The sequence below is a fragment of the Carassius gibelio genome, chromosome A3, assembly GCF_023724105.1.
Source record: "Carassius gibelio isolate Cgi1373 ecotype wild population from Czech Republic chromosome A3, carGib1.2-hapl.c, whole genome shotgun sequence".
Lineage (NCBI taxonomy): Eukaryota > Metazoa > Chordata > Actinopteri > Cypriniformes > Cyprinidae > Carassius > Carassius gibelio.
The window spans coordinates 23,138,128-23,210,216 of NC_068373.1; the positions used below are offsets into that span (position 1 = coordinate 23,138,128).

General features: G+C 36.1%; 1 protein-coding gene and 1 long non-coding RNA gene across 3 annotated transcripts in view; one reads left to right on the forward strand and one right to left on the reverse strand.

Moving 5' to 3' along the window:
* The first annotated feature begins 30,648 nt into the window (after window positions 1–30,648).
* Window positions 30,649–35,557, forward strand: LOC127952358 (uncharacterized). The gene is made up of 4 exons (XR_008152927.1): window positions 30,649–31,129; window positions 31,245–31,321; window positions 31,429–31,523; window positions 33,139–35,557. It is a non-coding gene; the product is annotated as an uncharacterized LOC127952358 (long non-coding RNA).
* A 26,544-nt stretch (window positions 35,558–62,101) lies between these two features.
* LOC127952363 (ubiquitin carboxyl-terminal hydrolase 31) overlaps window positions 62,102–72,089 on the reverse strand; it is a 19,704-nt gene continuing 9,716 nt past the window's right edge. The window contains exons 7-17 of one of the 2 annotated variants that reach the window (XM_052550749.1): window positions 71,734–71,908; window positions 71,469–71,580; window positions 71,260–71,354; window positions 70,822–70,899; window positions 69,371–69,500; window positions 68,528–68,647; window positions 67,717–67,942; window positions 67,446–67,604; window positions 66,660–66,812; window positions 66,443–66,481; window positions 62,102–66,356 (exon numbers count right to left, since the gene is read on the reverse strand). In XM_052550749.1, the coding sequence (XP_052406709.1) occupies window positions 64,867–66,356; window positions 66,443–66,481; window positions 66,660–66,812; window positions 67,446–67,604; window positions 67,717–67,942; window positions 68,528–68,647; window positions 69,371–69,500; window positions 70,822–70,899; window positions 71,260–71,354; window positions 71,469–71,580; window positions 71,734–71,908 (2,777 nt within the window). In that variant the 3' untranslated portion in view covers window positions 62,102–64,866. The remainder of the gene's footprint in view (window positions 66,357–66,442; window positions 66,482–66,659; window positions 66,813–67,445; window positions 67,605–67,716; window positions 67,943–68,527; window positions 68,648–69,370; window positions 69,501–70,821; window positions 70,900–71,259; window positions 71,355–71,468; window positions 71,581–71,733; window positions 71,909–72,089) is intronic. The other variant, XM_052550760.1, reaches the window with a different exon arrangement.

A 72,089-nucleotide genomic window follows, 5' to 3' on the forward strand; every position in this document is an offset into this window, starting at 1 on the left:
CCATTGCAAAAAAAAGGTTATATTGGGAAAAAAAAAGATTATCCAGCGTATTAAAATGTTCCTCAAACCATTAAAAAGTGGTAGTTTTAAGAACTATTCACTAAAAGGCTCTTTGGAGAACCACAAAAATAAAAAGTTCTATCCACTAAAAAACTTTGGTGGGGAATTAATTTCCACTCAGAAATTGCTAGATATTACAATTAATTATAAAGAAATAGCAATTATTTATTATGTATATTTTTTTCAAAGACATTTATCATTAATATACTTCCATAAACTTAAAAACATAATAATTATTACTTAAACTAGAGGCAACTCAAATTACAGTGTTATTTTGGTTCAAGACATAAGTGGACAAAGAGGACAGAAAATAGACAGAAAATAATGTCTTCATATCTGTCTCCTCCTTTCAAAAACTGGTTTTAGCTATATAGTCCTTTGGTTAAAATCTATAAATGAGAAAATGTAGTGGGCTTACTCATCTAATGGTCATTTATCTTTCATCTTTTATGTGCGGTGAAGTCCTTTCTTATGAATGCAGTATTTGCAGTCTTTTGAGCTTCAGTCCATCTGTCAGAGCGATGAATCAAGCATTAGTCCTTTAAAACACATCAGCGTGTTCTGAAAAGGTCTACATTTGATTTGCTATGATCATGAGGGAGAAAACAGCGCAATTATTGGTAGAGGCCAGTTTAACCTTCAAAGTAAATATCGAGAAATAAACAGACAGTGCTGAAAATGTCATGAACTTTGAGCTTTTCCGAAGCATCTTGTACCTCAGCTTTAATAAGTAATGTCAACAAAGTCAGGTATGCCTTGTCTGCCTGTCAGAGATGGTTGGAGAGTATGACCGTGCATTAGGATGTTATTCTTGAGCTTGTAAATGCCCTATGACAGCATTCCGCTGAATGGTCAACCAATATGAAGTTTTCAATGGCTTATGCAGAAATTAATATCTGGAGATGCTTTTCTTTTTTCTTTTTTTTACACTACTGAAGAATCCACATTTTGCCAATTACAAGGACAGTTGAGAATAATTTTAATTAGATTTTCCCTGCCTTTTCTGAGCATTTCTGTTAGTTTTCTAACAGCTAAAAAGCGGTTTAACAAGGAGACCTATGGGGACACGGTGTTCTAAAGTAGATAAATAAATAAAATCACATTTTTAAACAACCTGTCAATGTAATAAGCATTACTAATCTCAGATTTGTATGCAAAACTGGGCAAAGATGTCAAGGTGTTGGAAAATGTGTGGAGAGAGAAAAAAAAAACAGCTAATGCAGCTTTTATAGTCCTCATTTTCACACCTGCAACACAATGTACAATTCTGTGCTTTACTGCAAACCAGTTTATTTAAAGCTTCTAACCAGATTGTAAACATCGAATAGTTGTAAATGATCTATTTAACCTCTAAAGAACTTGGATAACACAGCAGATGTTAAAGATCTTTTGCCGATATGGACTAGAACACTCATTAAAGGTATTAAGGTGGAATGCAACAATGTTGCACCCTTAAAAACATCAAAAATAGAAGTGCTAATGAGCAGAAAAAAAAACATATTGCTCCACACTTGAGACATCATTTGAGGTGCTGAAGAGTCATCATCCATCTGCTGAAATTAATTCCATTTCAGCAAAACAGAAAAGAACTACAACAAAGCTGCCCTTCATGTGCTCACACAACGAACATGCATCCATATTACAATGGAATTAAAGAATTTGCCAGTATTGGCCATACAGAGTATATTAGAAAAAGCATTTTGTCTTGCTATGAGGAGAAAAAATGTCATAAGTATACCCAAAATCCAACAGATGTCAATGGACAGAAACACCTGCTGAGAACGGTTCAAAAGTAACAGTATCGAGGGCAAACAAGGTATTCTGTAGCTGATTTTCTGCATGACACATAAAAGATGTGATCTCCAGTAAAGCAAAGTAGTTTGTTACAAATGTCTGCACAAAAGCACCACAGGTTTTCTGCAAAAAGCCTCTCAATTAGCATCCCATCTTTATTTGATAAGGCCAACCCCTTGTCACAGCTGTCAAGTCAGAGACGGTTTTGTGTCCTGCAGCAATTTCAGCATTTAGAGCTCAGACTGGTACAGTATGTAGAACGAATGAGATCATCAGAGGGCTACGAGTGTCACAACACTGTCTCACCTAATGAACAACATGCCAGAAACATCTGCCTTCATGCAGTATTAGTGCATCCTTGTGTGTGTGTGTGTGTGTGTGTGTGTGTGTGTGTGTGTGTGTGTGTGTGTGTGTGTGTGTGTGTGGTGTGAATGTGGTCACATTAAATCAGGCCACAAGACTGTGGATTTCAGCCACCTGATTCAAATCAAGCACTTTATCTATGTCCGTTAATAAGCCATGTAAATGGCACTTTCCAGGAATAAAATATGTGAAATCAGTGAAAACAGGTACATAACAACCTCATTTTAAAGACATTAATACTTCTATTCAGCAAGTGCAGATCTTTGGATTTTTCTTTTCATCAAAGAATCCTGAAAAAAAAAAAAAATGACACAATCGTGGTTTCAACACGGATAAAAGGAAATATTTCTTGAGCAGCAAATCAGAATACTTGAATGATTTCTGCAGGAGAGTTTGACACTGAAGACTGGAGTTGTGATGCTGAAAATTCAGCATCGCATCACAGGAATAAATTATATTTAAATAAATATTTCAATAGAAAATAATTATTTTAGATTATAATGATATTTATAAATACCAAAGTTTTGATCAAGGTGCAGCACTGGAGAGCAAGAGAGACACCTCTTGGGTTTGGCAGTCAGCATTGTATGGAAATTATACACCACTTTTTACTAGCCATTATTGAAAAATAAAAAAAAAACTCTCTTTTTATTCATTCATATGTTACTCATGGAAAAGTGCCATTCAGACTCCTTAAGGACCAAAACAAAGTGATTCATTTCACCTTGTACACTTCATATTTGTAATACTTTGATATGTGTGTGTTTTGTTTATATGATGTATGTCTCTTTTCTCCACTGTACATACATACAAAACAACACTATTTGTAAAAACCTGAGAAAATACAATTATTTACTTGCACTGTTATTGGTTGGTTATAGGGGTTTCCAAATATGTTTTTTTCAGGTGACTTGTTTGCAAGAAGACTATTAGTGCATATAAATTAATAAGAAACTTTTTCCTCTATTTTCTTGGAAAAAAAGCTTTATATATATATATGCTTTATATATAAATAATACAAATATTTAATACTGCTTTTCTAATATTTAGTTGGATTCGAAAAAAGGTCTTGCATAACATTAAAACTGGTTAAATAAAATCCAATGGGGAACAAACAAACCATATTTACGAGCAGTATTATGGCCCAAGAATGGTTCCCTCAGCATTTTAAGTGATTAAATCTAATTCTCTAAAGTAATCACCTCTGCTCTGCTGCGTGCACTGCTAAACTGATGAGCAAAGCACAGAGTTGGAAAATGGCTCCCTCTCCGTAAAAGTACATGACACTTGTAAAAAGCTTGTCATGTTTTGATATGGCTTTAAATCAGTTTTATCGGTGCTAAAATTCACAGTGTGTTTTTCTCATCCCTCTCCTCATCACATTTACATGAGAGCAAGAGTTTGTTAATGGTGACGGCGACTTTGTGAAGTATTTTTATCAAAGCACCTCACCTCGCCACTCATCACCGAGAGGCAAGTCCACACCGGATAATGAGAACAGTGTCTGGCTGCACTGCCAGAGAGGAATACATGACTGTGGATGATTTATATATGACAGGCATGTCCCACCTTCAAAGGATTTCTTATTATGTACAGAACGATCACATGAGCAAACCTCTTCCAGCTCCAGGATACAGCGGCTTTCAATTCACAACAGTCATCAGCAATGCTGCACCTTTTTCCTAAAATAGAGGGGGGGAGGGGTTGTTTTGTTTTTTTGGCATAGAAAAACATAAAAAGGAGTGGCTTGCTTTAAAAAGCAGTGGTAATGGTGGCTGATGTAGGTGTGGAACAGAGAGAGCTGGAAGCAGCTTGTCTGATTCTTTATGCTGGACATATTCACCCTGACAGCTCCTGTGTCACACTAATGAAGAGCAAGCTATTAGAGCTGAAGCACACAGTTAGCAAATTTGATGAAGTCAAGGTCTTGACATATCCATGCAGGGGAAAGACAATGAAACCCATGTACTACACACAATTTATCTACACAAATACAACATGGTTCTGTTGATGAAACATGAGTTGAACAAATTCCAATAGATAATGCATTTAAAGGCATAAACCCCCATCTTCTTTCAGACAAATCCAGTCTGAGTTAAATAAAACAATATACTGGCTATTCCAAGCTCTAACATTTTAACCTTTAACTAACCTTTTAAATCCTTTTTTTTTTTTTTTATAGGCTGTTAATTTGCTTATGAATGAAGCCCATAGAGATGAAGCCCTATTTATATGGAAATAAATATTTATACGAGACAATTCACTTTTGATCAACAAAACTAAAGTATTATTTATTAATTTTGGGGGGTCAATTGCTATTTTAATAAGGTACAGTATGCACTGAAAAATTCAACAGTGAAAGCAATTGTAATCAAATCATAACTTGATATTTTTCTTCCATTTCATTGATTGTTTAAATATATAGTTATAGTAAAATTATATTTCACCCAAAAATGAAAAATATGTAATTTTTCCATTCTATGGAAGTCAATGCCTACCAGCTACTGTTTGGTAGTTACCCACACTCTTCCAAAAATAAAAGACATGAGGGTGGGTAAATGATGAAAGATGACTGACTTTTCATTTTTAGTGAACTATGACACTAGGATTTGCATCACCTGTTTCAATCATATTGAAATCCCACTTAGATCAAGCAATTTTTTCCCCGATTGAGTTACTTACACAAAGGTTTTTCATTCAGTCATATTAAAAACGTAGTATCATTTAAACATAGCTATCTTCTACTATCTGCTAATATTTCAGTATCTTCATTTTGCTTGTTTTTAAACCCACTTCTGATGAATGCAAAGCCTGCTGATCATTAGACTTTCTCTTTAATGATCAGCAGCAGGAATACTGATAAATTTCCCTTTGGCAACACCATGTTTCTTAAGGTATCTTTAGATAAGACAAAGACACTGTCTAGGGCCCAGCTCAAATGCCTTCACCATCTCAACCTCTTCTTCAAGTTGGGCTTGTCAGAAACCTCCTTGGTGCTGCTCATTTTCCTGTGGCCTGTTGAACATGCACCGGTCGCTTACCTTTAGGAAAGGTCAAGCACTGAACACTTCTCCAGGCAGCAGAGTTGGGCTAATTAAGCTTCAGCAGTGAAGAATTCTGAATCCCCAGACACCCGGCTCAGAGAGGAGACCTCTGCAGGTCATGGCCATCTTGTCCCAGATTCATGCCTGTGTATGCCATTTACATTCTCTTGTAGTCAATGCATGATAAAATCCCTCAGGAACATCTGTGATAAGTTAGAAAATTTCTATGACAGGAAAGGAGAGAGGAATTTGAGATGCTCTGAGCAAAAAAACTGCTTGATGAATGAGGTTGGGAATGTTTTCTGTCACTGGCTTTGCCTGGGCGACACTCACTAAACTAGACACTCAAGTGAAGGTCGGCCATATTCATCTCAAAGAGCAGAGTTGGGGGTGAAATGCTACATGTAAGAAGTGTTTTAAATGTGTTACTCATATCTATAATGTCCATATTACTTTCTCATATGTGCAACATGGACTACTTTTCTGTTATTTAACATATTTACTGAGAAATACAACTGAAAAACTGTCCTTTCTTAGAAATAGGCCACATATTTGGTTCATATACAGAGCGTGACAAATTTGAATGAAAAATAACAGAGAAAATTCCAAGGCACTCACTTGAAATGTAAAAAGAAAGGGATAACTCACCTGGAAATGTAAATGTACTCATCCTCATGTAGAGGAATTTGTTTCTTCATCTAAACAGATTTGGAAAAATCTAGTGTTACATCGCTTCCTCACCAGTCGATCCTCTGCAGTGAATGGGTGCCGTCAGAATGAAAGTCCAAAAAGCTGATAAAAACATCACAATAATCCACAAGTAATCCACATGACTCCAGTCCATCAGTTAACTTCTTGTGAAGAGAAAAGCTGCATGTTTGTGCATGCAACTTTCTCAGTGAAACAGTCATCTCATCTGAATCAGGAGAGAAATATGCAAAGATCAAGCACCCTTTTACGTTGACAATAAAATAAAAAATAAAAAAATAAAAAACAGGCCAAAACAGTTCTAAACAAATATATCGGTGTATTTTGATGTGAGAGGACAACAGGGGATGGACTTTTCCACTGGAGGAATGGTTATTATGGATTTTGGACAGATAAATCGAACTTCACACTAAACAATCTGAAGTGTGACCCCAAAAGCCAAGCATTTCCACTTTGGAGAAATCTAGTTAGCTAGTGAAAGAAAGCAAAAGTAAAAATGTGCTTCCTTAACTTCCCATAATAATTAGCAATCCAACATAATTAGTTGTTATGATTTTATTATTAAAAAGTTGCATCACCCGCACTGTCAAAGATTGCTCAACACTGCCTGATTTGATTTTTTCTTGTATTTACTTCACTTAGGTACTTGACAAGGATGCACATCCTTTGATTGTGTCACTTTCATAAGCCATTGCGCTTTAAAGAATATGAGCCATTCGATACCATTTACTGGTGCACATGGTTCAACGTTAAATAAATTCTCACAGAGCTATTAAGACGGGTGAAATCACAGTCAGCTCTGCATGGAATGATGCATCAACCTATTACACAACAATGGTCATAATGCCAGTGCATTAGCTAGATCCTGCGTCCACTATTCTGGCGAGAGGCCGTGCAGATGATATTCTCAAATGTAAATGAGCACCAGTGACTGGGCCTGCATTATAATCATTCCTGCAGTGATAGAGATTAATTTTCTCACATTCACACCCCCAAAACGCCTTGTACACTTTCTGTCCACCTCCACACTCCCAATGAGCGAAATGCTTAAGACGCAGTAAATGAGCTAACTACTGAAATTGCCAAACCCTAATACATCTTTGTGATATAAATGGGTGCTAAAAACAAGGAATTGTCTGTTGTTCTAGAGTATATAAAAGGAAAACAAGGAAAATGGTTTATGGTTGTCTCATCGTACATTAGTGTGAAACAGCACAACAACATCCTCGATTCTGAAATACTGCAGTACTTTTGCTATAAAAAGTCAGGAGCAATTTGGTCCAATTGAGCTGAATACAAAAGGCATTGATGTGAATTATGTGTTGCAAACAATAAAATAACTGTAGGCCTTCATAACCCAATTTGTAGCTGCCAAAGCACATTTTAGTCACAACGTTTTCTGTAACAGTTAATTTGCTTATGTCAAGTTCATTTTTAAACAGCATTAGCAACTCTGACAGAACAGTGACACATATTTAGAAAAACGAAAAGGTCCTGGAATTGTAAAATATGTATACTTGTTTACTCATTAAGAAAGTAACGACTCTTAGGCCTAAATGATTGAATATGAAACTATTAACAAAAAATTACTATTAAATCGTGTGTAGAGAGATCATAAACAATATAGGTCTTATAAATATGTATGTTGATTAGTGCTAACAAAATGAAGCACAGATACAGCAGAAATACGGGGAAACACCTAAAAGAATATATAAAAAATAAAGCAGCTATTAACATAAGTAAGGAGCATACACATACCTCATGAGCAGACCTTTCTTGTTAGATTTTTTTTTAGGATGTAAGTTTGGTTAACTTGCAAATTAATGGCCATTTTCACACCGTTGCCCAGATTTGTCTTGAGAAAATGTTGAAGACGCGTTTTTCATTTGAACATTCCATGGCACTATAAATGCGGAGCAACATTAAAAAACGTCCGTCTAGGGTGCAGTGAAACATAAAATCTTGTGAAAGACAGTGCTTTTAACACATTTCCGCCTCAAATAAGGTTTTTTGTTGGTGTTGTTGTTGTTGTTTTTTGTTTTGTTTTTATAGCAGCGAACAATAAACTGTGCAATCCATGGATAGCAAAAAGTTGAGAGGACAGGACAGTCTTCGCACATTGTAGTTATTACTTATGCAAATTACTGTTTACTCTTTATTATTTCATTGTGTTCTGCTTTTATTTGTTGCAATATAGTTTATTTGTTGTATCTTTTAGCCACAATTTCTGTCTTTTGGTGATTATTGGGAGGTCAAATTATAGGCATATTTCACATTCTGTGTGTTAAAGCTGCAGTAGGGAACTTTTGACGCTCTAGCGGTTAATAAACAGAACTGCTTGTGTCTTGCGGAAGAACATCGTAGCCGGAACTACTTCTCTCTGTTTATGTCTATGAAGAATCACAAAGGTACTGGGTTACTCCGCCGCGGTACCCCCGAAGCAATCTAAAATAGTCCGAATATAAACACTTATAATTGGTGCACCCTAATGATTCAGGACAAGCTAAAAACACAGTTTGTAAAATGGATTCATGGTGTACTCGCTTATTATTTACATTTTTCTACATTTTGAACACAAACAAAGTTACGGACCGCAGCTCTGATTGGTTGATTTCTTACCGGGAGCGGTCAGTAACTGCACATGGCAATAGGACCACTGGGATGAGCTAGGGGAGCTTGATTTTTTTCACAGATTATCTGTCTCATATTCTACTGTCAGGACATAATGAAAGGTTTAACAAATATGTAAAAAATATATATTTACAAAAGTTACCTACTGCAGCTTTAAATTATGAGAGTTCTTATTAAGTAAAAAGAACTGTTATGGTTTTTCTTTCTTTTTTAATAAATGTAATAAAATGTATGTGGCCTACAATACAGGACAGTCCTGTATTGGATATTGTCTTTCTCGCACACCTGCCATTACAAAAATAAAAAAAGCTGTTTCTGACTTTAAAAACAAGATTAAATTTTGCAGAAAGGCTAATTTTCTTTGATTGCCAGAGATCAGCTTTTCCAATTTTCCCTCATAACTTGACATTCTAGATTTGAAAGTTGTGTGCAGGAAAGATATTGAATAACGCAGAGGAATCATTCAGAGTAATTGCTTTGTTGATACTGAAGGCGACATTGGAGATGGACTGCTAGTGGCATGCTGAGGAAGAAAGTCCATATCAGTCTCGAGAAGCCTTTGAAAAACAACCCCTGCGGGGACACAGGAGTGCTAGCTATGTTTCAGGTGATCCACACAAAGGGCCCGAGGAGAGGTCGATACAGCTAGAGACACACAGACTGGTTCTCAGAGCTGGTCTCGGCCCTTCAGCGCTGTAGACTTCACACAAGGTCAGCTCATGTCACGGCTTCCTGTAAACCTGCATTACCTGCATGTTTTATATCAGTTTGCACAGGAGATTATTTTAGGCTTTAATTGAAAGCATAAATCTTGTTTCTTCATTATGTAAAGGTTTTGTAAACACTCGAAGGAGGTGTTGTCACATTCTAATGACATGGTGCAAAATAAATGATCCGTCCTAAAAGGTTTGATTTTTTAATTATTGTTGACATAAAAATAAAGGTGTCAGCAAAGCAAAATGGTAGCTCAAACTTTTAATAATTACCCTCAAATTAGCATATTACAATGATTTCTATGTGATTCATAATGATTTCTATTACGTGACACTGAAGATGGCACATTTTAGAATTTGTAAAACTGAAAGCAAGCAACAGTCACAGTTTTTACTGTAAATAAATATAGCCTTGGTGAGCATAAGAAACCTTCTAAAACATAAAAAAAGAAGAAAGAAGAAAGAAGAAAGAAGAAAGGAGAGATTCATGATCCTAAAGCCAGAAGTTACAAAAATATATTTTTGCTCGATTCGGTTCAAACCCCATGTGTTTTGGTTTGGACCAGGTTTATAAACTTCATGTGTTTCATCATGTATATTTCACATTACTGTACAGTTAAACTAATATGAAACATTTATCCGTCCATCCATTCTCCAAACCGCTTGTCCTATGTGAGGTCACAGGGTGCTGGAGCTCATATATATATATATATATATATATATATATATATTAAGAAATGCCTGTCTGAATAAAGCCAAAGTAAGTCCTCAAAGAAAAACTTGATCAACCCTGTTCCTGATGAAGCATTCAGAAAACATCCAAGCATAAAAAAAAAAAAAAATTTGAAATATAAGAGCAGAATAAATAAGTTATACCCAGAAATATATAAATTAACATGGCTCTCATTTGAAGAATGCTGCAGCATTGTTCACTGAGATTTCATCTGAGGAAATGATAGGAGCTTTTGAAGGAGTAAAACTGGTTCAGTGACTCCATGGCTGATATAACGTCTGAGAGGGATGCAGAATACCCATATAGTGAAAACATCTCGATCCTATTTTCTTCTCTCCTTCTTTTACTTCAAGGACGCTTCAGATGGAAAGGACTACATCAAAAACTTCATTGTAAGCCAAACTTTCTGAAAAGGCTTTCATGTTCAGAGAAAGAGCTTAGGCTTTGGAAGACTGTGCGTTTTGGGATGATATGTTATTCATTTCACATTTTTCACTGCACAGAAAGGAAAATAAATTTTCTGCAGAGCAGAAAAAATACTGAAACAAACAAAAAGCATAAATGAACTATATATATATATATATATATTTTTTTTTTTTTCATCGATCACTGTGTTGCCCTCTTGTGCTCTTTCGTCCTGTTGACATTTAATTGGCTGTTGCTCAGGTATGTTTTCTTGCAAGTCTCTCTAGACACCTGAAGACTGGCTGCATTTAACACCAATTTGAAATGTCTCGTAGCATCTGCGACAAGCTGCGGCACATCTCAAGTGTACATACTATAGTGGACAGAAACAAGGAGTCACCTACCATCTGCCACTTCTTGTTGCACACTAGCTTCAGTCTTACAGTGCGTGCTTGACTTAAGAGGAAAAAGTCATGTTCTCTTCGTGGAATTGGAACCTTTTTCTAATCTGAAAAGGTGTAACAAAGATAAATAGTGGCCTTTCCGGTGCCCTGCGGTCTCGGTCACGCATCCTTGCACTGGGGAGGGTCAGAACAACTTCCTGTCGACCATCCCTAAGACAGAGAGACATGCCACGGCTGAGATTCTCAGTGCTTCATCATATAAAGGTCACAGGCATTACTGTAAGGAGCCGCTGACAAGAGTCCACTGACAGTCTATGGTGACATATGGACCACTACTTGCAATGCAGCGCAGCCTCCATCTCCGCAAATGGAATTTTAGCTCATCTGAAATCATGGCTGAAATTTCCTCTATATCACCCTTTCCCATTTATCTAGATATGCGGCAGTGGGCGACGGTTATAGTCTGCAAATATTTCATAAGAACAGGCAAAAGCTGTCTGGGAGGCTATAACATATTGTACTCTTTTTGGGGATGCTTGATCCAGCCTGCCAAAAAGAGTCCTGATAAGAACCGAGAGTGATTTTGCTTAGCATTGTGTCCTGTGTTAGAGTGCTGACACTGGCATTTTGCAGTTTTGCAGGCTCTCAGACTACTAAAAAGGTTATCATTGTACCGCAACCAATTGGATGAACCATTATGCCACAAACCAATTCTAAATTCTCACCTTGCAGCAAATGTGTTCATCTATATGGCAACAGATCTAATGGATAAAAAGGGTGAACACATACATTATATTACATATTACCTGTCTTGGCCTACACATTACAATCAAATTTAGACTTTAGGCATTTGAATTGCTTGTAAAAAAAAATGTATCCATTTGTATTGCACAGTTTTAACAAAAAGTAATACACTTAATAAAATGCATATATATTAACCTGAATGTTTTAAATACACAATAAACAAATTGTAAAGGGTATTTTTCAAGGTTGTAAATAAGACAAAGATTATTGCAGTAAGTTTTTCCATTAATATTTCATTTTCATCTCTGTATAACTTCTCATTTCTTGCTAGAAATTTCAGAGTGAAAACTGTTTTTACAGCATTTTTTTTTTCAAATGCAGGTTTATTAAGTTATAATCAATAAACAGTTTATCTCAAACATTTTAAGTAACTGAATATTGCTTGTTCCACAGCTAGCCATAATTTAATGATGTTCATATTTTGTTAACTGAATGAATTCTATTTTTATTTTTTCAATATTAACAGGTTTATTCTAAATAATAATAATAATTATAGGCAATTTGAGTGAAGGCTTTTGAAAAGTTTTAAGTATTATTTAAATCATTAGCAATTACTAATTATTTGAATCAAATTAAATAAATAGTTTTTTTGAGTGCAGCAATCTTACCTGTTTGATTTATGTCTAACTGATAAATCACATAAATATAATAGTTTGTTGGTTATGTTAAAACTGTGTAATGCAATGGGTTTAAATTTTATTTGCAATTCAAATGGATAAATCTTGAATTTACGGCCTAAATATATTTGTAAAGTACAATAACTGGACAAATGTGTTTGTATGTTTGTTTGTTTGTTTTGTTTTGTTTTTTGCCCATGAATCCGATCCAAGAGTCCCCTCACCTCCAAACTGCACTCTGTAGCAAACACATGCTGGAATTGCTGATCTTGAGTCACGAGGCTCGAAAAGAAGACCTGTCAGCTTCAAAGTGAATCGGTCCTGTACAGTAGTTTGTTTGATCACAAAAGACAAGTGATCTTAAAGCTTCTGAGAATATTTACACTTCTCTTTTTTCTCTAGGCCCTCCTTAGAAACATTCTCTGGCGTGCTCTTCTCACAGAGCATGTGATTGTGTTATTAATGTCACTGCAGAGGGGATAATTAGCACAAACATTAAACATTAGCACCCACCCCCCTGCCCCATAGAAAAGGCTAGTTAGGCTCCATCACAACTTTGTTGATTTAACTGATGCTGCCTCGTCACGTATGAAACTCAACCTGTACAAACATTCTCAGTAATACAGTAATGACCTACAGTAATGAGTGAAAATTAATACCAAGCAGATCCAATGTAGCATACTGGTGTCATTTGCTTTTAGGATAGCATTTATCAATGCAATATGCATAACTATAGCTTGAGGGGATTGTATTGAACACTTTTATAATGTTGTTGTTGTTGTTGTTGTTGTTATTTATTTATTTATTTTTATTATTTTATTTTTTTAACCACATAGTCAATTTTGTCATTAAGTTTCTGATGTTTTGGGCACAAGTCATTTTTATAAAAAAAAAAAAAAAAAATGTGGTAGTTATTTGTGTTTTTGGCAGCCTAGTATCACTAATGTTTTAATTGTGGGGAAGTTTTGAAAGTAACAGTATGTTTTTATGGTACAGTGAACTCTTTTATCTCAAACTATCAATGACTTTATAATTCCTCATTATATTTCTTAGTTTTGAGTGTTTTTTTTTTCTTCAAGAGTAAAAGAGTAGACACGAAAGCAGACTTAAGATTTGAACACCTCCTCTTTATTTGCAACATGATCTCATGACAATTCGTATGCATTTTATATAAAATTTGGTTCTATAAAACGTACTGTACATTTGATAAATTTTTTACATGCAATTAAACGTACAATACTGATGTATTTGCAGCATTTAAACATACAAAATTGGCGAGATGACTACACCTAAATATTCAATTAAATCCAAGTTTATTTGTATAGCGCTTTTTATGATACAAATCTTTGCAAAGCAACTTTACTGAAAATTACGTTCCTACAATATTTAGTAGTAGCTTATCAATGGTGACTGTCAATCTATGTGCATAATTATGACAGAAATGTACTGAAAAATCATTTAAAGATGTAATCAGACAGACGATGAATACTTTTAACAACAATTATTATATGACGCAATCAAACTTATAGTTCTTTATGTTGTTTCACGGTTGGCATCATCTGAGGTCCTCTGAGGGTCAGCATCATCTCTTCTCAGGTGTTCTGGATCCAGACTGGAACTTGTGTAATTCCTGGTTACCACTGGATGTCAATCCTGGTGCAAAACAGAGTAACAAATAGAGACATAATAAGCGTAGCTGCTGTTCCAACCAAGTAAAATTAATTAGTTTAACCCAGGCTAAAGAATAAAAATGTGCCTTTGATCAGATACAACTGAAGTCCAAAATTATGAGACGCATTATTTCTTTATCTACACGATTTACAAATTTGTTCCCTCAATTTGCTAAATCGTGTGCACGTTTTAGCACATTAAGGGAACGAATAAGTAAATCGTGCACACACTTTTTTATTTCAGTGTCTCTGAACCCCGAACGTTATCAGAATATTACTGAGTTTGGGAGCCAAATACCGAAATAGCTCTACCTCCTTTAGTGGACTTTGCTATCCTAAGTACTACCAAAAGTCCAGCGTTCTGTGACCTTAGGGAGCGTGATGGATTGAAGCATGGTAAAAGGCTAGCTCCTGCAGCAATTGTTTTTTTTTTTTCATAACCAAAGAATTTCTGCACAAACTGCCAGAAACTGTCTCGGAAGATCATCTGCATGCTCGTTGTCCTCATCAGGGTCTTGACCTGACTGTAGTTCATCATCATAGCCGACTTGAGTGGACAAATGCTCACATTCGATGGCACTTTAGAAAGGTGTTCTCTTCACAGATGAATCCCAGTTTTCAATGTATAGGGCAGATGTCAGACAGCGCGTATGGCATTGTGTGGGTGAGCAGTTTGCTGATGTGAACGTTGTGGATCCAGTGGCTCATGGTGGCGGTGAGGTTATGATATGGGCAGGCGTATGTTATGGACAACGAACACAGGTGCATTTTATTGATGGCATTCTGAATGCACAGAGAGTGACAGGATCCTGAGGCCCATTATTGTACCACTCATCCATGACCATCACCTCATGTTGCAGCAAGACAATGCATGGCCCCATGTTGCAAAGATCTTTACACAATTCCTGGAAGCTGAAAACATCCCAGTTCTTGCATGGCCAGCATACTCACCGGACATGTCACCCATTGAGCATGTTTGGGATGCTCTGAATCGGTATATACAACAGTGTGTTCCAGTTCCTGTCCATATCCAGCAACTTCATTGAAGAGGAGTGGACCAACATTCCACAGGACACAATCAACAACCTGATCAACTCTATGCGAAGGAGATGTGTTGATGTGATGTGCGAAGGTGCATATGGTGGCCACACCAGATACTAACTGGTTTTCGGACTCACGCTGACTGACACGCTCTATGCAAATTCAAATGTTCCCGCTTCAAACGTCAGGTTTTACGGCAGGATAATCGAACACTCATTGGCTCTCACACCTGCATTCATCACAGATTGCGACATGCAGTGTTTGTGGTGAGGTGAATGATGCGCGCGCGTCTTCATGTGTTCACAGAGTGGATTGGGAAAATAATCTGGATAATATTTTCAGTGATTAACAACATAAATTCTGCTCTGGCTCACACAAACCTACTATATTCCTTCAGAGAGGACCGCTGCTGCAACACATTGTCATTTGGATTACTTTTGGTACTGCTATTGACAATTTTGCAATAAATACAATTATTGCACTTGCATTTATCTGTCTGTCATTTAAATACTGTACAGAAACATTTAGGTTTATATGTATCCTATAAGTTTTGTGCTTGTAAATATTACCTATTAATACATATAAACATGAGACCAGGCTGTTAAGTGTTATGAGCATGTACACTAAGGATTTTTATGAATTAATTTTTTTCTGGACATGCATCATTTGATGTTGCTAATGTTGCAACTTTTATTTTGAGTAATAACTTTGAATTAGTGAAATCATTAATTCCAACTGGTGGTGATTATTGACCCAATTTATCTGTCCTTTAATTGATGAAAGTGGAAGGAACCACCCAGTTTGGCCCAACGATGGAATCCAATTGGGAGAAGGTATAATACGTGTAGGTCTTTTACTTGCACCGCTGAATTTATCAAGATTTAGATTTTCAATTTCAATCTAGCTCTATGTTCGATCTGACTCCAATTTCAAGTGATAATTAAATTTAGGCAATATTTATAATTAAAAACTAATCACAGATATTGATTGTAAATTCATTTATATATTTTATTATTCTGGAAATCCCATACTTTCAATTATTTGTTCATTAAGGAGCTTACATCGCTCATCGCTCATTCACCTGGCCATTTAGTGAACCCACAGACACAAATTCGCCAGTTCTGCTCTTACTCAGGGGACACAGTGTGATTAAATACTTTTACGTTTTCCTCTATAATCACCAAGACTGTAACTTGTTAAGCCAGTGACAAACAGAAATTAGAAGATCCCTAATTGTGAGCCCCTGCCCCGCACAATGGTAGCCTATTTAAGTATGAAATTGTCCTGGATGCAGATTTCCGGAAATACAAGACTACACAATAATCTACTCAAATAATGATTTCAGAAGAGATCAGAATAAATAAAATATAACAATTTATTATAAGTCAGGTAAAATTGTATCATTTTCAATTGTGAATCACACTGTAACAACGTGGCAACCCTGCTCATTACATACTGTAGACACTGTAGCCATATCAGGAACAGCCAAGTGTCCCATGCAGGAGACAAACAAATTTAACATAGTCACACATGTAACAGTTATACTAAATTTAACACAAGGCTCATAATCTAAAATGGATAGTATCTGCAATATTTTACCTAAGCATTTGTGTGTTATAAAGAATAACTAACTAGACTATGTGCACATGTAGTAGCACAAACAACTATACAGTGTGTTCTATGGGCACAATTTGTTTAACACAATTACACTTTTGAATAAAAAACATAAAACATATCTGACAGCAGAGAGACACACAGCGGTATGTGAGTTCTAGTGCAAAGCTCCAGAGTCTCACATGTGCTGTGTGGGGTTTTTTGATTACAGTAATTTCACTCCTTAAAAAAGTATACCTTGAAAAAGGCTGTAAAGCCAAAGTAGTTTACAGATAAAAAGGAATAGTTGAGTGATAACTAGAAATGCCAGTCAAGCACACTCTGCGTCAGATTTAGAATTGCATTCAGTTTTAGCATGGAAAAACTAATAGCATGCCTCCCTCGTCACTATTTAGCCTGTATACTCTGACCTAATGGTCTTATTAATAATTTAAAATGGCAAAAATGCTGATATAAATGCATTAAAGAGACTGGGGCACTGCAACACTGAAATATGAATTGATGCAGAGTGCCCTCCTTCCTGTATAAATTAGCTACTGCTAGAGTTATTAGCATTCTGCTATTTATACATTTAAACTCTGAACTCCCTCCAGCTCACATAAAAGTGATAAGCGATTTGGCAAGTCTGAGGAATAAATCTATTTACTTACATGAAATCCATGTGATAGCTTTTTAATAGAGGCCATTAGCATTGTTTCCAGTGATCTAGTGCGATTCCATTAGCGGTTAATTTATCTGATGATTAAATAAACAAATGCCCTGATGAAACTTTGATTATGTTTCCCTCTCAAATACAGTACAAATCTAATACACAGGATCAGCGGGTCCTCGGGACAGCTTCAGAATGGATTTCTTACAGCTTTTTCGTATGCATCAAAAAACACAAATGACATATTAGCGTGTCACTTAATTGGACGTGTGCCCGGACCAATTCAGATAACAAAACATCACAACCAGCAGCATGTTGACAAATAACTCCATCACCTCTGCACGATCCAGCTGCTTCGAAATGACTGAAATAATTCAATCACATAATTGCTAAGATCAGAGCACATCGATCACAATATTCTGGGAGAGTGCAATCCTGCGGAGGGAATTAAGACTTACAGTTCACGAGCAGAGTAGTCTCTGCCAAACTTTTGACATGATCTTTTCTCTCTTCTTGTTGTTTAGCCATCTTCCAGAAGGTTTTAGTGGGAAAAAAAGGATCTGTGTCACATTCAAAAAAAGAGCAAATTACATGGCCTGTGGGCTGGGCAAAACAACTTTGCTCATGGACAGTTTTTCCTTTGCACTCTGTTATGGTTTACAATTTCTACTGTAATTGCCTTTAGACAGTGTTTTCCCTTAGGGGTCCAAATGTTACTACCATCCACCTTGCCATCTGCAATAACGTGCACCTAAAGGAAGTACACAATCATTTTCTTTTTCGGAATTTTTGTCTAGTCTTTCATTGTTCGTGTGTATGTGTGTGTGTGTGTGTGTGTGTGTGCGTGCGTGTGTGTGTTTTGGTCAATATTTTTTATCCAACCAAGTTTAGCATGTTCAATGTTTAAAACATTTAAACATTTAAACATTTAAAAAAGAAAATTAAACCTAACAAAGTTTGTCTAATTATTGTCTAACAATAACTTAAGTATCTTTTTTCTGTTAAAATAAAAAGTAAATGTATCTTGTCTTAAGAATGTTTAGATGGATTTACTCAAAAAAAACAAGACCAAAATACTGATTAGTTAATCGGCTTTCCACCTACACAGATGCAAGAACATTCAGATGCATCGTCCATGCTAAGAGCCTGATAATTAACAGCTCTGGGCATTGTGTGACCAAATCAAGACCCAATGACCACACTTTCCCTCTAGCTGAATATGCATATCTCACAGAATACAAGACTTATCACTTGAGAAATCACTCATAGCCTCATACAGGGCCTTTGGGAGGGTAAATCACTAAGTGCACAAGCAATCCCAGCATTAGTTCTCCCTCCATTTCCTTGATTGCACAAGTGGCTTGAACCGTAATGTGCGTGCCAACCTCCCCGTCACAAATTCATAAGGATCCAGCACAACTAGATTTTTTCCTTCATCTCAGCTAGTCCAATTACCAATATGTTTATCATTTATGCTGAAGGGTGCCTGTTGAGGGAAGCAGCATGGTGTTCACTGATACTGCATTCAGGTCATGTTTGTGTTGTAGCAGGGACATTTTATCCACCTCATATTGCTTTGCTTACTGTTCTATCAGGAAGGAATGACATTTAACAAGTTGATGAGGCCTGTGGCTGGCAGGGTCAGTGTTTCGGTGGAATTATTTCATGCTTGCATTCAACATCTGGTGCATTTGTGTGACAGGCACGGAAAGCAGCTAGCAACTCAAACCCACAATGTACATTTTCAGATGTAATGCCACACTTTGCTGACAGAGCGCAAACCCGTCAGCTGCATGCAATGAATGTGAATGTGAGAATTTGTGAGCATGTGAATAAGAGACTCCTGACCATGTAATGCTTTGATAGAAGCATGGACACATTCACAGGTAGGATTAGCCGAGAGATCACTCTTAATCCTTGTGCTGACAATGTATCAGAATGCGCGTTTAGAATTGAATGAGAATGACTCTTACATTCTAGTCAAGTTAAGTAACCTTTATTTATATAGTGCTTTATACAATGCAGATTGTATCAAAGGAACAGGAACATTGTTTGTCACTAATGCAAGAGGACAATAACAAACAGTCAAGTTTTCAGTTAAAGTCAGTTAATTGATGATTCAGTGGTGTCATCATGCAGTTCAGCTCTCTTCCAATAGTTTCTGTGAACTATTAGAAATTAAGTGTCCCCAACTAAGCAAACCAAAGGTGACAGGTGACTTTCTAGTTGACGAGGTCTTCGTAGGGGATCTGTCTCTGGGGCTAATCTAGAAAGCATGGACTCTGATTTCATTCAGAGCTGTAGAGGTCGTCTCTAGGTGCTGATCCACTAGTCTTGTCTTGATGTGGACTGAAACTGGGTGGGAATGGTAACCATCTGCTCTGGAAGCTTATTAGATCTGAGTTGCAGGGTTTCTGCGGGGTCTTAAAAAGTCTCAAATTTAAGGCCTTCAAATGTCTTAAATTGTACAATAAAGTCTTAATTATTATTTCAAGAGGTCTTAAATTTGGGGACGCAAAGACCAGAATTTTGATATGGCTGAATGTGCCAGTGGTGGACAGTAGTAGCTTTACTTCGTTACTGTACTTAAGTAAATTTTTCAAGTATCTGTACTTTACTGGAGTAGTTTTATTTTGAGCAACTTTTACTTTTACTTCACTACATTCCAAAGCATAAAATTGTACTTTTTACTTCACTACATTTCATAAAACATATCGTTACTCCCTATAATATATCACGTGCTCCGACACTCAGAAGCGGTGTCTGATTCATCATGAACAAACTGAATCTTTTCAAAATAAACTTTTAAATCGGATCGCGAATCAAACCAAACAATTCGTTTTTTTTATTAGAGTGATCCGATTGCAGCTGTTCTGGAGTCGACCACTCACTGATTCAAATGAACCGTTTAGTGCGAGTCACCAGAAGTAAGAACCGGGAGATCTTGTGAGCGCGCGTGCGTCTGACGTTGCTAAAAGTAAGTTATTAATGTCGAAATTTTGGATTCATTATTGTAACTGAAAATCATATTTAGGTCAAAACTGTCAGTTGTTTGGGAACTAAATCCGTTGTAAACTGTGATCTATTTAAGCCCACTCAAATGCTCGAGTGCAGACGATGCAGACACATCAATTTTAGGTAAAAAAGCAACAAAAAAAAAAAAAAAAAAAAAAAAACATAAAATAACACAGATTAAATACAATAACTCATGCACGTTCAAATTCACCGCTGCCGTAATGTTAACAGTTTTATTAAAATGTCCTATGTGACGTCTGTTTTTATATTGTTTATCGACAGTAACGTTACATATGTATATTGTTTGGATTAACTAGACGAGTAGACAGACATGAATGTTCATCGTACTGAAAATAAGTAAATATTGTTAGCTGATGCTAACTGTCTAGCTAACAAGCTTGTTGGTGCTAAGTTTATGTAATTTTTATAAATAATGTCCAAATATTTTTATTCAGCCACCTATATATATATATATATATATATATATATATATATATATATATATATATAGATTACATCTGGTTAGAAAAGAAAGGATGTGATGTTCAGAACATGGTAACTACAGTAATTATCAGTGGGAAGAGATGCACCCCGTTTGGCCAGGGGTGTTTTTTAAACCACAGACAAGATTTGAGAAGGAAAAAATCATTATCTTAATTTAAATTTGTATTTTTTATTTTTTTCCTTAAAATGTTCTTCCTAACTTCAGGCCTTATTATCATGTCATATATACAGTACAGACCAAAAGTTTGGACACACCTTCTCATTCAAAGAGTTTTCTTTATTTTCATGACTATGAAAATAGTAGATTCACGCTGAAGGCATCACAACTATGAATTAACACATGTGGAATTATATACATAACAAAAAAGTGTGAAACAACTGAAAATATGTCATATTGTAGGTTCTTCAAAGTAGCCACCTTTTGCTTTGATTACTGCTTTGCACACTCTTGGCTTTCTCTTGATGAGCTTCAAGAGCTAGTCACCTGAAATGGTCTTCAACAGTCTTGAAGGAGTTCCCCGAGAGATGCTTAGCACTTGTTGGCCCCTTTGCCTTCTGTCTGCGGTCCAGCTCACCCCTAAACCATCTGGATTGGGTTCAGGTCCGGTGACTGTGGAGGCCAGGTCATCTGGCGCAGCACCCCATCACTCTCCTTCTCGGTCAAATAGCCCTTGATGCCTTCAGTGTGACTCTACAATTTTCATTGTCATGAAAATAAAGAAAACTCTTTGAATGAGAAGGTGTGTCGAAACTTTTGGTCTTTACTGTAACTTTGATATTCTGTAAAACAACAAACTTTAAAATACGTTGTTCTTACTGGTGAAAATCAGATGGTCATCTCTGTTTTCTCTCAGGTACATCACAGTGTAAGCTTCACAGTTAACATCACTCTCATCAACGTAGTCCATATCAACAACAAAAATATATCTTGACTCCATATAGTTGTTATTTTGAAAAAATCCAAGATATTTTGAGCAGTAGGATTATAAAAAAAATGTGCTAATATAAAATTAAATTAAGTAGCCTATATAAAATTGCAAACATCTATCTTGCAGTACTTTTTTACTTAAGTACATAAAAAATTGAGTACTTTTGTACTTTCACTTAAGTAAAATTGAAAAAGGAGTACTTTTACTTTTACTGGAGTAATATTTTACCATATGTATCTGTACTTTTACTCAAGTACTTGATTTGTGTACTTCGTCCACCACTGGAATGTGCCGATTAGACTTCAGATGGCTGACGTTCTGATTTAACTGAATAGAAATGAGCTATATTAAATATATAAGAGTTATATTTCTACCAAACGCTACATCTGCTGGCAGAGAATAAATTTGCATTTTCAATACAACTGTTGTTTTGTTCAGAGTTCAGAACAATACAAAAATCAACCCATGTTTTTACCCTGCAAACACGCTTTAAATGTGGACTGGTGGATCGAAAAGAAGATGATGCATTATAAAAATCTAAACAAATGGGTGTGCAATATGGTCTGCGATAATATCGTAATTGTAATTTTAATGATGTGCGATTTGATATTACGAGTAAATCACTAAAAGCAAACACAAAACACACCTACAGAGTGCACGCATACATTAGGTGATGAATTCTAGTAGGTTAGTCTAGATGATAGACAATGTGATATTGATTTTATACAGTTAAAGAATTAGTTAAAATTAAGATTTCCTGTTTTTGCTCTATTTCTCCAATAAAAAAACTATTTCAAACACAGCCACAGTGCTGTTTTGCGTCTCTGAACACCAGGACGCTGTTTCGTTCTAGAATGAATCAGCCGTTTAGATTATTCGTTCAGTCGTAACGTCTCACTTATTAACAGTGACTTCGGCCACCAACTGGTGGTTTTAATTTCACATTTAAGGTATCTTTTCTTTTTTTATTATTGTTTCAAACAGTTCAAACACTTCTTAAATAATTGCAAACACTTCTAATGCAGCTTCTGTATTTCCTCTGCATTCCAAAGATAAATTATGTTGACGCTGATTAAATTTGCTTGGTAACAACCCAAATGCAAGAATCTGACCATAAAAAAATGGTGCACAGTTTTAGATAAAAATGTCTCAAAGGTAAAAATGCCCATAAAACTTGATGGAAATGATTAATTTATTTTACTGCTGTGAACTGACCACACAGAATATGAACAGCTGTCCATGGTAGTCCTTAAGATATCAGCAAAATAACACACTTAGCAAAATATAATCTACTGTAATTATCGTTATCGATAAAATCCAAGAATATTTTAGAGATACTGTACCTTTTTTATCAGTAATGATAAAATAATGATACCTCCTGAAGAACACTAGGTAGACTGTTCCAGAGTTTGGGCACTAAATACAAAAATGATCTGCTGCCCGCAGTTGATTCTGATATTCCAGGTAGTTTTCAAATGGACAGAGTTTTGAGATTGCTGCAGACGTGAAGAACAATAATGCAATAAGAGCTCGCTCAAGTACTGAGGAGCTAAACCATTCAGGGCTTTATAAGTAGAAAGATTTTAAAATGCATTCAATGTTTAAAAGGGAGCCAGTGCAGTGTTGACAGATCTGGGCTAATATGGCCATACCTTCCTGGTTCTAGTAAAAACTCCAGACGCTGTATTTTGAACCAGCTGGGGTTGGTATATTAAGCACATAGAACAACAACCCAATAAAGCATTACAATAATCTAACCTTGAAGTCATGAATGCATGACCTAACATTTCTACATATGGCATAGAAACCATAGGTCGTTATTTATATATATACTTGTAATGAAAAAAAAATGTGTTTTTCAAAAGAAAGATTGTTATCTAATAGCATACCTAGGTTCCCAACTGTTGACGGAGAACTGACAAACCCACAGTTTTGTGGGTTATTACATGCTGAGGTTTTTGGTTTGATAAAAGAGGTAAAATATTCATTAAGCGTTAAGCTTTATCATTGGTTTATATCATTGGGAATTTTTATTCATTGAACATCAATTAATTTGTTAGCCTTATACTGATTTGGACGTTTTTTTATTTTATTTTTTGTATTTGCTAGTTCAGGGACCAGACACAGTCTCTGTCGTATGATATCTGGTCTCTATGTGCTGTGAATTAACTGATTCTGTGATGTGAGAGTCAAATAAATAGCCAAAATGTCAAAAAAAATTAAGTTAGTACTATTCTACTATTCTCACGTGGCAAGACTTCTGGACTCCATCACAGCTTCCATGGGCCGAGGACTGCCCAAGGGGCTGTCTGACCAATATATAAAGTTTGCTTTATTCAGCGTCATGTTTAGAGGCATGGAAATGTAAAGTCAATGTCTGTACAATAACAGACCAGTGTGCAATTAAAAAAAAAAAGTGAAAAAGTGACATGACATTCAGCCAAGTATGGTGACCCATACTCAGAATTTGTGCTCTGCATTTAACCCATCCAAAGTGCACACACACACACACTGAAGTCTGATCATAATAATCAAGGAAACAATTATTATTTTTTATTTATTTATTTTTTGTGCATTCTTTAAAATCTTGTTATTTCCACATATAGGTAATATGCCACAGGAGGAAAAAAGGGGAAAAAACCTGCTGCAGGGTTAAAATTAGGCTTTCCCAATAATGTGTGTGTGTTGCAGACACCGATCATTCCTTGGTCTTATCTTACCCGATAACACAGTGCTCACTCAACTCAGGGCTTTATAATTAAAACCATAATTACACAACTGTGCAGACAATCCCATTTCCAGCTAGCAGCAATTAAATATAATGTGACAGTGACTTAATGATCATTAGAGAGGAACTTTGTATCCAGCAGCCTGCAGATCTCATGAGACGCATGTGCAGAGAAAGACAAAGACCATGTTGGGGCCTGTGTGAAGCACCTGTTTAATCGAGAAGTGAAAAAAGAGAGCATGTAAATAATTTTCCCTTGCTTGTTGCAACACGATGGGCTGCATTTACAGGCATGTCACTCTAAAGGAACCTTGGATCCTCATATTGGTCTGCAATCAGCACCAAGGACAGATCCAGCACACAGACTCCAGTACAGCAGCTACAGGGAAAGAGGAAACACAAAACAGAGCAAAACAGAAAGAGCTGGCACTGACATTGTTGCACAGATGCTTTAATTGCATTCCTATGCAGAAATGAACCCAGTTTGAACATTCTGTCTAAACCACAGGATGAATCATAAAATATATTTTAGGGCCAATTAAATGTGCTGCAATTATAGACTGGAAAGATTCAAATAAAAAGAAGGATTTACAGTGGAGATATGGTTATAAATAGTCCAATTTTTAAACATTTTAGCGTTAAATGGCTTTTCATTGGACTGTTTTAGCTACAGGGAGTTCTTCTTTTATGATTATTAAAGGAAAAGGTTTGGTGAAAATATTATCCAGCGCAGGATTTGCCTACTTAAAATTGATTTTAGCAATACCACAGCACTCACGGGTTCAAGCTAGAAGGAAATGCTTACTTTCTAGTGAAATGTATGTCATAACTGACTGACTGAACTCAACAGAGCATTCACACTGCAGCATTCATAACCATTACTACCTGCGTTGTAAACACAGAGGGACTATAAATTATGATGTTAACTTCTCACCCTCCATTCAGTTCTATTGGAGAATCAGTCAAGTTAAGGCTAGCTGATTCTTTGCTGTTATCAGAGAAAAATACTTCTGATTCTATATAATTCATGCAAACATTACCATTCATTAAACAATCCTGGAAAAACGCATTACTGTTTCCTTAAAGATATGAAGCAACATACCTGTTTTCAACAATGATAATAATCGTTCTTGAGCAGCAAATCATCATATTAGAGTGATTTCTGAAGGATTATGTGACACTGAGGAAGTTTGGTGTAATGTCTGCTGAAAATTCAGCTTTATCATTACAGGAACAAACTACTTATTCAAATATATTTAAATAGAAAACAAATAGTTCACAATGTTAAATGATTTAACTATTTCATGTATTATATATTTTATGTATTTTTGATCAAATAAATGGAGCTTTAATGAGCATATAAGATACTTATTTGAAAATAAAGTGTACCCACCACAAACTTTTATAACAAAAGTGTATAGCCTAATAACAAGCAAATATATGAATCACAAATATTACAATGTAATGTATACTGTAGTTATGTTTTCCCATGCTACTGAAAGTGTCCAATTTAGAAATAAGTTTGGATTTAGGAAGTCAGGGTAAGGATTTGGAACACTTCTTTTAGTTACATCAATTCGAATCTGTGTTGTCATTTTTATTAGTAGTAGTATTATTCATTTTTGTTTTTTTAGTTTTTTTTGGGCAGTGTCCATGAGCAAAGATAGTGCCATTCTTGAAAAGTAGCAAGTTTTAAAACATACCAAATCTCTTAAAATGGTTCTGTAGCTTTGGTCTGTCCCAACTCAGAAGTCTTGACTTGCATCCAAAAATTGAAATAATATTAATAACAATTATAGTATGATAATGCAGAATTCAGCTTAATGAGTTAATCCTCAAATAAATAATACAGCAAATTTTCTGTTGAGAATTGGTTTCTGAGATGCTGAAATATTAAACGTGTCAGCATTTTAGTGGCTTATTTATTTTCTCAGTGAATAATTCTGCATTCAGGAGTGGGATTTGGAGAGCTTATCTAATAAACCAGCTTGTCTGTATTACCTATGACTAATGAAAACTCATCTTCACAACAGACTATGAAACTAAAATGGATAGAGACAACTGTAAACTGGAGGCAACTGCATAATGTATGTGATATGCACAGCTTAATGCATGCTGCTCAATGTAATGGTTTGAAATACAGGCACTCAGCAAACCACAGCATCCTCACCAGTGCCATTAGAAAAACTCTCATTTCTTACTTAGGTTTTCCCAGTTAAAGGTCAAACCCAATTACAGATATTTTGCCGGCGGCACTGTGTGACTCCACGAACAATGATTCCTCAACCATTCAAATTAAAGCTCGAGACAGAAACAAGTCAAGGAAATTAAACCCCAACACACAGGTCGAATTCAGCATTGCAAAAATGCCTCCCATGCTTCAGTATGTCAAATAAACCCTATTTAGAGACTATGAGAATCATTAGAGCATGATATACCATGTCTAATGCTAAGCTGAACATTATTAGGTTTCTTCTAAGGTTTATAGCCAAGGGGGACAGAAAGTGCACAAGGAGGGATCTGTTGATTTCACTGCCTACATGCTGGCTTAGACTGGCCTGTATATAAAAAAATAATAATACATTTGAGTGGAAAATGATTGACTGACAACTGTAGAAATTCATAATTTCTTTCCATCATGACATCCTGTGAGAGTTGTTATATCACATACTGTAAGTTTATGTAACATTCCCAAGTTTCTTCTGTAACCTGGTGAACACATGATTGCTGAATTGTGTCGAAAGTGTTTGTGACCATGATTGAGGTGTAAAAAAACAAAACAAAGAAAAAGTCTCGCCATCCTGGAAAAAGAGAATACTAAAACTCATCCAGCACTAGATTTGAAGGAGAACACTGTTTCAGTCCCTCTTGTCCATTTATTTTTCCTTGTGATCTGTAAGTCTATTTGTTTATTTATTAATGGCAAGCTGTGAGACGAATGGAAAACAGCGCAATGGAGACGTGTAATGAAATCTATCTGTTAATTTTTTTAAACAGATGTTTTAAAGGGAAACTTATCAAAGGAAGTCACGCTGACCACGTCTCAGCATATTTCAAAGCTGCTGCGTTGTGCTACGAGACAAAACCACCTGCCAGATGTTTTTCTGAAACACGTTTAATTTCTAATGTAAAATGGCAGCAAATGGCCTTTTACGAGCCAATGATTCTGAAAGTGCCGGTTCGACCGTATATTGGTTGATTGATGAACTTTCCTTTCAACAACCGTATTCTATCACTTTTATGAGTCTGGCATGCGAGGTGTTCCCATCAGGACAAATGGGATGGAAATGTTGTTTGCAATGGGTTGTCCTCAGCCAAAATAAAGGCATGCCCACTATCCCATCAGCATCGGCTGGACTCTGTTCAGTGAAGCGAGATTACAAGAGGGCAGGGATCATTTCCATCATAATGTCATGCATTAGCATATATCCTGCAGCCGGACTCCAAGGCATGTGGCACCATGAATGTTATAGAATTTGCTGTCCCATTTTTTACTAATTTCTTCTGAGGCAGAAATCCCATGTGTTTTAGTAAAAAATCGAAACCCTAAAATAATATAATCTAATTATTTTTATTTTCATTTATTATATTTAGTACTCAGACCTGTACCGCAAGAATTTCAGCCTATTTTTAAACAAACATTTCTTAAAATTGTGACACTCAAGTCAAAATCAAGTCAAAAATATATGAGAAATATATGATTAGTAAATAAATTCTGTTCTTTTTTAACTTTCTATTAATCAGTTCTGTAAAAAAAACTGATTTCTACACTGATAATAATAAGAACTGTTTCTTGAGCATTGCTTCATCAGCATATTAGATTTCTGGATCATGCCCAGGATCATGTGACACTGAAACCGGAGTAATTATGCTGAAAATATAGATTTACTGTACATTATGGGAATAAATTACATTTTGAAATATATTCAAACAGAAAAAAAGTTCATTTAAATTGTAATAATATTTAACTAATTTAACTGTGTTCATTATTTTAAAAAATAATATTTTGTGAGCATTAGAGACATTTTACAGAGTGACATCTTAATTTACTAACCCTCACAAAAAAAAAATAAAGAAGAAATTAAACCACTCATTTAAAATGTATGTTAAGGTTTATTTTTTTTATTTTTTTATTTTAACATGCCACATAAAACCAAGTGACTTGGGTTTGTTATACTTAGTGCTTAGCTTATAGTTTGCTAGCAAGCAGAAATCCAGAAAGGGTCTTTCATAATGAATCTCAGCTCGTCTAATGGTCTTTTTTCATCAGGTATTATTTTTATTCATGCTTTGAGAATAAAGTATTGTGCTCATTATGAGAGCTTGACAGTGAAGCATGGCTCAGTTCTCTCCATCATATGGAAAGACTGAAAGCACCTTCCTATTCTTGATTACATGCTATATTTATTATGGAGGATGAATTTCTTAGTCATTTCAATAAATAACACAAGCAAACCATAGTAAAAGTTTAATCGCACTTATCACAAACATGCTGCAATGATGATGGACCAGAGCGCTGACAGAAAAGAACTCATGACTTGAAAACAAAGATCACATGGATCGAAATTGTATCTTCAGTGTGTAGAATTTTTTTTTACACAGTTACATTTTTCATGTTTGAAAAAAACACAGGATAAAGCCGAGATTTACTGACCTTAAAGGTCAGCATTCAAAATCTGTATACGATATTTGCATTCTGAGTCCGTTCAGTCCATTATAAAACAATCATAACAATTTTCTTTTTTTCCCCCTAAAACCACTGATCAGCAACTCTAAACATTTTTTTAGAAGATATATACATTATTTATTTATTTATTATTATTTTATTTTTTTGACACTAATATAACTACATAGATAATTTAGCAAAAAATATTTTTGAGACCTAGTGGTACTCCATACTCGGGTCCAAAAGGAATTTAAGTGGATATATCTCTTTAATAATAATAATAATAATAATAATAATTGTAAAAAAATGTGAGGGTCTTAAATAAAAATATAAACAAAATACATTGTCTCATCGATTTAAGGATAATCACAGAAAATACTGCAATTTGTGTCCCATTGTTGATTACTGAAATTATAAACATTATATAACTATTTAATCTGATTACAAACCCAATTCCAAAAAAAAGGGACACTGTACAAATTGTGAGTAAAAAAGGAATTTAATAATTTACAAATCTCATAAACTTATATTTTATTCACAATAGAATATAGATAACATATCAAATGTTGAAGTGAGAAATCTTGAAATGTCATGCCAAATATTGGCTCATTTTGGATTTCATGAGAGTTACACGATCCAAAAAAGTTAGGACAGGTAGCAATAAGAGGCCGGAAAAGTTAAATATACATATAAGGAACAGCTGGAGGACCAATTTGCAAAAGAACTTCTCAGAGTGGCTTTGTGTCTCTCAGAAGTCAAGATTGGCAGAGGATCACCAATTCCCCCAATGCTGCGGCAAAAATTAGTGGAGCAATATTAGAAAAGAGTTTCTCAGAAATAAATTGCAAAGAGTTTGAAGTTATCATCATCTACAGTATATAATATCATCCAAAGATCCAAAGAATCTGGAACAATCTCTGTGCGTAAGGGTCAAGGCCGGAAAACCATACTGGATGCCCGTGATCTTCAGATCCTTAGACAGCACTGCATCACATACAGGAATGCTACTGTAATGGAAATCACAGCATGAGCTCAGGAATACTTCCAGAAAACATTCCAGAAAACGTGAACACAATCCACCGTGCCATTCGCCGTTGCCGGCTAAAACTCTATAGGTCAAAAAGACGCCATATCTAAACATGATCCAGAAGCGCAGGCCTTTTCTCGGGGCCAAGGCTCATTTGAAATGGACTGTGGCAAAGTGGAAAACTGTTCTGTGGTCAGACGAATCAAAATTTGAAGTTATTTTTGGAAAACTGGGAAGCCATGTCATCTGGACTAAAGAGGACAAGGACAACCCAAGTTGTTATCAGCGCTCAGTTCAGAAGCCTGCATCTCTGATGGTATGGGGTTGCATGAGTGCGTGTGGCATGGATAGCTTACACATCTGGAAAGGCACCATCAGTGATGAAAGGTATATCCAAGTTCTAGAACAACATATGCTCCCATCCAGACGTCGTCTCTTTCAGGGAAGACCTTGCATTTTCCAACATGACAATGCCAGACCACATACTGCATCAATTACAACATCATGGCTGCGTAGAAGAAGGATCCGGATACACTGTAAAAAATAATTCAGTGGCTTAGTAAATTTCACAAAAATAAAGAGCTATATTAACTTAATAAAATCTTTTGAAATCATTTAAGTGATATTTTGAGTGGGTCAGATTAAAAAGAATAATTAAAAATCCAACAAATAATTTCTCTAAAATTTACATATATTATTTAAGTTTATGTAATGAAAATAAATAAGTATTTAACTAACTAATTATATTTTTTATATTCCTTCAATATTTCTGGTGAATTCTAATAGAAATATTTGATAATTATTTACTTGTACTGATCTGTTTTAGAAACTAAAATTATTAAGTATTTCCAACCAATTTTCCTAAATAAAGTTCCAGCTTAATAAATGACAGTTTAAATAAATTGAGTAAATTTCGCGGCTAAAGTGATCACGTGTGCAGCTCCGCAGGAAAAAAAAAATCTGCTTTCCTCAGCAGCGACGTCGACTAGCCATACACCTCACAGCTCCTGGTAAGTAACGTTAGTCAGCTAATCCTACTTACGTTTGTAACACTTTATTAAAAAGTTAATAATTATTAAGCATTTTCTAACAATTGTCTTTGTATTGTACGTCATATTCAACAAGTTTCGTAGCTTAATCGAAGTCACCTGAAGGACGGCTTTCCTCAGCAACGGCAAGACCCGCACTCCTCTCATATCGTGGTACGTTATAATTTAGCCAGCTAATACTAATTATGTTTGTAATGTTTAATTCAGAAGTTAATTAAGGATTTCCTAACAATTGTGTTTGTATTTTGCGTTATCTTAAGAAGTTTAACAAGTTTCGCGGCTCAAACAAGAGGCACCTGTCACTGAAGGACTGCTTTTCTCAGCAACGACGTGAACAGCATTACTCGAATTTCCTGTAAGTAACGTAGTCCTTTTATAACTATGTATATTTGCAAAAATGTTTTCAAAAGTTGATTAAACATTGACCGTGTGTACGTGTACATAACAGTGTAGTTTTCGAAGTTAGTTAGTGGGGCAGCCATATGTATGTTAGTTTTTTTTTTTTTTTGGAGTGGGTTAACGTTCGTACTATTTGGATCACCGTTTATTTCAACCGCCATTTGAAAGTCTAACGATAAGTGTACCGTGGTCCAGCAACTATAACTATACATGCCCAATGGAAAACGATTTTGTACAGGTTCCCCTTTGGGGTCAGTGGCTTGTCAAAAGGGAACACATCATTTATGAACTTTCAAATGACAACATTCTTTCTTGTAAAAAGCTGTCACGTTGTTGTAAAACATCATAATTACTACATGAACTCAGGTATGAGCTCTTAAATCACCACTACAAATACGCCATGCAAAAGTATTTAAAATGGCATGGACATAACATAGACTGGTGCGTTTTAATCAGCTCCCACTGTAGGGAGTCGGACAGTTTAAGGCCTGCTCCATTGTAAAATCATTCTAGTGCACTGAAACCTAGATCACATACAATATCGGTCAAAAGTTTGAAAACCGTAAGCTTTTTAATGTAACAAATCCAGACCTGGTGGGTATTGAAGGACAGCGGAGGCTGGGGGAGGGGTACGTTGTTTTAATTGAGTAAACTTACTAAATTTCTTAAGAGTGTGTTTAAATATATTCATTTTGATTTGAAATTATTTGTAATATTTTTGTTCCCTGAAACAGATCAGTTTAATTTTCCATCCTTAAATAAATTGATAGAAATTTCACAAATATATTATGTGTATTATAAATAAACAATTTGTTAGTCTAATACTAAATTGTTTTAGTGGAAAAAATAAAATATAACTGTACATTTTAGATAAAATAAACTGTTGTATTTTTAGTCCGTTAATATGTTTACATTTATGCATTTGGCAGACACTTTTATCCAAAGTAACTTACATTGCATTTCAAGGTACACATTTACAATTTAATCAATTTTTGCTAGCGCCGACGCTCTACTGTTTGAGCTACAGGAAAGCCATCTTTTGTATAATCAAGTGAACTATATTCAGAGATTTTATTAAGTTAATAAAGTTAAATATTACTGTAATATTTACTAAACCACAGAATTATTTAGAGGGTTAAGGGTTGAGTGTGAGGGTTAATGCAATGCATATTTTTTTTTCAAGTAGTGCAATTAAACAAGCTTTTTTGTTTCAAAACCATTAGTCATTTTACTTAAATATTAAACATGTTTATAAAGAAATTGGTTGAAATAATGCAGACCTCAATAAAAGCCTATAGCATTGATTTACAGCATAGAAGCTCGCAGTTGGTCTCTTTTCGTTTTTCTTTTAGGTTTATTGTTAAAAATAAATGTCCCTATGTAGAAAATTAACCTGTCCTCTTGTTAAGAAGAATGCTGTTAATTTTTGCAACTCCTCCCCCTAGTAATCATATGGTCCAACAGAATGTTTGCTTCTTCAGGTGCTATTTGTTTTGTGTATTTGTCACTTTCTTGTAACATTCAGTTTTGAATGTTAGCTCTAACCAGTTATCTTTAAAATTTGCCTGTAGGGTTCAGCTGATCTACCCGTCTTCGTACAAGCAGAGTTGGCAGAGGACGTCATAAAAATCTACATCCTTCGGAACAATAATGGGGCAGTCAGCGACGTAATCTTGGGAATCTCAGCAGAGCCTGCTGCCATCTTTCAGGAGTCACATTGGATTTGAGATATCCCAAGACCCACAAATACAGGTCCTTCTCCAAAAATTAGCATATTGTGATAAAGTTCATTATTTTCCATAATGTAATGATAAAAATTAAACTTTCATATATTTTAGATTCATTGCACACCAACTGAAATATTTCAGGTCTTTTATTGTTTAAATACTGATGCTTTTGGCATACAGCTCATGAAAACCATAAATTCCTATCTCAAAAAAATAGCTTATTTCATCTGACCAATAAAAGAAAAGTGTTTTTAATACAAAAAAGTCAACCTTCAAATAATTGTTCAGTTATGCACTCAATACTTGGTGGGGAATCCTTTTGCAGAAATGACTGCTTCAATGCGGCGTGGCATGGAGGCAATCAGCCTGTGGCGCTGCTTCGATAGCGGCCTTAAGCTCATCCAGAGTGTTTTGTCTTGCGTCTCTTAACTTTCTCTTCACAATATCCCACAGATTCTCTATGGGGTTCAGGTCAGGAGAGTTGGTAGGCCAATTGAGCACAGTAATACCATGGTCAGTAAACCATTTACCAGTGTGAGCAGGTGCCAGGTCGTGCTGAAAAGCAAAATCTTCATCTCCATAAAGCTTTTCAACAGATGGAAACATGAAGTGCTCCCAAATCTCCTGATAACTAGCTGCATTGACCCTGCCCTTGATAAAACACAGTGGACCAACACCAGCAGCTGACATGGCACCCCAGACCATCACTGACTGTGGGTACTTGATACTGGACTTCAGGCATTTTGGCATTTCCTTCTCCCCAGTCTTCCTCCAGACCGTGGCACCTTGATTTCCAAATGACATGCAAAATTAGCTTTCATCCGAAAAAAGTACTTTGGACCACTGATCAACAGTCCAGTGCTGCTTCTCTGTAGCCCATTTCCTGCACACGCCTGTGCACGGTGGCTCTGGATGTTTATACTCCAGACTCAGTCCTCAATCTTCCTCGGGGTCCGGACACCTCTTCTCGTTGTGAAGCGTTTTTTGCCACACTTTTTCCTTCCCACAGACTTCCCACTGAGGTGCCTTGATACAGCACTCTGGGAACAGCCTAATCGTTCAGAAATTTCTTTCTGTGTCTTACCCTCTCGCTTGAGGGTGTCAGTGATGGCCTTCTGGACAGCAGTCAGGTCGGCAGTCTTACCCATGATTGCGGTTTTGAGTAATGAACCAGGCTGGGAGTTTTTACAAGCCTCAGGAATCTTTTGCAGGTGTTTAGAGTTAATTAGTTGATTCAGATGATTAGGTTAATAGCTCATTTAGAGAACATTTTCATGATATGCTAATTTTTTGAGATAGGAATTTTGGGTTTTCATGAGCTCTATGCCAAAATCATCAGTATTAAAACAGTAAAAGACCTGAAATATTTCAGTTGGTGTGCAATGAATCTAGAATATATGAAAGTTAAATTTTTATCATTACATTACGGAAAATAATGAACTTCATCACAATATGCTAATATTTTGAGAAGGACCCTGTACTCACTTGAGTTGTTCCAAAAACTGTTTCTTGAGCTGGATCCTCCAAAACTCTGTTAATGTTCAGAGGTTAAAAAATTATCTTCTTGCATAGTAGTGGTTCATGGTCATCCCACAGAATGGGTATTCCTGATGGAAGTGTTTCTGTTATCTGACTAATTCTGTTGAAGACATAGTTCACCCCAAAAGATGATGTTGTCATAATTTACTCTCCCTCAATTTGTCCCAAACCTGTACGAGTTTCTTTCTTCTGTTGAACACAAAAGATATTTTAAGTGAAGTGACGTGACATTCAGCCAAGTATTAAAGAGTGTTGGTTAACGCTGTTAAAGGTTGCCATTGACTTTGCATAGTATACTTTTTTTTTTTTTTTTTTCCTATCATGGAAGTCAATGGCAACTTTCAACTATCTGTTAACCAACATTCATTAAAATATATTTTGTGTTCAACAGAAGAAAGAAATTCGTACAGATTTGGGACATCCCGGGGGGGCGAGTACATTATGACAACATCATCTTTTTGGGTGAATTATCCCTTTAATATTGATGTAAGTGTTGCTTTTATATTTTTTTATGGTTTAATGTTGAGTGTGACTGCAAATGGCTGGTATGCACCAGGAACAAAGATGTCATTTCTCTTACGGCTATCGTATTTTACATGTAATCTACTTGAATACTAAGATGGATGAAATGTTTCATAAGGTTTAATCATTTCCCTTATGGCTACTTTACAGTTTTTAATTTTTGCAATCTACTGGAATATTAAAATGGATACAATGTTTCAAAGGTTGAATTTAGACTTTGTCTTATGTTTAATTGACAAATAAATTTTCAATAAAAAATGTGTTTCTTTCTTTATTTGGTTTCATTATATTAATTATAAAGGGTAAATGGTGTAAAAAAAAAAAGTGAATGCAGCATTTTGATAATTTATAGTCCAATATTAAGTTAAATTCACTTTTACATGTAGTAAACGTAGCACATTTTTTTTGGTAAAATTTCATCCAATATTTCAATTATATCTACTCAATATTTTTTGTTTATTTTACATAGAATTACAGTTGTGGTGTTTTATAATTTTGATTATATCCAATTAATTTTATTTCTCATATAAAGTAATTCAGTTACTCAGATTTACTTAATTTTTTTACTGACAATTACTCAATTTAAACAGTATATTTCATTGATTTCACAGCTTTAAAATTTACTCAATTTTTTTGAGTGTAAAAATGTTTCACCAAAAAAATTGAGTAAATAATAGTTAAACTTTTTACAGTGTACTGAAATGGCTTGCCTACAGTCCAGATCTTTCACCCATAGAAAACATTCGAAGCATCATACAGAGGAAGATGCGACAAAGAAGACCTAAAACAGTTGAGCAACTAGAAGAATGGGACAACATTACTATTCCTAAACTTGTCTCCAGCTTGTCTCCTCAGTCCAAGACATTTGCAGACTTTTATAAAAGTTTTATAAAAAACTTAAAACTTAAAATCAGCTTATTTTTTCCCTTAAAATGATACATTTTCTCACTTTAAACCTTTGATATGTCGTCTATGTTGTATACTGAAGAGAATATTGAAATTTGAAACTTCCACATCAATGCATTCTGTTTTTATTCACAATTTGTACAGTATCCCAACTTCAGTCAACTTCTGTCAGTTTTTACTCAATTTAGAGTGTAATTCAATATTTTATTATTAAATATGTGCCATCTCATCATCTATAAAATTGAATAGGTTATATATATTTAAAAAAATTCTTTTAAAATAAATTTCTTTTATTGAAATTAAAACATCATCTTTGGATATCAAGTATTTTTGACCATTTGGTTCAAACAGTAGCTCTTGGAGTCTTTGATAATTCGTTTTTCTTGGCACAAAGTAGAAAAATATTGACTGAATAATGTGGAGTTGTGTTATATTTGCTTTTTAAGGCTGGTATTTGCCATTTTTGCTTTGACCTTCACCCGCTGAAACATTTGAAATGTAACAGTGTTAGCACAAAACATACTGAAAGAGAAAAGTCATGGGTTAGTTTTACTTTTCTGTTTAATTACAATGTGATGGCAAAGCTGAGCAATAACGTAATTTACTTACTAAAATGATTCTGTTTATGAATTGCCAACTCACCGTAACTGGAAGGAAATAACATTTAATTTCTCGAAAGGTCAGTAATTAATGAATAAGTGCATAAATAAATAAATCTGGACCTTTTTAGGCGAAATGCACTCACATAAACTATTATTCAAATATGGGAACAGATCAGTGTGTTGGCCCTTATCCAGACTGGCGTACATTGAAATGTTTCTTTAATCTATTTTTCCACCACTCTCCCAACCATCTGCAGTCTTCACAAAGCAGCTAAAGATTTGCACGTACAGTATATCACCAGCATCCCAAGCGCCACCTTTCATCAATTGGGAAGTTAAAATAGAAGCAAGGATCTGCTGTATTTCATCTGGTAAAGTCTTTGGTGTCAAAACACAGGGAATGGCGTTTGATCTTAAAAGGAAGGTGGAGAAAGAGAGGAAAGCATGGTGAGACAGACATTTCTCAGCATAGCTGTTTTCAACAAATCTTAAACAAACACCAAATTCAAACTGCCGTTGTCTTTGAGGAGAAGCTGCAGAAAACTCTCTGTGCTGCAGTGCCCTATGGGATGGATCCGCATGATAAAGACAGCAGATAAAATACCACAAGACAGGCAGGACACGCACACACACACACACACAACCTTATCACTCATTGTAGCTTACATTACCATGAGAAACCAAATTTGCCTGTTCTTAAAAGAAATAGGCCAGAAATTAATACAAGAATTCACCCAACATCAACAATGCCCAGCCAAATGCTAGCCTTGTTCCAGCTTTGTCCTATAATTATACCCTTGTATCCTGCAGGGAAAACAAGCCACACACACACAGTCTTTAAAAAGCTTTGACAACTTTCCAGCACCCTGTCACAAAAAGCTAATATTTTCCAGTACAAATTGGGCTTACCGTAGGGAAAACACAGCGTTCATTATTTGATCAAGTATCGAGGAGTATTGTAGCGGTTCATATGAATCTATCACGCATCCCGAGAAGGTTGTTTTGTGACAGTTTTTCTTGTAAAGTTCTCTGTGAGCGGCAGCCCTCTGTGGAGAGGAATCTGACGCTATCTCTGTCTGTTTGTCGCATACTAGAGTCTCGCAAGTCTAAAGCCATTTCAAAAGGGTGAGGAGAGACGTGAAGCTGTTAATAAATAGAAAAAAAAAAAGATGGAGGAAACGAAAGAGCAGCCAAAAAATAGACCTTGAACAGTTTGAGGGGAAACGAGCCAAGCTCGCAAGATCCAGACACGTTGTGTTTTCGTCTCTCATATACCTACGTCTCACATTGTAATTATAGCATCAATATCAATCAGCAACTTGGAGAGAGAAACGCATCTGGCTCCTGGATAGACGGTTTCAAAATAAAAGTGTTTATGGCTTTCAGCTCTTATTACTTTGTTCTTGCTTTGAGGAAGGTTAAAGTTCAGATTCTGCTCAGGGCATCGGCAGGGCTGATGAATTACGAGCACGTAAGATGAATCTGACAGAATAATGGAAATCAGAAGCAAAAAGAGGTGCTTTTTTGGCTGTGAATCATTCTGAGGGAAACTGCAACACTTCTGGAATATGTCAACACTGTCAGACAGAAGAGGCCTGTTGAATGAGCTTCACCGCAGACATCAGATCAACTGTCTCTGACTGTATTTGGAATCAGAGGAGGCCTACTGTTGTTTTGCTTGCATTTGCAGGTCTTATGTCTGTCTTTGCTATTTTATTTTATTTGTTTTGTTTTGTTTAGTTTTTTTTTTTTTTTTTTTTTACTGTAAATGGACATCTTTTATCAGTATAAGCAACTTTGGCTGAATAGCATGGACCCACAAAAGTCAACAAACAACTATTTTCTTCTGTATTGTGACGTACATCTTAGTGAAATGGATTATTGAAAAAAAAAAGTAAGGTTGTTGAATTAGACCTGAATGCTGTCAATTGTAACATGGATGAATTGTATAGAACACAATAACACACGTTTGGAAAATAGATAGATATAGAATGAATATCCATTTCATGTCATTTAGCTTGAGTACATACTGAAGCACAAAATATATTTTCCATTCAAAACCAGTTAATTTACTTCTTCTCATTCTACTGTGTTTGATGGCAGCAAGCCAGCCTAAAGCCAATCACTGCCACCTACCTGACTGAAGTATGAATCACAAACCTATTTTTCAACATCAGAGTGGGTGCCAATATTTCTAACTTAAAATGTGCAAGGCTTACGTGTCATTCACTTCCATTTATTTTTGTTGTTCAAAAATAAAATAAAATAAAACATCTGTTATGCTTATTTATATTGCAAATTGGTTATTATAGTAAGTAATTATAGTAATTTATTATATTATTTGAATGCATTAACATTATCATTAAAACACTGGTTTCACAACATCTTTTGTCTGCCACATAGTTATCATCTTTGACTGATGGACCATACTACAAGTCACATTCATTTATGTCTCAAATGATTTTTAATGAGTGGCCAACAAAGATCTCAGATTTTAAATCATATACATCTTCCACTGAGATAAACAAGAATGCAAAAAATAAATGTGTCCTTTGTTATCGGTCTATAAGCCTCGTTATTGTTTCTTTTCAAAGGCAATTAATATTCTGTCCATGTCCTAATGTTCTGGGTTTGGCTTTTAATCTTTCTCATATGGATTCTGTAGAGCTTATTTTCATCAATAAATGGCCTCAATTACGCGTGAGAGCCATTTGAGTCACTCCTTCCCCTCTGGGCTATATTTTATACAACATTCACTCATTAAGTTTCATTATCTATAGAAAACGCACTGCTTTCCCTCACATCAAATGCCATTTTCATCCCATTGCTGACAAGATCAGTGCGGTGACTCCTGTGGGCTTGCGTGGTCACCGTTCTTCAATGCATATTTCATCCCAGAGAGATTGTTGGCTGGTAATCCATTTTCCATTTTTATGGATACACTTAAAATCAGATCACTATTTGCATGAGTTATGATATGCCATAAAGGCTGAAAATCTCATACATACAAAATGACACAAACATCTGCTTTCACTAACAAACAAAACTCGCATCCAACCCAACCCAAGCTGGTCGATCTGACAGACAAGACAAGTCCAGATTTTTCATGCTTTCTATAACATTTATAGGTTTTGTTTCTGTCAATAGTTGTTGCTCATAGAAACTATCAAACCTGCTGAAGCGTGTGTTTCTAATTAACCTCCATTACCCTCTGTCTGTAAACTTACTGCATCTGTCAAAACCTCAAACATACTGTACAGCTCTTTGATTGGATTTGATGTAAACCTCGAATACGTCCATGTAAGTGATTGTAAATGCATTTTGGGAAAGAGATGGAATTTGTCAGTCAGTAATAAATAACTAAACACACTCTCAGGCCACAGGGGTACATATTTGATAAGCTTTGTCTAACGGCCAAATGAATATGTCCCACATACAGAATTCTTGCCTTGGCATTGGCTAATGCTTGCCTCCAATTCCTGATGTCAGTGGAGGTTTATATAAGGAAACATGCTTAAAAAACATGTGTGTGTGTGTGTGTGTGTAAACATATTTCTGAGGTAAAGGACTAGGATTGCTAAGAAGTAATTAATTAATTCAATAGACAATAAGTAATAATAGTCATGGATGAATGCATAGTTCACCCGAAAATAAAAATTCTGTCATAATTTACTCACCTTCATGTCGCTTCAAACCTGAATGGATTTCTTTCTTTAACATAAAAGAAGATATTCTGGAAAATGTGTTTTGCTTTTTTTTTTTTTTTTTTTTTTTTATGGGTAGGCATCTATTCAAATGTATGTCTTCTTTTCAATTTTGATATGGCAATGTTTTGTATATTTCTGTGATTTTTTTATTTATTTAACTTTTACTTATTTTTACTGAAGTATGTCTGATTAAGTGCTAATAAACTGCATTGTAGCATCTCAAGCTAAACAAAATATGTACTGTACAGTCCAAAGGTGTGAAACCATTGAAATCTTGTTTGTTTGTTTGTTCAATGAAAATTAACAGGGTCCAGTTTTATACAGTGTAAGGACAAAAACAGCTGAAACATTTTTTTAAAGTATCTTATTTTGTATTCTACAGAAGATAAATAGTCACACAAGTTTGTAACAACATGATGGTGAGTATATGCCATTTTTGAGTGAAATATCTCTGTCATTCACATTCAAACCATTTTTAATAAACCACAAATCACCAATTGCAGACAGTGGATAACCATTTCAATCTGAATGATAAGCAATGGACAGGCAACTATCTGAGAGGAAATCTTGCTGCCAAACTCTGATTAAGCTCTCCTCCATCAAACGTTATATGCTAAAAGGGTACAGGGCATTAAGTAACACAAGATGCATTAGTGCAGAGTCCAAGCTTACCACTCAGTCCATTTGAGTGTGCATCCTTCTCTCTGCTTCGTTTGCACACTATGTATGACAGAGTGTTAGATTACGAGCATTTACACTCCCTCTGATGAACAACGGCTGTCTGCGATCAAACTCACCCACCCCCTGAGCAAGAGACACTAGCACATATTTAGCATGGCACCCAACATATCTCTACGTGGGCTCAACCGGACTGACTGCTACCTCCTTACAATGAATCATAATTAATTTCACACATGCTAAAACAGCTAATGAGCTCTAGTGCCTAGAGCCTGGTATTTCTAATTCCCAGAAGCTCAGATGCATAGAGAGAGATATATACAAAATAATAATAATAATAATAATAATAATAATAATAATAATAATCTATACATTCTATAAAATTAATGCCTTTTTTATTTATATTTGTTTACATTTTTATTATTTTGAAATATATCTGATTAAGATATAATGTTAATAACAAATTACCGTCCAGTAAATAAAATACCATCTCAAGCTAAACAAAAATATACAGTATAGTCCAAAAACCTGAAATTATATTTAATATTTAATTTATTCATTAAATTAGTTCAATCCTGGAATTAAGATTTAAAAAATAATAATTGTAAAATAAATTACAAATACTATTCACTGCTGTATTAAAGTTTAGGGGCAGTAAGAATTAATTAATTAATTAATTAATTTTAAAAAATCTGCATATTAGAATGATTTCCATCCGACACTGAACACTGGAGTAATTGCTTTGCCTTGACATGCCATGCCTTAAAATAAAACAAATAAATAAAACTGTTTTAATAAACCAATGTGTTTAATATAGTGAATATGTTTATTATAGCAAAGTTAAGTTTGAGATTTTAGGATTAACAAAAACTATTCATAGTTAAAGGCATTTTTTCTTGCACATATGTTCATCAGAGACAAAAAAGCATCCTTTTTGTAGAAAGACTTGTCAAAGGCTTGACTGAAAAGAAGCCAAAAATGAACAAAATTCATACATTCAGATCTTGATAACTTGTGATGGAGAGAGTAAAAGGCTGAACTTTACAGGAATGTGACAGACAGCACTCTTGATGTGTGCCTGATGGAAACAGATGTGAATCTTAGCACTGTTCTGATGGAAAATGCTTATTTTTAACTACAGGTGACACAGCTTAGCTGTCTGTGTACCATAACACAGAGGAAACACCTAATCGTTTGGCTGTTGTTAAGGGTCTTTATTTCACATTCAGTGATATAGCCACAGGGTATATGCTCACAATGAGCTGCCTGAAAAAGAACAGGAGAGGAAACGGCAGCTGATGTGTTACATAATGCAAATGCCGCCATGTAAGAGGCATGCAGCGTTTAGTGTCTGCACAGGCTGCTTGACAGCGTATGGCTTGGCAAATCTCCTCACCTTCTGCTTATGTATATTGACAGGCTTATTTTTAAACTAAAGTTTGAGGACATCTGTGGTAAAAGCACAATGCTTATCAGCTCTGCTCAGCTATTCAATACATCTGATTTGAGTTTGGTACTTGAGATGAAAACAGTAAGCTTGAGCACAAGATCACGAAGGTCCCAGTGAACAACAGCATTCCCTTAGGCATCTTCGATGTGAACCTGTGTAAGAAACCAGAGGACAAGATGATTAAATTTCCCCCTTCAGCCACACAGACTCAAAGTACAAGAGGGAATATACAGCAAGGTCACTACAGTCTCCACAGCGCAGACCAGTGACATGTTTGTTTGTTTGTTTGTCAAACACACACCCAGAGCAATGGGAAGATATTTGCTCCAGTGCCCATGGAGCTATTGGGGGTTCAGTGCCTTGCTCAAGGGCACTTCAGCCATGAGTATCAAGGATGGAAGAGTGCTGTTCATTCACTCCCCCCAACTCCTACCAGCACCGGGACTCAAACCTGCAACCTCCAGGTTACATGTCCGATTCTCTAACAATTAGGCCACAGCTGCTTAAATAAAGATGGACACACTTTTTGTTTTATTCAGCTGTTTTTACTCAGTTCAACTTATAACATCCAGGTGAAAGATAAAACACCAACATGTAAAAAAAAAAAAGAAAAAAAATGAATCACTGAGTTGGAAAAATGATTACCCCCCTCTTAAAAACGACTTGTAAACTTAATCAAATGTAGCTAATCACCTTCTCAGTGGTACACAAAGCCATTTGACTTTCAACTGTGATCAGCGGTGGTAATTTGAGCTTAGCTCAGCATGAAAACAGCTTTCCTGGAGCATTTCAATCTTTGGTAGTGCAACTGAAGCAACCAATCAAGTATGGTTGGCAAGGCACTGTCAAAAGATCTCCAGGATAAAGTTGTGGACAGGCATAAATCAGGAGATGGATACAAAAAAAAAATTTAAAAATCAAAGGCTTTACCAGTGTGAAAAAGGCTTTTTTCAGGGTGAAGTCTATTATTGAACAGTGCAAGGTACTGTATTTGGTACAACATAGGCCATCCCTGGATCAGGATGTCGCTCCAAACTAAATGAAACAGCCAGAAGGAAACTGGTCAGAGAGGCGAACAAGAGGCCTACAGCAACTCTGAAGCAGTTGCAGGAATTTGTGACAAAGAGTGGTCATTGTGTGACCACTATACCACAAATTTCGAAGATTGCAAGAAAAATACCACTCCTCAAGAAAGGCCACATTTATTCACACCTTGAAGATTCTGAGGCTGATGAGACTAAGGTTGAATTATTAGGCCTCAACACCAAACAATATCTCTAGTGGAAATCCAATACAGCTCACAATCCAAATAACACTATCCATAAAGTACTGTAAAGCACTCTGGTTATCCTGTTATGGGGGTGTTTCTCTGCAGCAGGGAATAGAGCACTAGAAGGAAAAATGGAGGAATACTATTTTGTCAGTGACCCAAAGCACTGCAAAAACTGACACACAGTGGTTGAAGGAGCAAAAGGTGAATTGCATGGAATAGTCAGAGCACAGTTTTAAACCCCATTGAAAATCTGTGTAATGATCAGTGGAAAACTGCAGTCCACAAATGGTTAACTGAACAGTTCTGCAATGAAGAGTGGGCAAATAATGCAAAGTCTAGATGTTAAAATTTAATTAAAGCAAAAGGTGTTTCAACAAAATACTCACACAAAGGGGTGATAATTTTTTCAGACTCAGTGATAAAAAAAATAAAGGGACACCGAAACTGTACACAAAAAAACGGTAAATGAACAGTCACAGCTCGGATGGACATGACTGCTCATGTGCCCACAATGTGTGAGTATCATTGGGGTCTATTCAACTCACAAGATCAAAATGAATGTTCATGTAGGCTAGGTCTCTCATGCTTACATCGACATAGTTTAGATTACCATTCACATAGCTATCTGCTTTTGTTAGAAGGCATCAAAATGAGAGATACAGGTGCATCTCAAAAAGAATTACATTGTCATGGAAAAGTTCTTTATCTTTTGTAAAAAGCAAATGATCTATTAATTGGATGTTTTAAGTTCCACTGAGTAAATAAATATGTATATATTACAGTTTAGTTTAGTTAACTATAATAACCCTGGATTTCAGTGTGTTCATTATATCTAATTTGACATACAGTAATGCCATTAAACCTAAAACAACTGTATGTATTTATATTTGAATGAATGAATGTTATTATTTGTTATTGTGTTATTATTTTAACCGCTTTACGAGTTTTAAATGAAAAATATAATGCAAATGCTTTCATTAAAATTATTATCTTCACTTTTCTGCTTTTAAATCCTCCAAGAATCGGCCATTATCAGTGCCAATCCATGAGACAAGAAGAGACATTGTTTATTTATTTGTTTGTTTATTTTGTAGTTATTGACATTTTTGAAGCATTCCTTTGTTTGTTTGTCGAAATCAACTCACACAATCTTTGTGAAGGAACGAGTGAAAGGTAGAAGACAAGTGATACGTTGGGAATGGGTAAAGGGAAATATCAGCACGTCGGGGCATAATCAGTTACTATGACGCACTTGAGGATCAAAAGCAATGAGCTGCTGACTGTTTAATAAACTGGGAGCTTACTCTGCAGTATGTTCTTAACTATGATTCATTACTGTCACTAGATCCTGTATGAAAATAAAAGAGGTGCCTGAGGAGCCTGCTCAATTCCAGCCACGCTAAATTGCCGTAAATTGCCTCCGCATTGCACGTCAAGACTTTGTATGGGGTTCAGTTTCACACTTTTTTTAAAGATCCAATTAAAAATACATGAAAAGAAAAACTTTAGAAATCCTCACAAGTAGCTAAAGAGGTTTAAAGTTTATGTAGTGGAAGTATAGGCTGATATTTTATTCATTAGAGGCTTCCGTTTTAATTACAAAGGTGAAATTTTAATGCTAAATAAGCCAGATGATAATTCAAATACAGACGTCAGTCATATTACTGAAGTCACTATGCAAATTAAACGCACAGGCTCAATTTGCAGTTAGTAGAGTCAAATTATTTTATACCGATGACTGTAATAGTGAGTGGAGGAAAACAGCTACAATATTAATAATTTGTGAGTTTCCTTGAAATGTGTTCAATTATGTGCATAATATTATGCATTTTAATGCTTCTATAAGAAATGTAATTTGTGATATGCATCACACAGTTTGCTGGTGATACAGCAAAAACAGAGAAGAGAAAGTTCCCCTTCAGAAGAAACAATGTGGGTTTGTTAGAGACTTTAGTGTGCCCTTGCACCACCTGGGTCATGAGAGAAAGGGATCCTGGGAGAGTAAAAGACATCTGAGGTGAATACCCTAAAACAGTTCCCACACAATAAAAACTTCACACTCCTCTAGTATAACACAATCTATAATTTATCATGCTGCATTCATTCTCATTCTCATGACTCTTCGCTTGAGAGGCTGGACAGAACATGGGAAGGCTGCTGTCAAAAGCAGTTATGAAAATGTATACATTTACAATGTCAGTTACCTTGAAAAGCCTGTTGAAGTTGCACATTTGATGCATATTTTAAATGCACTAACTTAAGATTATGCACTGTGCAAAACAGCTTGAGGCGCATCCAGACTGACAATCGCATATGGAGATGCCAATCTTCTGAAAATGAGATTGCCAACAAGTGAATTCAGTGAAACAAATGCTGATCTGAAAATGTAACAACTTTACTGTGATGTAAATGCAGTTGTCTAAAGGGTTTTAATTGCTTAAAGAGGCAATGGAAGTGAATGGGGCCAGTCTATAAGATTACATACCTGTGTCTCCAAAAAACAATGCCACATCAGTACATCAGTAGCGTTCTTTCGGTCTGTTTTTTTGTTTTGGTCAGAATGTACTGTAGCTATGATTACCATTGTATTCAAAAGCATTATTTAGGGGATTCACTCCCATAGTCAAAAGTGGTTGTCGCTCCTGAAAAGTGTAATTTTGGAATATCTATTTATTTAAAAACAACCCAACATTTTTCCACCATTGAAAACAGTAGTTGTTGTGAAAATGTTATATTGTGGATGTTAAAAAAAAAAGGTTGGTCCATAGAGACTGTCTCTGTAGTAACTGTACTGTAAGTCAAAGCATCAGTAAAGTGCACATTAATAATTAACACTGTGACTGGAACGATGTTAGGCGTGTTGTTAAAGCTTTGAGCTGGTGCTGATAGAATCACAGGTTCAGTGCCAGGTATGGATCAGTGTGAACTCCAAAGTTACTGAGGGAATTTCACCTTCATTGTGTTCGGCACTCAACCCCAGATTGCTCCAGAGGGACTGTTCCTGCAATTAGTGTACAGCAATTTACTTTGGATGAAAGCATCTGTTACATGACAAGTAATGAAATGAGATACAAATGCCCTGTTCAAACAGGAGAAATATGGCATAACAACTGAGTCAAAACATGATACGCTCAGGTGTAGCAAAGACACCTGTGGCATCTGTTGTTGTGGGACGTGGCATTGAAGTTTCTTTGAGACAGACAGTCTGAGTGAAGCATTTAGTTAACACTATGGCATGTAAGTGTTAGTGATCTGAATTAAAAGTTCATTTAAGCTCATTTAATGATTATTACTGAGGTATAGTCAGTTATAACTAAGATAGGAACACATAGAAACCCAAGCTCATTGTCATTGTGTGTGTGTGTGTGTGTGTGTGTGTGTGTGTGTGTGTGTGTGTGTGTGTGTATGGACAACCCTGTCCTGTGTAAGGATTCAAAATAAACAGCAATATCTACTTTATGACAACAATTCAAAGTACAGCATGAGACTATGAAACTAACAGACTATGGAAACTATCACAGCATTCACAAAATGATTTTGTCCAAAATCTCGAGACACTTTCCTTGAACCTGAAGGAATAATCCAGGGGATAACTTATGTTTTACACATTGTCTAATTAACGAATTCATTAATTTTGTTAAATAAAGATTGGAAATGTATGAATACAGTATATGCAAAGCAACATTCTTTTATTCAAAGGACTATTTTAGCATAAGGATGTCACTTAATAAACATGCTAAATATAATAAGGTGTAATTAAGTTTTATGTGCAATAATGACAACACAATTTATGAAACTGCTTCAGATTTCTATTTATAAAATATCCAGTATACTGGCATGTCTATTATAAGAATTATTTAAGTAGAAATTTCTTAATTATTTAAGAAAATGTGGAAGAACATTGTTTTCTGTGCCAGCCAAAGCACGAAAGCAAATTGAATAAGCTAATGAAGTGCTAGTACTTAATGGAAAAGATACTAGTATCTTAATAATTATTACTAGTGTCATGAAAATAGATACTAGGGTTTATAGATTAAACGTTAAAACAGCCTGCCATTATCTTTCACCAACTCTAAGGAGCCAAGCCACTGTTGATTCAGGTTTTATTATGTCATTTTCACTTTTTTTTTTTTTTTAACAACCAACGATTTGTCAGAAACATGCCTAAATGGCCAGAGCTACTGCTCCCTGTTTACAGATACAATGAGAAATGCACGGGCAAATGACACATATACACAATTTCTGCAAAATCTGTCCTGACAGCTCCAAAATATAAACACTGTATATATATATATATATATATATATATATATATATATATATATATATATATATATATAGGTAAACCGTTTATTTTGTAAACAATATTTATTGATTTTTAATGTGGAATATTCCTTACACCTTTCAGCATGCTTGGATTCATTCATTTATATTTATTTGGACTTGTTAGTGGGTTTACATAAGTTCATGTAGCGCAAAAGAACAACTTGCCAAAGTGTTAAGGTTATGTAAAATATAAATATATGGACATTAGCAAGGATAGATTTTACGACATGAAAGCATATCCATGTCATTTAAAAGCAATGCACTTGTAAGGGTGAGACATTAATGAAAATATTGAATTGCTTTTGAAGAGACAGTGCTAATATGGAATTATTTATGGTCTTTGTAAGTTCCTGTTCTGGTACTGAAGAATTTAGCAGCTGCATCCTAATAGAAGTAATGAAAAATCCCTCTTGCTGACAAATCTATTAAAGCACCAATTTACTTTCCAGAGCTGCTGTAGGTGATATTTATAATGCAAATGTGTGAGGGGGAGACAGAGCTGACGACCAAGTCATTAACAGTAAATGTATTTGCATTTGCATTTTGAGTGTCTCAGTTTAAAGATGATTTTTATACCCCTTGAGCTTTTACTTCCTTTATATTCCCCCACAGGCTCGGTGGCAAGAAGCCCTTTAATGACAACCTACCATAACGTAGGTTTGCTTCGTGAGTGACAATGAGTTTTAAAGGCAGTTTTCTCACTTAGCCAAGCTGTTGAATGGCAGCTGTATTCAAGGACATTCATTTGCATATTATCACTTCATGTGTAAAAAAAAAAAAGATATTTAAATAGACATTTATACAGTTTCCACATCAATTCGGCAATTAAACAGCAAGTGGGTGAATGAAATACATATTACAACTATGTATTGTACAATTTCAGTACAAGGAAATTCTTTGCAATTGGTATCTTTCAACATATTTCAGAAAATGAAATTAGAGTCATGAACTCAGGCTGAGCAATAAGGAGTGAAAAATACCCAATTCAACATCACCTTAATCTCCATGACAGGGTTAATTAAGAAACAGAGAACAAAGACTCGCATTCCCCATGAGCTATTCCAGCTAAGCTTGGAGAAATATTAGAAGAGCCTGAACTTATTCGGCCATAAATAAATAATGTTGTGGGCTGCTTATGAGGGCATCTGGCTCCCCAGCCCCATATTAGCACTCAAGGGGCTATGGATCCGGATAAAGCTCTGTTCTGCCTCCATGACTGCATGAAAATGAAACTGTCCATTTAGGGAGGAATTGAGAAGATGGGGGATGGTTATGTGTAATAATGTTTGTTTCCTGTTACAGTACATTTTATTTGTAAAGTAATTATGTGACTGAACAAAAGAAAGTCAATAAAAAGGAGAAATGGCCATAATGCAGGGTCCAAGATGAACATTTTTGCTAATCCTGCCAATGGTGAACTGAGAAATTTTTTATGTACACCTTAAAAATTTATTTTACAAAATGTTCATTAAAAATCTATAAACTATATATATATAGTTCAGATGCAAAAGCTCACAAGGGCCATTAACTTTTTCTTCTAAAATTAGCATTTTTATCAGGCTCTTATGTTTAGGTTCAGTGATTTTACTTTAATGGCAATGCATGGGTCATTTTCTGTGCCATTACAGTGAAATAAATGAATTTAGGAGCTTGACAAAAATGCTAACAATTTAAGTCTTGAAACTTGAAAGTCTGTGAACACCTTGCAGAATTTGTGAAAATGTAATTTTAACAAAATAAGAGATCATACAAAATGCACATTATGTTTTATATAGTACTGTCCTGAGTAAGATATTTAACATAAAAGCTGTTTACATTTAGTCCACAAGACTAAAAGAGTCTCTTTTTTTTAAAATTCTTAATAAATGTGGTTGCCTGGATGATCCTCGACCAGAAGGAAACACGATGCATTAAGAGACGGGGGTGAAAACTTTTGAACAGGATGATGATGTCGAATACTTTCTTGTTTTGAGTTTTCACCCCCCTCCTTCTGGAGAAGCAGTGAATGTTTGAACCATTTTTAATAGTCAATTGTCCTCAGTGTGAAAAGATGGATCTCAGAATCACACAGTCACTGCTGGAAAGAGTTCAAACATGCAAAGATGCGGGAAAGCTGAAGAAGTTTTTCTGAAGAACAGAGCTCAGTTTAACTTTTCAGAACAAATAAGAGACTCCATCACAAAACAAAAAACAGTTGTTGATCATCCAGGTAACCACACACAGTATTAAGAACCAACGGTACTCTAAACTTTTGAATTGGGTTATTTTAATAATTTATAAATAATTTATTTTTTATTTTTTTGTCTTGTGGTTTAAATGTAAACTTCTTTTGCATAAAATATCTTACTCAGGACAGTAATAAATAAAAAAATAACATGCATTTTGTATGATCGCTCTTATTTTTTTAAATGACATTTTCACAGGTTCACAAACTTTCAAGTGCCACTGTACAGTATGTGTGTCTGTGTGTGTGTGTGTGTGTGTTTGCATGTATTGTAAACACCATGGCAACCAGTCTGATTAACATACAGTTGTTTATTTCAATACCTAATACTGTATCTATCAATAAAGAAAAATGTATCAATAATAAATGTAACTTTTGAATATTGGTGCCATTATAACGTTTAATATTTTTGCAATAATATTTTTGTAAACAAAACAAAAATGCACTTATTCAGTCTTATTCACGAATCTGTGGATATTTGAAAATAAAAATATTATATTATTTAGTTCAAACTGATTTTTTTTTTCACCTCTTTCCATTTCCCTATTCCCATAAATATATTTGAAAAAAGAATATATATACAGTACAGACCAAAAGTTTAGAAACATTACTATTTTAATGTATTTGAAAGAAGTTTCTTCTGCTCATTAAGCCTGCATTTATTTGATCCAAAATACAGAAAAGACAGTAATATTGTGAAATATTATTACAACATAAAATAATAGTTTTCTATTTGAATATACTTAAAACATAATAATAATAATTATACCTGTGATGCAAAGCTGAATTTTCAGCATCATTACTCCAGCCTTCATTGTCACATGTAGCATCCAGTCTATCACATGATCATTTAGAAATCATTCTAATATTCTGATTTATTATGAGTGTTGGAAACAGTTCTGCTGTCTAATATATTTGATGAATAAAAGGTTAAAAAGAACTGCATTTATTCAAAATAAAAATAAACAAAATTCTAATAATATATATTCTAATAATATATTTACTATCACTTTTTATCAATTTAACACATCCTTGCTGAATAAAAGTGTTGATTTTATTTTATTTTTTTTTAAATTACTGACCCCAAATTACTGACCAGTGTATATTGTTATTACAAAATATTTATATTTTAAAAACATAGCTTCTTTTTTTTTTTTTTACTTTTTATTCATCAAAGTATCCTAAAAAAGTATCACATGTTTTGAAAAAATATTTAGCAGCAGAACTGTTTCCAACGTTGATAATGAATCATCATATTAGAATGATTTCTAAAGGATCATGTGATAATGATCCTAAAAATTCAGCTTTGCATCACAGAAATAAATGATAATTTAAAGTATAATAAATTTAAAAACAATTATTTTAAATTGTAATAATATATCACAATATTACATTTTTTTCTGTATTTTTGATCAAATAAATGCAGGCTTGATGAGCAGAAGAAACTTCTTTCAAAAACATTAAAAATAGTAATGTTTCCAAACTTTTGGTCTGTACTTTATATTTTAAAAAAAAGTATTCAAAGTCACCAACGGCATCTTATATTAATAAAATAGAGAGAGAAGGAGCGAGAGAGAGAAGAAGGAGAAGAAGAAGAAGAAAAAAATTGCCCTTTTGGACATCTAAACATTTATTTGCTCATCGAAGCAAATTTTCTCTCATATTTGGCACTTGGCGAGTGTTCATTTTGGCACCCTCTTCAGCCTCTTCCTTTCTTATGATATTAAATCTTTACAGTGTTCCAGGTGCACCATTGCATGACCATGGAGACGTTACCCTGTTATGAGCAGAGCAAAGACTTATATATTAGATGCCAATAATATTAGGCTATATGACAAAACAACAGCAACAACATTTTTAGGAAATGGTGGAATGCATAAAGAGAAAAATATGTTTACCCCAGCTATCAGCCTTTGTTTGGAATTATATTAATCAAGTTGTGAAAGTACGAGAGCTGTAATATGACATAAGTGACAGGTACAGAAGCTTCATTAAATCTGAGTGAAAGCTTCAGAAGCAGCAGTCAAAACATTGGGTAACTGCTGTCGTGATGAATGAATGTGCATCAGTTCTCTGCAGGGACATATCAGTAGGACATGTGAACTGCTGTAATTATGCATGGCCGATCAAAAGCAAGTCCATCCCTTTCTCGCACAAACCAACCACAAACATACATGCTGGCATGATTGTTGCATAAGTCTCTGAAGATAAGATTTGATCCTAAGTAACTGTGTTAGGCTGTTCTACATGTATTGGGCTTCCCAGCATACAAATGAAGGCCAGTGGAAACGCTGTTTGATTGTTGATCATTCCCTTATTTGTGAACAAAAGCAAAAACACTCAGAGAGTAACAGACATCAAGGCTGTGCACCATTCAGAACCCAATTGAGAATGTCTGGAAAGTCTGATTAAATTCCTGAATTCAGTTAGCAAACAGAATGCCATTTTGCATTGGAGCTCAAAGGACAGTCAAATCCTGTTGTCATTTACTTACCCTCATTTTGTTCTCAACCATATGAATTTCTCTTTTCTGTGGAACACAAAAGACAATCTGAAGACTCTGCTGGTTGGTGTTTTTCCCCCCATGCAGATACAATGAATGAGAACTGAAGCTTTCAAGTGTCAACAAGGACAAAAATGTAGCATTAAATCGTGTTACGATCAGACTGGAATTTAAGCTGCTTGTGCTGTTAACCATTGCTGAAGCCATTAGAAACCAAGTTGATCCTGGAGATCCACATCAATCTGATGCATGACCAAATAATCCAAACTCATTTTGTGAACTGGGGCAAATGATTTGTGTAAAAAAAACAATTTGGAACAATGAGACTAAATAATTTCAAGCAAAATCAAAAAATCTGGGGGTGATATTTGATTCAAACTTAACTTTTGATCCTCCTGTTCAGAACATGGTTAAAATATCATTTTTTCACCTTAGAAACATTGCAAGACTACGTCCCATGTTGTCTTTTTCAGTGGCTGAAAAACTGATCAATATGTTTGTCTTTTCTCGAATAGACTACTGAAATGCTTTGCTCGCGGGGGTCTCGAAATCAGGCAGATTGCAGTATGTTCAAAACGCAGCTGCCAGAGTCCTGACAAGTTCTGGGACAAGTGAGCACATCTCTCCAGTCTTGGAGTCCTTGCACTGGCTTCCGGTCAGGTTTCGCATTGATTTTAAAATTCTTATGCTTACCTACAAGGCCCTGCATGGTTTAGCTCCAGAATATCTGACTGAACTTTTAACTGTCTACACCCCAATGCGTAATCTTCGTTCATCAGATTCTGGGTTTTTAAATATTCCTGTAACTCGTTTACGCTCTATGGGTGACCGGGCCTTCTCTTCTGTGGCACCTAAACTCTGGAACTCTCTTCCTACTGAAATCAGACAGGCTGAATCCCTTAGTATTTTTAAATGTTCTCTTAAAATGTATTTTTTCCGGTTAGCATATATGTGATATGTTTCTATGTTGGTCAATCTCAATACATGTTTATTTGTTTTTATTTATTTTTTTATTATAATTTTTTTTTTGTATGCCTTGGTAAAGCGCTTTGAGATGTAACTTTTAAAGGCGCTATAGAAAATAAAGTTTATTATTATTATTATTATGACAGAAATTACATTTTTGGGTGTTTTTTTTTTTTTTTTTTTTTTTTCTAAGAAATTCCTTTAACTGTTTGAGATGGTCACCATTCAAAATTTTGGGGTATTGCAATTTAAATGGTTTTCTATATATATAATTATATATATATAATTTTTGATATGTTGATTTACTGCTCAAAAACATTTCTTATTATCAGTATTGGAAACGGTTGTGCTGCTTAATATTTCTGTGAAAACGGTCACATTCACTGAAGAAAAACAAAAGACATGTAAATGTGAAATTTCGACATTTTTCGTAAAGATTATTTTATTGAAGAAACAGCATCTTGCTGTTAAACATACTTTAATAATCTTTGTTTTATGTTCAACTTTGAAAAATAATTTTTAAAGTGTTGTTTTTAGGATTCTGTGGTGAATAGAAAGTTCAGAAGAACAGCATTTATTTGAAATAGGAATCTTTTCTCTCATTATAAAAGTCTTTACTATCACTGTCACAGCACACTAAGTTTGCAAATTAACTAATTCTTCTTGTGAATCTGGTTTAAAATCCTGTGGGTTGTAGGCAGCATTCATTCTTAAAATATTAATTTTGCCCACATGAAACAGTCTGGCAATTACTAAGAAAGACTGAGAATAACAGCAAATCATTTTAAATGAAAAACCTCGGGATGCTAGATGAAGTGAAAAAGATTGAGCATCAATATCTTGGAGCAACTCATCCAGCATGAGATGTGATAGAATCGTGGCATCTGAGCTCTGCTTAATGGCTGAGTACATGAACCCCAAAGATCTATATTAAAATCAAGCTTGGGCTTAGATTGCTGTTATGGGGATCTTGATCAAACACTGTGCTTTTGTTTCCATGCTAGATAAACTCTATGTTTCAACAGATATCATCAGACAGGAAAGAAAAGGAAATTATAGCAAGTCAACTCAACAACAAGAACAATGGCCCCCAAAATATTTCCCTCCTGCATGCTTACATTGTGATTTCTGAGCATGTCGTCTTCCCCAGAGTGTGTGTGTGTGTGGGGGGGGGGGGTGGTTTAGAGGATAAATGTCCTGAGACACTCCTTGATGATCAGGGTGTGAAGCAAGCTCATCAAGACCACAGAGAGTCTAGTGTCCAGAAATCACTGCAGGGGTCTCGGTTTACTGCTCGTGTTGTTCTGTGGTGGTCTGGGAGGATGTCCGGCATCAATCTAAACGCTGTCGGCCCAGCTGACCTCATCGCACCACAGGAGAGAGAGATCCCGGACCTCTTTATCTGTGGTCATGCTCTGGGTGTTTTGTTCCTGATGCATCTCTTACTCTACTAAGTTAATGACAGAATCACCTGAGGAAACAGAAAGTGACACACAGGAAAGTAATAGTGGAGGAATGTGTCCAGGCATAGACTGAGATGGAGTGAAACAGCTAAACGTTTAATTCCAACAGTAAACACATCAAAATCCACACTATTTACTCTTTCCCAGCCATTGACGGGTTATCTCGTCATTTAGAAGACAACGCTTCCCCGCCATTGACAAGTTTTTACGGCTTTTCGTGTTTTCACTGTTATACACTCGGGGGGAATTGCATATTCAAATATTCATACAGCAAAATATACTGGAGTCCATCAAATTTGAGTACAAAAATCATCAAAATCGCTTGCAGTGTCTGGCAACTTTTTTCAAAAATGCTGGCAGGGAAAGAGTTAAAGGTACAATTCGTAAGATATTTGCAGTAAATTATCCAAAAACCACTAGGCTAGTGTTATACATGTTGTCCAGCTGGTTACTAAGTATATCTCTAATGTTTTCAACTACTTGTAAATCATGAGAAATGTGACAGTAAATTCCCATTCTAAACAGTGAAACGGGGCAGTGTCTAGCGTCCAACAAACCACCAGCTTGCTTCAGTAAGTTCCTTGTTTACTTCTTCTTGCACGTTTTATGATGGATTGTGTTACTTATTTATGGAACATAGTTACTGTTTACCATCTGCCGCTGGTTCTGTGGACAAGGACAGCTCCCGTAAACGTAAGCGTACGGGCCAACCAAAGACCCTAGAAGAGTTTGGGACAAGAGGAGAAAAAGAGCAAGGATCAATATCGGTGTTGCATTTTCTAGATGGAAAGAGCTTTGCGACAAACGTCAACTTGAAAGAGATGCCGATCTCACTTGTGTTTTACTCGACCGGTGGGTTGCTTGATTCGTATCTTTACAGAAAACGTATGCTATTATAACGATCAACAAGATTAGTATTATGGGGCATAGACGCCAAACGCGGGGCATCGCGTCTTTGCATTGACTTTGTATGTAACGTCAATCTACTCGCGCAAATCGTTGAACTCGCATTTGCTATGTATTTAGTTGTAAACCTTCCATTACTCGGGTCTAATTCAATATAATAAATTTATGACATCAAACACAACATTTACAAAACTTTACCTCATCCGTCCATGATATATCTTTGCGTTTGATCACGGTTGGGTAGAAGACAACAAATCCCATGATTCCATGCTCTTTCTTAGCGTCATCAAACCACGCGATTGTTATTGTTTAGGTAGTGCGCCCTCTAGTGGCAGGTCCTACAACCTGTACCTTTAACTTCTTTAAAACACCTTCCTGGTCTTATCATGCACAAGTGATTAGTGAATGTCGATTAAATATATATATATATATATATATATATATATATATATATATATATATATATATATATATATATATATATATATAAATAATAAATGTCTGCCTTTTGCAATTGTTGGCCAAAATGTAACAACTTGGGCAAGCACTGAAACCATATTCCTAATGGCTGGTGTTGCCATTAACAAACAGTCAATTCTTCTCAGAGGTTGTCAACCTTTTTGACCTCAAGGGCCTTCATTGTCAAATATGATATGTAAAAGCCCCTTAAGATATTTCATACCTAAAATTACAGGAAAACATAACTATTTTAAGATGTTATATATATAATATTATATTCATAATACACTTTTCAGTTCTACAAATTTTCATGACTTTTCAGGTCTAGAAATTACACTTTTACAATTGCCTGCTATATATCCAGGCTTATGAGCCATGGGAACCCCGGTTTATAAATACAAATGGCAATTGCTGCGGGAACTAATTACAAAAAGATGTATGCTTTCAGTTTATATCTTGAATTTTGTGTTGTTTTATATTTTTTTAATGCTTCTGTATTTTATGACAATTTTACTCATTTTAAGCCATCTTGTGGCACTTGGAAGTGTGCTGAGGCCCCCTAGTGGATCCAGGCCCTCTAAATCAGAACCATTGCTTTAAAGGGATAGTCCACTCAAAAAATGCTTTATAACAATAATTTCAGCAATAATAACAGACACAAACTGAAACAGAAGCATTTCCATTGGTACTAAGTCCAGCTACTTTTGCACAAAAAAAAAAAAAATAAATAAAAAAAAAAAAAAATTCCCTTTGTGCAATTGACTGCAAACTCGCATTCATGTCTGACTTCATTTTTATTGGCAACATCCACTTTTACAATCATTAACCAATGGTTGAAATAGTCAAAAATCAAATAAAGTCGAAAATCTGTTCTAAGATTCATGTTAACTTCAATGACAGGTGAAACAATATAGTATTGGAGATGCAAAATGAGAGATGCAAATGTGTTGCACAAAGCATGCCAAGTAAACTTTTCACAGGCACACAATACAGTCTAAACCAATATCTCAAATGTACACCTTTAAATAACCTTTAGAAAACAACCAGCCTCCTAGTAATTGGGGCTCATCTCCACAAAGCTGTAAATACATAGTTGCTTGGGATCTTTTTGATAATCTGCGGCTGTAAACAGAATCTCGCTGGTGACCTTTAGCAGGGTTTGTTGCGAGCATGTTAAACCCAAGGTCCTCTTCCTCTCACTCTGATGCTCCTATGCTTGGCTCTGAATAGTTGCCCTCTCTAGCCTTGGAGGAATCAATTACTATTGATTTTCTTACTAAGTTCTGTTCACTCTCTAGGGCAGAGTCAGAGAAAGGGGACAAAGGGGATGAAAACCACTGGTGAATTACTAAAGTAACCAGCTTCACTTTGGGAGAGAGAAATTATTGAGTGCCAACAAGAAGAACACAGTAGGACGGACGAGGTGAATGGACGTAAATGATGCCATCTGCACCACTTAAAACCTTTTCGTGTTGGAGTGGAGCTTAACCATAGGTTCTTCTGTGCATCTAATGTCTACCTCTTTATTGAATCACAATAGAAAGAGATCCAGACAATGTCTGATTTCTTGTACGATTGAGAAACCAAAGGGAACAGCAGCAGTGTGTGAGCATACTAAAAAGAGCTGTAGTTCTCAACTCACAACAACACGATCTAGTTGAAGGGATAGTCCACCCCAAAAATACAAATTCGGACATTTATGTTGTTCCAAACTTGTTTGTATTTCGGTCTCTGAACACAAAACAGAAATTTAGCAGAATGTTCCCACTTTTGTTTTCGGTGTAATGAAAGTTTGCCCCAATTTACATTTCGGATAAGTCAGGGCTAGTCTGCAGATTTTAATCGAAAGATTTCATAGAAAATTGCATGGTTCATGATGGTCATAGACACCAATTTTAAGCATGATTCCATCCAGTTTGCGTGAATTGTTGTTATCGGAAGGACTTTAAAGTCTAATAGTTTGTGTTCCGTAGTCGTTTATTACATGATGGACCAGTTTACTTGCATACTGGCCCCCCAACTGAGCCTGGTTTCTCCCAAGGTGTTTTTCCTTCTCCATTCTGTCAGCAATGGAGTTTTGGTCCCTTGCCGCTGTCACCTCTGGCTTGCTTAGTTAGGGACACTTAATTTACAGCGATATCGTTGACTTGATTGTAAATGATTGCACAGACACTATTTAAACTGAACTGAGCTGCATGATGACATCACTGAATTCAGTGATGAACTCCCTTTAACTATCATTTTGCATTATTGACACACTGTTTTCCTAATTAATGTTGCTCAGTTGATTTGACACGATCGGTTTGGTTTAACGCACTATATAAATAAAGGTGACTTGACTTGGTCTTTTTTCAGAGGATAAAAATAAATAAATAAATAGTGATTGTAATTGTATTTATTGTTTGGTTCTTTGTTTGGAGGTAGGGTGTCTCACTTTTGGTTTTGTGCACCATTAGTAGCAACAGACTGGCTGTATCCAAATATGCATCCTTTTCTACTATAGTATGTAAAAAACAACATGTGAACAGAATAGTGTGACCAAATTCATTGTGTTCATTGAACAGTACCTTGATGACCTTCCACTTCTGTTGAGATTCTGAAGTGCACAACTGATGGCCACTTCAATATCTCATGAGGCTATGGGAGAGGATTTATGAATGGCACAACTGACATGGGTGGGCCATGTGACAATGTTTATAAAACACCCTTTCATACTAAATAGAATATATATGTTTTTTAAATGTTGCAAAATAATCACTTTTTAAAATGTACCACCAATTCCGACAGTATGCTATTTCAGAAGCAGCCATTGTGGCCATTGTGGCTGCTTAAGATGCAATACCAACACCTACTAAGAAGAGTTAAGGGCTTTGAATTATTTAAGATATCATTGTATGTGTGGTATCGACATATCATCTATGTATTTTTTTAATATCTAAATTATCATCAAAACTGGTATTTTGCGACATCTCTAGTGCATCCCAGTCAGTTTCACTGGATAGAACTTGGCAACCCGTCTAGACTGTCTCATTCTAGTATTTAATGCGGAACCGGACTCTAGCCTTGTAGCCTCAGATTGACTGACATCCAAAGAATGGCTTGGAAGATACTGTATAAATTGTACAATCTACTTTTATAATACCGTTACATATATTTTGGAGCACAATAGCATACTTCTCTTTCTCAACAGAAGAAGAAAAAAAAAAAAGTAAAAAGAACTTCATACAAGTTTGGAACGAGTATATAATGACAATTTTCATGTTTTCAGTGATTGGTGCTTTATCGATGGTTTACCAGATAATTTAACAGCTATTATTGTTGGTCATATTAAAACTATTCTCAGCTTTCCCTGCCCCTCTAATGAGACCAATGCATTCTCTTTCTTAGCGCAGCTGTGGTTAGAGGTCAGCGTGCGCACACAAAGGGGTCTCTGTTGATCGGTATTCAACACATTTTTCATCACTTTATCATCCCTGTGCCCTTGACTAAAAAGTGCGGCATAAAATGAAAAATTTGCATCTCAAAGGTAAATGAGCATAATTTGATGGTCTGTGATGTGAAAGTGCAGATGGGAACATTTAGGAGTTTTTAAAAGGTTTGTTCCCTACAAATATATCATGATATCCCGATCATATTAAATGTGCAATTAAACCACCAGTCAGGTAAGTGCATACTCACCTCACAAAAGTAAGGGAAGGAACTAATGCACAAGGCTTACGAGGCAGATTTAAGGCGTCCTGTTTCAGGGCTTGTGGGAAGGCTGCGGACTGATGTCACAGACATTGGATCGCCGCAGGGGAGCAGAGAAATGGCATCAGTTTCTTTCCCACACTCCACCCTAAACATCTGTTCTGAGAGTATGCGAGTTTGGTGAGTGGGTTCGAAATCCCACCAAAAGGGCGAACTGCTTTACAGCAGTGACAAATGCACATGCAGCAGTCCACTGAAATTCTCAAACTCAAACAATTAACAGAAACGCTATTAACTTAAATGGCAAAACATAAAAATGCCACAAAGAAAGAAATTCTCAATGAGGTTCCTCCAATCATGTAAATCATCTATGGATTAAACAGTGCAAAGAGCACTTGAGGTGAGCCTCTTCCTAGACTGTGTAAATGAATATTGCAGATGATAAATATTCAGATATGCGTTTGCACTCAACACTCACGGCACTTGCCAGTTCTCAAAAATAGCTGCTAATGATAACAAACACTCCGAAAGAACTGGGCTGTTCACGAACACAAATGGCTGTCAGAATCTGTAACGAAGAGGGGAAAAAAGGAGCAGGATGCTGATGACGCTGTATTTAAAAAAAGCAAACAAAAAAGACAGGAAAAGAGAGCAGGGCGTTTGAAATGCAGCACATGGTAATGTATTAAGTCTGCCGGTGTTTCTGAACACCTTGCCGACGCAGTTTGCTTAAAGACAGCTTTCACCTCTGCGGAGCAATGTGAAAACTCAGTGAAGTTAAGCTAAAAGCAAACAATAAATATTGTAGTTGTCCCTGGAGGCTTGGGATGCTGAGGGAGGGAGAAGTCCAAAAAATGTTTGTTCGGATTGAAGTCTAGATATATAGATATATTGAGGCCTCAGAAATGAAATAATAGCCTTGCTTTCTCTGCAATGCAAAAATATTTTGGCCACCATTCAAGCAATCACACAGAACAGAGGCTTTTCTCAGACGGAGAGTTTACAAATGTGAAAATGCACAAACCATGTGAAAAATGTAAAACACTGGTGCTGTCGCACTAATTTAATGTGAATATCACACATTTAGTGCATTTGGATTAGCTTTTGTCTGGTCTGTTTACATTCACTTAAAGGAATAATTCACCTAAAAATGTTAATTCTGTCATTATTCACCCTCATGTCAACTTATAGGACTTTCTTTTATGTTCCACAGAAGAAAGAAAATATTTTGAAGAATTTTGGTAAATTGGTTCCTATCAATAAAAATACAATGGAAGTCGACAGCAGGCAAAATTGTTTGGTTCCCATCATTCTTTAAAATATCTTCTTTTGTGTTCTACAGAAAATTCAAAAGGTTTGAAATGACATTGGGGCCAGAAAGTTGATTATATTTACCTAAAGACTTCCAAAACGGTCAAGAATTGCCCGCTTTGAACTACTCTAAAATCTTCTGTATAGCTGCTTATTATTAAAAGCATGGTGGAAAGCCCCATCTTGTGGTCAGCATTGGATATTACAGTGTTTGTGGCAAAGAAACATTCAAACCCAAGCCAAGCAAATAAAATAAATCAAAACATTACTTCGAGAACAAAATTGAGGTTAGACCTCTAATTCAGGTCTATTTTTTAATCATAATTCAACCGCCAACTTACATTAGGGAGACAATGGTATGAATACAAATGACTTTTCAAAGAAATGCATTCTTTAAAATAATAATAATAATAATAATAATAAAAAACATTCAAAATAAAAGTGCATACACATAAAACACACAAATAAATTAACAAAAAGCATTTGACGCAGTCTCATGCAACCAAACATTTATATGGTTTTCGCTTTTTCTAACTAAATATTATTTTCCTCTTTTGGTTGACCTTGACCTGATGGTCATATAATAAAATGACAGCCCAGTTCTAAACCCACCAAAGCAGGTACTAGTTCGTGAACAATACATGAAAACATCTCTGGGTCGAGAGAAGTCATTACAGTCCAGTGTGTAAACCATGAGCACCCATATTATACCATGAGACTGATACAGCTTCAATAACATGATAAAATCATCTGTCCTATCCAAACACTTGATAAGACCATGTCATATTAGCATTTGAGCCGCTGAAAGCATCCCATTTGCAACATTTCCATTCATGGTCCAAGAAATTCACATCCTAAAACATGGAATGACGTGAAAGCGTGACAGAGTGAATGTAGTGTTTAGTATTCGGCATTGCAAGCGATACAGGAATCGTGTGCACTGATTGAATGCTGACGGTAAAGTTACATAGCTAAATTCCCTACATACTACATGTGAAAGCATAACCAGGCCACATCACGCCAGCGAAATGTGTAAAACCAAAACAGGCTATGACTACAAAAATATAAAAACTAAATTTATCACATGGAAACAGGGAGGTCTTACCCTAAAGAACAGCTTATGAATTAAAGTAATAGTTTTAATAAAAAGATAGTGTATAAAAGGAAAATAGCATGAAAATACAATGCCAATTGCTAATTTTGGAATACATATGATTAAAGCTAATAATTTATGCTTTCATATCACAATATAAAAAAAAAATGTAAAGTTGGAAAAGTGTGCAAAAAAAGCAATAAATTCATGCTCTGTTTTCCTAAAAATAATAATTATAATCACCATCATCATCAGACATTAATAACCAGACTCATCTTGTTTAGCAAGTTACTTGCATAGTTAAGTGCATGCATTAATATTATCATGCAATACTGCTTTTTCTACTTTTTTGTTTTTTCAGTGCACACACAATATAAGCATGTTGCGTAAAGGCAGAGTGCTACACATTAGGTTCATTGCTAAAGTATCTATTTTAAGATAAAGTGAAAGAGGTTTTCTCAGGCCGAAAAGCAGCATGAAAATGAGATTCAACAGTGGCGTCAGCGGCGCTTGGATTAATGTTTTAATCACAGGGCAGCAAGATGAACAGCGTAATGACACGGTTATGCAAATATACCAATAATGACTTGCTTAACCCTACATTTCTCCTGTCGTCCATAATATTTTGTATCAGGCCAAATGAACTTGTTTAAGCTAAATCGAGAATGAATGAAAATATATTTAGGTGAACTCCATGGTGTTGACAAGCACGTAAAAGGCCTTTCTGCAGAACAAAAAATAAATAAAAAAATAAAATATAGATATATTTTTAAATGAATCCATTATTGTGGTGAGCCATTACAGTCCTGAAAATAATTTCAATTTACACTGATGAAGTGTTTTGTTTTTTTTCACCACTATTGCATATGCACAGTATTGACATTTAAAATAATTTGTTTCAGCAACACTAAGTTCAACATGTTACCCAAATACAGAAGGCCATATCCGTTCTCCTAAAGTGTTGAAAACTATTGCACTGGTTGTCCACAGATAAATATGGGAGATAAAAACGCACAAGGGTTCATCCCCAGCTCGGAGCAAGCCAAACGAAAACCGTTCATATATGTTGGCATTGGATGTAGCGGGCATGAAATGGTTCAAGTATGATTATGTGGCTATCAAACTGTCATTATAAAAACAAAAATATACAAAACAAATTTGTGCAGGGCTTACACTGCCTCCATATATATCCAGATCATACAGCGTTTTGCTGGAATAAATTAAATAGAGTGAGTTTAAAGATTGTCCTCCACTAATTCACCATTTGAAAGATCACATTCATACAGCAACAATTCATCTATCAGCTATCGGCCTGCAGTTGGCATTGTTGCGCATATTTCTAAGGGCAGTTATGCTACTGGGACACTTGTAACTGTTCACGAGTAGAAAACAAAAAAAAGTTGGGGTAAGAGAGCAGGCTTTGAGAAGTAGCAAAGAGTTGTTCTCTGCTGAACCCCATTAAGTCTACAGTAGCAAATTCGGTCAGGTTTCATGATGTAACTCTATCTCATACTGTATCAGTGCCAGGGGAACACTGGACTGTAAATAGCACCAAGTGTAGATATGGAGTGAATTGGTACAGTACTCCAAGGAATATCGCAAAAATCTAATTTCATCCTAAGTGACTTGTCCAAATAAAAAGGAACGGTACCAAGTTAAAAAGTATTGTACATATCCATACCATCTAAGCATTATTCCAGGGAGAAAAAATATATACAAAGTGCTAAGTTAAAACATTCCTATTTAGAGTCGTGAACAGTAGTAGATTCATATACCATACCTTGCCAGAGGCAACGATTTGGCTCCATGGCAGGATAGAAAGGCGCTTTCTGATAATTTACATATTTTCTTTGAGAAAAGTAAAATACAGGTATATACTATATACTTTATATTTTTCTTAGGCACGTCAAAAAATAGCTGCATTACAGAAAATAATGGAAACGCTTTTTAAATTTCATTGAGGCGTCTGTGTTGGCCGTGCAGAGGATTGCATGCTGGAAGAAAGCTTTTTAGAGGATGAGATCCTTTCAAGATGTCTCTTCCCATTGATGGGAGACTGAAGGCTAGCCTCAGGATTGGAAGACTTGGACTTGCCTACTGGTAAGAGAGAGTGTTTGTTAGGGGTGGAGGTCTTCAAGGACTCTTTCTCATCGGTGGCAGTCCTGCAGGAGCGTGGCTCCGGAGAGACCTGCTGGGAAGAGTTTCCCAAGCCTTCGCCCTCGTCAGCATCGAGTCTGCACTGGCTGCTGGACTTGGCAGTCCTCTCGACAGCCTTCTTGGCGAGAATCGTGGTCTTGCCCAGATCGGCCGACCGACGAGTCTCTTTCTGCCGAAGTGCGCTCTTGAAAAATGAGAGTCCCTTGTCCTCGGATTTGCTGCTGCGGCGGAGGTCTCTTGAGGAGACGCTTGGGGAACGCAAGCTGGTGATTGAGGAACTACTGCTAGAGCTTCTCACTGGCCGCCTTGCCTCGGCAGTTTTAGGTTGGGATGTTCGCGGAGGAATGGCACTGACTTTAGACCTCTCTGCCAGGGGACTGGCGTGGGCTAAGTCCTTACTGGAGCCTCTTTCCACCAGCTTCTTCTTGCCAGACACAGAGTTCCTCTCAGCCACCGAGGAGCTCTTTTTTGTTGTGGGCGAGGGAGAGGCAGAGGACTGGGGTGTGGAAGTAAGGGATGGCTTCCCCTTTGTGCCTCCACACACTGGAGACTCCTGTGCCTGCAAAGACTCTTTCCTTTTGGAGGGCGTTCCTGAAGGTGTACCCTTGGTACTTTTGGGAGAATTGCTCTTCTCTTTTAGATTGGTCGCTTTGGTGCCCTTCGCTTGAGGACTGGAAGACACTTGGGAGGATGGAGACTTGGTTACAGAACAGGTGCTCTGGCGCTTTTTCGAGGGCTTCTCTTGGTCTCCCTTGGTCTTGGTGGAGCTTTTCTTGCTGGCGGATCCTTCAGTTTTCTTCTCTGACACGGAGCTCTTATGCTTCTGCTCTTTGGAGAGTGCTCCAAGAGCATTCTGGTCCACAGCATTAATTTGGTTGTTGTTGTCGATGGGCTCACCTTTAGAGCTCTTCCGGTCAGACTGTGTCGGAGCTCTGCAATAGGCCTCGTCTAGGATCCATTTCCCACTGCCGTCATCACTACCGTTACCCTCCATCATGGCCAGCGGGGCCTTACTGCTGGGCTGACGCTCATGTCTGCTGTAGCTGCCGAAGCAAGACATGGACACTTTGTCATCACAAGCTTCTCCTATCCTCTCGAGGGGAGGGGAGGAGCGTGAGTCCAAAGAGAATCGCGAGGGCGAGTTGGATCTCATTTGTAGTTTCTGTGACAGGGACCAGGAAGGTTTCATCCCATTTTCACTGAAAGCCAGAGGGCTGGTAACCGAAGATCTGGAGGACAAGCTCTGCCGCTGGATGCTCCTCACGAAGGGCCGCGTTGAAAATCCTCCTTAATACAAAGAACAGAGAGAATTAAACTAATGTGCTGATACTTGTCTGAATGAAAAGAGCATTGGCATGCAGTTTTTTCTTAACTGAGCAAGCCGGGAGATCCTGTGTTAGTAAGCGCTAAAGCTACAAGAGAGAGAAGACATAATAAAGAAAGGCAAGTGTAAAACACTGGCACAACACACAGAATAAGAGGACACAAGGAAGATGAGGGCAAAATATGGTACTACTTAGCTTCTAAAGATTTACATATTAGACACAAGAAAGATGAACATCCATGTTAGAGGCATACTAAGCACCTCACCATCATCTTCACTGCGATCACCGGGAAACTCCACTGACTCTGCCAAAGAGATCAGGGATGTGCGTCTTGAGGAGGCTCCGGAGGCCAGGCTGGGCGGCCTGCTGCCCTGAAGCCGGTTAACCCAGTGTTCACATAAAGATGAGCTGGTCGAGCCTGAGACAATTACACAAAACTAAAATAAGGATCTTCATTTATAGGATGTTCTGCACTGTTGCAGATGAGTGTTCACCAAAAAAAAAAAACATTTCATTTTCTGTCCACTTAGTATTAAATGCGCTTTTTTGATACAGTATTCCTCATATTCTGATTGGTTAATTTATAGACTTGATCACCAGGGTTGTTCAATACGAAGATGTTGATATAGATGTGGACTTAGCTGGTTTGGGGGGGGGGGGGGGGGTTGTTACATTAAAATCAGCCCCATAATTAAACATTTTGTTTTCATACTGTGGAAGGAAAAATGAGAAAAATTTAAAAACTTATTAAGATCCCATTTTTCCTAGCTTGATGTCCATAAATGACCTGGAGGCCCTTCGATGCAAGATATGTCTAGACAGTCCATCAAACTCGTTTAATTCTGTTTTTTTTTTTAACTCTCCAGAACGGAAATGGGCTCTACTAAATTCTCGTCAAAGAGTGTCACACTAATTTGAAGCATCTTCACTGGGCTGGAAAAAGAGGGTCAATTGGTTCACATGCCAGCACCTTCACAAGACTTCAAAAAGAACAAGACAAATGAGTCCACAAACTGTGTCAACCCAAAACTCAATGAGGAACAAGAGTCACCTGCAACAGAGCTGTTTGCCGACCACGAGGGAATAGTTGTCCTCCTTTGATAGAACAGAATGTATGCAGTTTGCTGACAGACATCCTCGTCAGCTACAGGCAGAACCTCACTGTCATCAAAGCAATACCACTGCCCATCAATGGAGTTCTTACAGTACGCTGTTAGGAGTTAAAACACAGGGACTGAAAGGACTGAAATATCAAATCCACCAATCAAGAAGGTAATAACATTTTGAACTAAATCCAAGCTCTTAGTGCTCTAAGGTGTTACCCGTGTAATGCCCTCTGTGCATGTTGCCATGATGGTTACACACAGCATAGAGGTCATAAAGGTAGTCGTCTGGGTTACGACCAAGTCCGTAAGGTCGTCTCCATGGTGACCAGTGGGAGGGTAAGCTCCAGCTGCTCTGGCTTCTCTTCACCACATGAGGAGCCATATCCATGCCAATCAAAGGAAATCGCACCATGTTTTGCATCTTAACCCGCCTGTCTCCTTCCTTGAAGACACGAGGTGCACACATTTACACACATTAAACACTTTTATCCAAAAAAACATTTACACACATTAAACACTTTTATCCAAAAAAACTGTGAATACACAGTGTGGCGAGTGGGGCGGGGCCGAGAGGCGTGGGAACGAGGAGTGAGGCCAGGTGTAGTGATTGAAGATGAGCTGCACCTGCGCCCCACCGCGGGTATCGAGTTCCACGTAGGAGATGGGAGGATATAAAACTGGAGCGACTATAGTGAAGGACGAGAGAGGACCAGGCCTGGGACATTATTTTATGTGTTTGCTTTTTATTTATGCGCACCAGTCGTCCGCGAGGGGCTGGTGCGCTGTTTTGTATTTATTTTGAATATTAAAATGTTTTGATTGTGCGCCGGTTCCCGCCTCCTTCATCCCGGTGTATATGGAGCTTCAATATCGTTACACACAGCTCTCCAGGTAGACCTTCAAAACAGTTAAAGGATCCTCCCTGGAGTGGGCGCCAACCATTCACCACAGGCCAATCTAACGCATATTTGCACTACTTGCTAAGAGCACCATTTGCGCAGTTGATGGGATTTGATTAGAACAGCACCTGTCTAAACCTCTTGAGGTGCAGTATGAGAACATCCGGCAGGGTCCACAGGCTGAGTTTGATCCGCCCCTGTTGCAGTTGCCTGCAATGTGGGCAGCGCCAGGCATCATCTGGGGCCAACTGGAAGGCATACAGGAAGCAGACATAAACAACATCAGTCAGAGAGGTTTTGCATTTACAAATCTGTCTGTTTCGTAGTTTTCCTTAAAGTACAGCCAGTTCCAAACCCTTCCTTTGCTGGCCGAGGTCGGCTCTGGCTAACCACAGTGTATATTTATACGATGTGTGGACCTATTCCAGAGTTAAAGATGTGTTCGCAGAAAAACTGGCAATTTTAAAACAGCACTGACAGCAGAATTAACCTTGGCATATGTGCCCACAAAGGCAGCTCTGGAAAAGTGGAAATTAAATAAACTAAAGGAGTGTGAGGGTTCTTTTAAAGGGATAGCTCACCCAACCAATCAAAGTTCTGTCATCATTTACTCACTCATGTCATTCAAAACCTGTATGAATTTCTTTTTTCCATGAACACAGGAGGATGAATGTCTGAGCCGTTAATTTCCATACAATGAAAGTGGATGGGGGCTGTCAAGCTCCAAAGATGGCAGAAAAACATAAACTGCATATTGTGAGAGCAAGAGACAGAATTTTAAGCCATTATTCACAGAAAATCTTGTTTGACAGCCATGATCACCTTTAATTTTTATTATTTTGTGGGGTTCAACAAAAGTCAGTGCGTCAGTCATACAGTTTTGGAAAGACATGAAAGTGAGTACATGACAGTTTTCTCTTTTGGGTAAATGGATCCTTTACATGGATAAAACTATTCTGCCAGACTTTTACCTGCTCCTCTTTGGTGTAGAGCTGGAAGCACTGAGCGAGGGTGCAGGCCTGCGGCTGATGGTGCTGCTCTCTGTGCAGATACACACTCTCAGCATCAGGGATGTACTCTTCCTCAGTGTGTCCAAACAAGCTGTGGAAATCAAAACATACACTGGAAACAACTCTCTAACCAGACCAATCAAGCATGTCTGCTAACCCCCAAATTTTTTTTTTTGTTTTTGTTTTTTTATCTGCAAGATATTCTCTCTAACAGTCTGCCAGAGAATATTTAATACATGCACACATGTGGTCAAGAAACTCCTTTGACGCTTAAAGTGTCGAACTTTAATATAAAATAATTTAAATTACCCTTCTTTTCTAGCTTCACTGATATTTCTAGTTCTGAAATTTATGTATAGAATTTTATTTAAAGTTATACATTCACCTACAGACTTATTTTATAATATTATTATATTATATATACAAAGCTTATTTCATTAAAGAAACAAACAAGTAAACCAAGTAGCAATCTAAAAGCCTTTATTTATTTTATTTTTTAATGCAGGGGTAAAAGCCTTTTTTATTTTTAATGCAGGGGTTCCAAAACTTTTCTTTCAGCTAAACCCATTTGACCTAAAATCAAAATAAACCCCCCCCCCCCCCCCTCGAGATTTTAGGATAATACTTCCATAATTTAACAATACACACAGTTAATGGTCACATGACAAGAAAAAAAAAAACTTTCTAAATAAGCATTATTTTTATTTATTTTTTTATCATTTTTATTATTAAAAAAAAGTATTCATTTTAATTTTGTATTTAATCATTTAATTTAATTATCTTGTTATTAGCGTTTCAACTACTCATTAACGGCAGTTCCCTCGCAAACCGCCAGCGGTTTTCAATTCAAATATATCCAAGATGTGTCTGTGCATAAAGTGTGTTTTTTTTTTGTTTATTGTTTTTGTCCATGCACACAAAAATAACTTTCCACGCACACTCCAGTGAGATATCGCCTATTTCACTATATACCTTTTTTATTTTATTACCAAACATCTACCTTCATATATTGACATCTGTTGCACTATTTGTACAAATTCTTAACTGTTTGATCTGATGACCTGCACATTGTATTCGTCTTATTATTTTTTTATTGTGTACCTCTTTGTCTTGAAATTAAATGTGTAATTTTATGTTCTCTGTACTTCAACATTTTTATCTTGGCCAGGTCGCCGTTGCAAATGAGAAACTGTTCTCAACGTGCTCACCTGGTTAAATAAAAATAAATAAATAAATAGATAAAATTTCCAATTTGGAAGACTCTGATCTAATGCAATGATGTTCAGCGATTTTTAAGTGTGGTTTAATTGTCTAAATGTTATTTTGGGCCCACTACCAAAACCAAAACAAATAAAATAAAATAAAATCAAAAACTATATACAAGTTATTAATTGTGGCTTAGTTTTACTTACTATTCCTTGGTTTCTTTGTCCCACTCCACTACGATCTTAACATGAGGAGGTCCTCCTGGCCCACAGGATTTATATGCTCTAAAAAGGAAAAATTAAGGAAAGACAAGTTTGCCGAGAAAATAACTTTTACTATTGGCTGAGCTTAACAGATAAAAATTAAGAATCAAGCGTGTTGTATTTTGTTTGATTACATTTGTTAAATTCAATGATCAAAATCAGATAAACTTTTCATCTACACTCATTAATACATATAGCATAATATAAAAGACTTTGGAGGTCTGTGTAGTTAATAATCGTGCTGAATATTTGCTTGCCTGTGGAAGAACGGTCTATGTGCACTAACAGTAAAACAATATACATGTCTAAATCAGCCAGTAGGACACCTGAAATGTTAGTTCACACAATGTGCTCTGAACACAGTGGTCATGCATTACAAACCTTTCCACAGTGGGGTGACATAGTGGCTGCTCCTCCTGTGGCAACAGATATGTGATTCCAACCACTCCAACCACACGCAAGCTAAAGGGTCCAACCTAAAATAACCAATCCTCTTTATTACAAGTGCAAGACAAGAAGTCATAATCGTACTGACATAAAAAAAATAAAATAAAATAAAAAGATGCATTTCAAATAGAGGTTTCACTGACCTGAATGTAAACCCCTGGCCTTAGTAGGTGACGCATTTTCTCCAGAATTTCTTTCTGTAACACATCCCATGTCACAGTGCGCTCCAGATATAGTACAAATGGAAGACCGAACCTGCAAAAAAACAAAAAGTACTGGATTGATTTTCCACTTTGTGCTACATTACTGTCTTCCATATTGTGTACAACGAGATAACATTTTCTCCATGCAAGACATTGAGTCAAATATAATTCTTGTGTTAGCATGTCGGAAAGACAATCATTTTACCTCCGTCCCTGATGGCCAGTGCAGGCTCTGTTACAAATCAGCAGAATCATTTTCTCACATCCAGTGTTTTTGTTAGGAGATACTGGATTCATTGCTCCTTGCATGAAAGACGGCGTCCGGTTTGTCTCCACTCCGTATTTCACATTGTTCTGATTCAGATTAGCAAGGAGGCTTCCTGGAAATGGTTTAAAATGTTACTTGCATCACTAAAAACAACAAAAATTAACAAATAGTATCAAGATTCATTTCAAACTCTCCAATTCTCTCTACTTTTATTATGATCCTAATCTAAGATAGGTTTAGTTTCTATAGGTGCATCTCAAATTAGAATGTCGTAGAAAAAAAGTTCATTTCAG